General features: G+C 31.0%; 5 protein-coding genes across 7 annotated transcripts; 4 read left to right on the top strand and 1 right to left on the bottom strand.

Annotated features, from left to right (window-relative positions):
• The first annotated feature begins 8,840 nt into the window (after positions 1 to 8,840).
• LOC129287658 (ethylene-responsive transcription factor 2-like) lies at positions 8,841 to 9,708 on the top strand. Its single transcript, XM_054923881.1, has one exon. The coding sequence runs from the start codon at positions 8,873 to 8,875 to the stop codon at positions 9,470 to 9,472; it is 600 nt and encodes a 199-aa protein (XP_054779856.1). The 5' UTR covers positions 8,841 to 8,872; the 3' UTR covers positions 9,473 to 9,708.
• Positions 9,709 to 13,438: 3,730 nt separating this feature from the next.
• Positions 13,439 to 14,334, top strand: LOC129287814 (ethylene-responsive transcription factor 2-like). Its single transcript, XM_054924061.1, has one exon. It carries the CDS (start codon positions 13,441 to 13,443, stop codon positions 14,044 to 14,046), a length of 606 nt encoding a protein of 201 aa, XP_054780036.1. The 5' UTR covers positions 13,439 to 13,440; the 3' UTR covers positions 14,047 to 14,334.
• A 16,867-nt stretch (positions 14,335 to 31,201) lies between these two features.
• On the top strand, positions 31,202 to 31,814 carry LOC129287662 (ethylene-responsive transcription factor 13-like). The gene has a single exon (XM_054923884.1). It carries the CDS (start codon positions 31,226 to 31,228, stop codon positions 31,769 to 31,771), a length of 546 nt encoding a protein of 181 aa, XP_054779859.1. The 5' UTR covers positions 31,202 to 31,225; the 3' UTR covers positions 31,772 to 31,814.
• A 15,313-nt stretch (positions 31,815 to 47,127) lies between these two features.
• On the top strand, positions 47,128 to 57,927 carry LOC129288313 (leucine carboxyl methyltransferase 1 homolog). Its single transcript, XM_054924828.1, is given in 14 exon segments — positions 47,128 to 47,399; positions 48,338 to 48,426; positions 48,534 to 48,676; positions 50,006 to 50,053; positions 50,337 to 50,418; positions 53,232 to 53,252; positions 53,255 to 53,333; positions 53,858 to 53,978; positions 54,072 to 54,119; positions 54,407 to 54,490; positions 55,061 to 55,125; positions 55,817 to 55,868; positions 56,523 to 56,561; positions 57,425 to 57,927. Coding segments are annotated over 14 exon segments (996 nt in total). The 5' UTR covers positions 47,128 to 47,331; the 3' UTR covers positions 57,482 to 57,927.
• A 3,188-nt stretch (positions 57,928 to 61,115) lies between these two features.
• Positions 61,116 to 66,119, bottom strand: LOC129288600 (serine/threonine-protein kinase D6PKL1). Of its 3 annotated transcripts, none has more exons than XM_054925249.1 (3): positions 65,691 to 66,119; positions 63,122 to 64,573; positions 61,116 to 62,237 (listed from the first exon to the last, which is right to left on the bottom strand). In XM_054925249.1, exons 2-3 carry the CDS (start codon positions 64,525 to 64,527, stop codon positions 61,370 to 61,372), a joined length of 2,274 nt encoding a protein of 757 aa, XP_054781224.1. In that variant the 5' UTR covers positions 64,528 to 64,573; positions 65,691 to 66,119; the 3' UTR covers positions 61,116 to 61,369. The 3 variants fall into 3 exon arrangements, with proteins under 3 accessions (XP_054781224.1, XP_054781226.1, XP_054781225.1); XM_054925251.1 differs by having other exon boundaries at positions 65,928 to 65,950; XM_054925250.1 differs by lacking the exon at positions 65,691 to 66,119 and adding an exon at positions 65,209 to 65,329.
• Between the last annotated feature and the right edge of the window lie 5,970 nt (positions 66,120 to 72,089).

Below are 72,089 nucleotides of genomic sequence, written 5' to 3'. Positions count from 1 at the left end.
TGATTTTTATATTTTGGATATGGGTAAAGATGATAGTCATGGGCCGCCGCCACTGATTTTAGGTAGGCCATTTCTTAAAACAGCTAATACTATCATCAATGTTAAAGATAGTACTCTCTCTATGGAATTTGCAGGACATGCTGTTCAATTCAATCTGTTAGAGGATATGAAATATTCTATAGACGATCATTCTGTTATTAATGTGAGCATGCTTAATATGTTAGTTGATAATACATGTGATGAGCCTTGGGATAATTTGACTGCTGAGTTGCCTAATGTGATGAATTATGAAAACATTATGCATTGTACACCTGACTACTTTCATAACTGTGTTGGAATAGATAAATTCATAAACTCTAATGATTCTTTGGATCCTCTTATTTACATTAACTCTATTGAGCGTGATGATCTACTTGACTGTATTGATTCTACTGAGGCTATTAGCCCATCTATTTGTGTTAAGTCTCCTGATTATAATGATATTTGTGAGACCATGCAGTCGATTGGTTGTTTTAATAGCATTGATTTTGTGATCCCTATGAGCTTTTGTGATGGCATTGATAATATCAAGAGTCATGGGATTATTAATTATGTTATGCATTCTGACTCTAATGGTCCTTGTGTGGAGGATTTTGTTGTTTCTGTTGAATTTCATGATCAGGTACCTGTGATTAAGAAAATTATTTCTACTACAATGAGGCCATCTTCAATGGAGATATTGTCATGCAACCTTCAACAGATAAAGGAAAACCATTGCCTAAAGGAGCTTTTGATAAACTTGAAGAGAAAAATATTTTAAACAAGCATTTATTCTCCATCAGAGATGAGAATTTTAACTTTAAGAGCTTACAGAGATTTAAATTATCTGGTTAACTCTTCTCCTTTCACTTTTACCTTGCATCTTATATTTTATTTTTAGATTAACTGGATTATTCTAAATTGAATTGCATTGAGGACAATGCAAGATTTAAGTGTGGGGGAAGGGATTTGTCTTTATTTTGAAATTTTTTTAAAAAAAATTATTAGGTGTTTTCTTGCATTTTTTTTTAAATACTTTTAGTTTTTTTTTTGTGTGAAGTTGTGGGTTTAAGACAATTTTAGTTTGAATGCATTTGAGCATGATAAGTAATTGATCTTATGTTTAGAATTTAAGTTAAGTGGCAATGAGTTTGGTTTAAATGAATTAATGTGATAGTCTTTAGCTTGTAAGGATTTGAGCCTAATATTATTCTCTTTTTGTGTGTATTTTGCTATCACTACTCCCACTCTAGAACATGTCTTGATTCTTAGTTGAGACTATAATTGCATATGCTTTGCATGAAGATAATTTAGGCATTCTTTTTTTAGCCTACTTAGCCAAATAGCCATCCCATGCAATTTATCCCTTATTAGCCCCTTTAAGCCTAAACCTTTTCTTTAAAATTTTAGCCAATTGAAAACATAACCTATAAAAATATTTTCCTTTCATTCTTCTCACCCCACTTTAGGTGATGAAAGTGTATTATAATATTTGTTGGAATGAAAGAATATGCTTGAAGAGAGATTTGGGTTATTTTGAAAAAAAAATGAGAAAAAAAAAAGCAAAGAAAGAAAGGAAGAAAAGAAAAAAAAAAGAAAAGAAAGAGCATAAAAGTCATAACGCAACAAAAATAAATAAATAAAAAGGTGCATAAAGCAAAGGAAAGGAAAACAAAATAAAGAGAGAAAAATAAACCCAAATCAATTTATTTTGTTTCTTTCATTCTATATATTTTGTTTCAAATATACTTTTCATTATCCTAAAGTTTATTAACCTTCATTTTCCTATACCATACCTTTATCTAAACCCCATTACAACCTAAACTAAAGTCCTATTGATTCTTACATTGCATATGACATAAATAGTGGAGACCTAGATGATAAACAAGCCTATGGTAGTGAGGTTTTAATAGGGGAACTTGAGTGAAACACTTACCTATATACATTTGAGAGTTGAGAGTTAAACACTTGACCTTTGTGAGGGGCTATTGCTTAATTTATTCTTACCAAATGAAATTGTCATGATACTTGTTATTCTCAATATAAGAGATATTGATTAGAGTGTTAAAATGTTGAAGAGCTATAATTATTTTTTATTCTTTGTTGCTTTTACATTTCTTTTCTTGAATTTTGAGATTTAAGTTTTGCCCAGGAGTGCAAAAGTCTAAGTGTGGGGGAATTGATAAATGATAATTTTATATATTTTTATTCTTTTAATTTAGACTTTTAAATATTTATTTAAGGCTAATTGAGTTTAATTAGATATTATTTGATTTTATTAGCTAATATTCAGTTTTAGAATTTTAACTAACTAAATCTTTGATTTTAAAATATAAATAATATCTTTAATATTTTTGCACAGGTGCTATTTAATTTTATTTTATTTGTGCAGATTTTTTAGATTCAATTTGGAAAATATTGATAGAGAATATTTTGGATAAGAAGAATCTGGGCATGCTTGGAGATCAAATCAAGAATTAAATCTTTAAAATTTTGTTTCAATTTACTTTGGGTATTTTAATGTAGTTTTTAATTAGGGTTATTTAGGATAATTTTATCATTTTAGTAAATTATTAGATTTTATTTTCTTTTGGAAGAGACGCAGTAGGAGAGGCGCATGACATTATATATATTATATATATATATATATATATGAAAGAGAGGAACGAACGCGGGACGGAGGCATCACTGGACGAATTGAAAAAAAGAAAGAACCAGAGGCATCACGAAAAAAAATCACAGGATAGCAGCGATTGCGGTTCACTTTTTCTTCGATTCCTCCAACATGGCTTCTCAATTTCTTATCTTATGTTGTTTGATTTTTAGTTCTATGGAGAGCTAATTTTCTTGGTGTGATCAATCACAAACTGTGATCCTAAATTTTAATCAGAGTCTTTAATATTCAGGGAAGATTTATTCTAACTTTATTTCAATTTACTCTTCTTCTCTCTACCTCTAAATTTTATGCCTTAATTGCTATTGCTGATTAGAGTAGCTCTACTGCATAATTTTTGGGTTATAAATTTTATCTGAGGTTTTAATTGCTATGATCGATTGATATAGTATTGTAAGAGTAATTTGGCTTGGCTTGGGTGATTATCCATGCTTTGTTTTTGGTGTGGCCATAAAACAATTGTTAGGTTGTGGGTTAAGGGAGATTTCAATTAATCTATAACTTAACTTCTTGTTTAATTCTTGAATGATAATTTGAGAAATATATAATGAGACCAGAATAATAGAGTTGAATAAAATTAATTTATTTTGTGGACGAGGAAGGTTAAATTTAGGTGATTGGGTTGTGATTGATTGCGCTGCTTATTCTCGGTAATTTTCTTAGTTGAATTTCCTCTATTTATTTATTTCTAATTTAGTTTTTAATTTCATCATAAAAAAAACCCCCATTATTTATCTTTTCATAATCATAATTCAAATAGTTACTTTATTGACTCTTAGGGAGACGACCTAGGTTGCACTTTACTGCAAAATCTAGTTTTTATTAATTTTGGTGCTATTCGACAGTAGTGTCAATTACACATAAAGGTTTCTTCTTAGGCTTTTTTTTTTACTAAACATCTAATATGCAACACTCCAACTTATTTGATAAAATAGGTAACTTTTAATTCTCGTTTCCCAACCATTTTTTTAAGCACCTAAGTATGCCTTTTTAAAGCGATAATATACTTTATAAAATTATAACTTCATTACTCCCAATAATCTAGAGCTTAGATAAGATATCAATAACTTCCTACATAAACTCCTATGATAAAACCTAATTAAATTTTCAATTAACATTGTCAAAGCATTATCATTCATGTCATTAATTTCCTCTATAATACTTTAGCCATATCAACCTATTTACTTGAGATAAAATTTTCTCTAAATATTTGCATCAAATAGTTTAGGTGCATTATTCCAACCATGGAATTAAAATTTTCTAATCTTCCAGCCTTTATCCAACAATTTATCCATAACCATACTATCCTCAAGAGTTTAACTAGTTACATATGAATTCATAATCAAATTTCTTTAATTTGCAACCTACAAATTAAATTCATGAATCAATAACACCTAAACTAAACATGCTTTTCACAAGGATTAATGAACTTTTAGAAAAATACAAAATTAAGCAAACTTCTCCTAACAATCATTTTGTCAAGCACCTTTTGTACCTTCACACTTAAACTTAAACCAATCTTCCTCTTTGATTTCATCTTCTCAAAACTTCTTTAACATAAATATATAAATAATCAGCTTCCTAAATTCCATTTCCTCAAATCAATCTTAACTAAAAGAAAGAAAAATAAATAAATTATTTGATAAATTAATAAATTAAATAAATTCTCCCCCTCCACGAATCTCATAGCAAAACAGGGCAAGGAATGTCACAGCCACAGCAAAATCATAAGAAGGATTGAAGCATATTACCTCACTCAATGTGACAAAGCAAAGAAGCAAGATCTCAAGCGGATGAACAGTGCAAGAAGGAAGAAGAATCAGCATACAGAATAGAAAAAGAACTCGAATGATGGCATGTAAATGAGGAGGAGAAGAGATTGGTAGCTTCCATGATCCCCAAAACAGCAATAACATTATTGGATCTCCAACAACAGCCCAGCATTTAACATGCTTACCACCTTCGATCGGACAGAATGGAGAAGAAAAGGCAAGAGCTTAATGATAAGAAACAAAGGAGAAAGAAGCTGCTGCAGGTGGGGCAGACGACAGCAGTGCACACACCACTGGCCACGTTAAAGATGATGAAGGAGGAAGAATAAGACAGAGACGGCAGAGGTGACCCCCCCAGTTCGGCTGATCTCTGACACACACACACACTCTCTCTCTCTCTCTCTCTCTCTCTCGCGATGGTTCTTGAATCTGATCCCAAACGGAAGAGAAATGTGCTCTACTCCTTTTCTCTTTCTCCCTTAATTTATTTAATTAACAGAAGGGCATTTTCATAATTTTACCTTAAGTTAAAGCTAAAAGGTAAAATTTCCACTCTTGGCCTCATGAAAATTTAAATTTAGGACCTATCAATAATGTAGTTTGCATAAAGTCCACTAAGCCACAATTTCTCCTTGATATATTTGCTCTAAAAATAATAAAAATAAACTTTAAACACCTTTTAATAATATAATTAATTAATTTTATTTTATTATTAGTATTTATTATATTTTTTTTCATGGTCATTACACTAGTAGTCTAGTTCTCACTGAACTTTTATTTTTTTTTCTTGTATGAGATATAACAATTTATTTTCTCTTGATAAACTCAATTAAGATAATAAAAATACTTATAATCATAAAAAAATTCATAACAATCTCTAACAATAACAACAATAAAATATTTCAATTACAATCTAAATTATTCAAATTTATAACTTCAACAATAACAATAACAATAACAATATTCAACAAACTTTATCATGTCTAATATACATTATAACACAATAATTTAGAAGCAAACTAAATTAAAATTATATTAAATAGAAGGGTGAAATGTGAATAAAGAAAATACTAAGTTCAAACTTTAAATTATTCAAATGTATTTGAAATAATTAAAATTATATTAAAATAATTTTATAGGATCGGATTGAATCAAGTGATCTGATAGCTTGGTGTCTTCTTTGATCCGGGCTTGAAAAATTAGTTTAATTTTTTTGATCTCTTTAATCATTTGAACTAATTTTCTACTAGTCTGGATCAGGCCAAACTTTATTCAGGTTGGGTAGGATAATTGAATTTTTGCACAACCCTATCATAGCATGATTTTAAGCTCTGTTTATTCATTAAAAGGTCAAGCCTAAAATAGGCAAGGATGGAGGCCTTTGTGCTTAGGTCCTAACTACTTTCACACCTATGTATAAACGTGGAGGTATAGATTTTTTGTTTCCTTAAGAAAGTACACTTCGGGGGTAAGTTTCCTAAAGCCATCGAAGAATGAAATGATTTTCAAGAACGTACGGTCGGAACCACGTAGGATGGCTGCTGAATCAGCCTCAAAATAATACATAGTTCTTTACAAGTTGCTTGCTGCTAATTAATTAATTTCACTTCCTCTTAAAATAACTGGGGCGGCTAACATTAATTTCACACCCTGAATTTTTCTTTGCTTCTAAAATGTTCTTCTCTATTGATGGCCCTGAAAAACAAAAATAATCTATTCTATAATGAATGAAAATGTTTAAAATTTTAAAAAGCACAGGATTGAAAAAACTATAGGATATTATTTTCTAATAATATCATATTATTTACAGACAATAAGGGATTTTAGTTTTATATATAGATATTGAGTGATTAATTATCATCTAAAATATGCCATTATTGGTACTAAGTATATTGCACTTCATAATATTCGATTATTAAATGTTTTAAAAATATTGTTTAAAAAAATCCGAGTTTCAATTCATGCCACTTGAACTAATAAATAAGTAGTGTTAAAAAAATTAATATTGATAACTTTCTGGAACATTAATCTCTCTCTTTCACACATTCTCTCTAACAAATACTTCCTTCATTTAAAAATATAAAGCATTTTTAATTGAATCTCACCCTCTAATAAAGTGTTTACTTACTTTTCAACTAATATTATTTTTTCATATTTATTTCTATTAAACACCCTACAATAAATATAAAATTATTATTAATAAGGGCACTTTTAAAAAAATGTTTCGATAGACTAAAAATATTTTATATTTTTTAACATTTAATTTTTTAAAAAATATTTTATATTTTTTAATGAAGAGAGAGTAAGTATTTTTATTAAACGTTCACTGCATACTAGATATTGGCAAAATCCGAAATATTCTTTCAGACTTTCACATGATTATATTATTATAAATATAAATTATTTTTTTTAATATATATCCAGAAAGTGAAGTTGGTCCAATACAATGAACGAACTGACAAAAATATGATAGCCGTCATTCTGACACAGAATAAAGAGATCGACTTGTTAAAAAATTAAAAAATAATCAAGTGGGCTTGTATTATTATTGGGGTTTTTTTTGTTCAAGTCCTAGACAACGAAATTCGGGTGAAAAAAGTGTATTTGAATCACATTCATGAATACTTCATTTAATTCACATAAACGAAAGTCTATTCTTTTACTAACACAAGTTCAGTTACCTGAGTAACAAAAATGAATATCTATTAAAAATAAAATTTCAAAGTTGAATTTTAAAAAATAAAGGTCGAGAATAATAAAATAAAAATTTATAATTAATTTCAAATATTAAAAAAATCTAGAATTGAAAATTGTACATCTTTATTAATAAAAAACACACATTTTAGGGCTAATTTTTTTTTCTAGAAATATAAAATCTTTGGTCTCAAATGTAAAATTAAATAGAGCAAGTTATCTGTGGGTGATGAGTTGCCTTAATTATGATTCATTCGCATAAAATTCAAACAATTAAATTTTGATTATTATTGACGAAGTCAAAGAAACAATAAATATCGTTAATTAGTCCCCAATTTGAAGCAGATTTTTTCCAAGATTGGATTTTCTACTCATTTTCATAATAATTAATAAGTATGTCATTTTCATATGAAATTTAAATTGTTGAATTTTTTTTTTGATTTGGAATATTATTTAAACAGTGCGTTCTATTTATTTTTTGCCTCAAATGTTGTCATTTTTGGCACTAAATATGAATATTTTTTCTAGTTCACCATGCCGTAATATATACAAGTTTTTTATACTACACCCAATTAATGGTGGTGGTCATTTATATTTTATTGGCTGTGAAACATGCATGAAAAATAAGCAGCATTGTTTAAAATTGCTTATGTAATTTGAACATGGTGAGAGCTTATTCAAGGGCGGGTTTATTTGAATCAGCCTAAATAAACTCAAACTAACAGAAAAATCAAAATAGCTGACGACCCTAACATTTTTTGGGCTTTAGAGGCTCCCCTCATTTTAAGCCAGCTTTAATTTTTTTAAAAAAATTAATTATTGTTAGTATTATAAAAATATATACAATATAAAAAATTAATTATTATTAGTATTATAAAAATATATACAATATACTATTTGGTACGCATAAAAAATGTTGAACGCTTAATTTTTGAAAGAAAAACAGTTGATGGTTAAATTAAAAATCAACCTCAATTACAAATTAAAAATGATAGAAATATAACTATAGGGACTTTTTAATTTTTTAAAAAATATTTATAATAATATACTCAATTAAGCATGATGGCATGATCTCTTTGCAAAATGCCTTAAGTCTTAAAGGATTGATAAATATTTAATATATATTTTATAAAGAATAAAAAAACAAAATATTCTAGAACCGGGCTTCACTTGTATTTTATCAAAGTTAATTTGCACTAGTCCAAATGTTAAAATAAATAATATTTCTTATAGTCCCAATCTTAAAATTTTTTGGATAAATATATATATATATATATATATTTAACTTTCTTAAATTACTGGTTTTAAATAATAATAATAGTAATAATAGTGGTAACAATAATTTTATTAACCACTTTAGAACGAATAAAGTATTAAGTATCATTTGGGTCAAACTTTTCGAACAAGAGTTCAAAAGCCTGACATCGTTTCCTTTTAAATGAAAGCATTTCTTTATCCTTTGTTCATATTCATGTGTGTCTATATATATATAAAAGCTGATGAATTTGGCCACGTGATTTTTTCCGTGTATTTGGAATCTTGAATTCAACCAAACGTGGGAGAAGAAAAAGAAGCTTCAAAGAAATGCAAAGTGGCTAGGGTTTGTTCAACGTATTGTCTTCAGTCTATAAATCCCCCTTCGCCAACAAACCCAACTTCATCGTCATCTTCCCATAATTCACCAAAACGCGTTGTGTCCTCTTCAACAACATCCATGATTCAGCACTTCAACGAATCCTACATGTTCGGATTCCATTGTCTCTCCGATGACTCTGAACATTCTTCTACTTTAGAAACAATCCGACAGCACCTTCTCGTAAACGAAACCGCCGACTTGCCTGCCTCTTCTCCGGCAACACTTTCCTACGCCGTCCCAATGCAAGGCCAGAGTTCAATGTATGACATTCATTACATCAATGAACTAGTTCCTGAAGTTTCCACCATTAATAACAGTATCAATGTTGATGCTGTGGTGGCGCGTGAGTGTAACGCGCCCCCGGTTGAACTGCATTTCCGGGGTGTTAGGCGGCGGCCTTGGGGGAAATACGCGGCGGAGATCAGAGATCCGGCTAAAGACGGTGCTAGGGTTTGGCTGGGAACTTATGATACAGCTGAAGATGCAGCTATAGCTTATGATCGAGCAGCTTATGAGATGCGTGGAGCTAAAGCCAAGCTTAATTTCCCTCTCCTTGTGGGCTCCAACGTGTGGGATTCGGTTCGAGCGAGTCGAAAGCACCGCGACCTCTCCACAGCCGCTTCTGCTGTCGGCGGCGGCGAGTATTCTTCGAAGCTTAAGCGGATAAGGAAGAGCTAGTGAGGCGTGAGGGTGAGACACAGATAATTCAAATGGTGTAAATGTTGTGACTTGGTTGCATTCTCTCTCTCTCTCTGTTTTTTTTTTTTTTTGTGAACTGCTTTCTTTTGTTCATTAACTCTTGGCCTTTGATTAAAAAAAAAAAAAGAAATTGTAATTCTTCGAAGGACTAAAGATTTTACTTGTGCCCTTCAATGTTATTATTGGCATTTTATGAAATTATATTAGTATGTGGATCGAGGGAGGTTTAGAGTACTAATAGATAGAAGGCCAAATTGCAACTTTGGGAAGAATAAATAACTAGCAAACGTATCAGTGGTTGCAGCATAATTTATTCTTCTTTAATAGTAAGTTTGGTTTAATGAAAATTTAAATTTGGATTTGGACCTCATTCTTTATCTGGATACACAAAAATTTGTGAATTTATATCCAAATTCAATTCTTATTCTAATTCCTTTATAATAATTTCAAGTTCTCTCTATATTTTAAAAATTCAAACTTCTTGTTTTTTTTTAATTTTTTTACTATTAATGTTTCTATAAGTCTCGTATCTTTTATTATATTCCATTCTTGTTTTCATTTTAAAAATAGAGGTAAACTCACTATTTTTAATTTTTTGTTTTCATTTCTAATCTCAAGCTTTTTCTTTTATTCATTTGAAAATTTTTAAACTATCCAAACAAAATATATAAATACATAAATTTTAAATGTGAGTTTTAAAATATAATATTTTAAATCTACAATTCAAATATAAATCCATCCATCCTAAGGCTACCTAAATTTATAAGACTAGGTGTTGAGTATCATATTTATGGCTTCAAGCCTTCAATACTTGTCGTTCTCAACTCTATATCTCACTTGACTTCAAAATTTCACAAAAATACGTCACTTAATTTTAATGAGATGATGTCAAATGAAATGAATTCTCTGGTTATATTTTACTTGGTTGAGTGATAAAAATTATTTGGCCAAAATAACTTTTTAATAACTCCGAAATAACTTATTATATGTACGTATACCCGCAAATATATAGTATTTAATATTATTTTTAACGTATAATCAATCTACCTTGTATATTCTAAAAAATAACTTATTGTATATACCCAATCCAATTATTTTTAAGGAGATTAATAAAAATAATTAAAAATAAAGTGACATGTATATTTTGAAAAAGATATAAATAAACTTAAAGAAAAAACACAGTTTTAATTAAATAAAACTTTGTTTTTGCTTCCCAATAACATGTCTTCAATTGTGTTCTTTTTATGCTATTGTATTACTCCTTTTAGTCCCGTTTATAAGGCATATTATAAAAGGTTCATTTGTTTCATTTATGAGTCATTGTACAGCTTTTTAGATAATATTATTAAAATTACTCTTTATGAGAGAGAGAAAATAACATAATGTCACTTTTTAAATTTATTATTTATGGATATATTTAAAATTTTACATACTTTTATATTTTTTTACTTTTTTTTACATTATATTAATGATATTAGTAAAAATAACTTATAAGAAGGATAGCAAGAATATATCATAGCATAACTGTAAATTGTGTTTATTTATTAAAAGGTCAAGCCTAAAATTGGCAAGGGTGGAGGCCCCTGTATATTGCACTTTATAATATTCGATTATTAAATTTTTTAATATTATTTATTAAAAGGCAAGCCTAAAACAAGTGATAACTATTTTCACACCTATATATAAACATGGAGTTATGGATTTTTCTTTTCCGTTAAAAAAAATATACTTTTTGGGGCTAAGTTTTTTTTTTTTTAACACAAGGCCATGGATAATCATAGAACAAAAATTAGGTCAAATGAAGATTAATAAGAATGCGACACTCAAGTAGAGGATTGTCGAAAATTAAGATGTTGATAGTGTCATTCAAGACTTGATGAGTAAGCTGAGGGTAAGTTTCTTAAAGCCATCAAAAAAAGAAATGATTTTCAAGGACCTATCGTCGGAGCCACTTAGGATGGCTTCTAAATTAGCCTCAAAATAATACACATTACCTCCAATTCTAATTATAAGACACCTTTTAAAAATAATATTTGATTCAAAATATAAAATACCTTGCAATAATTAAATTACTTTTTTTAATTTCACCTCTTTTTAATTAGCGTGAAGGTATTCAATATAGTTGCATTGTTATTTAAAATTAAGAATAAAAATAAAAGTATGTATCAATTTTTTATGATATCAAGATAAAACTTAAAATCTTTTAATATGTGTAAAATGATTAAAAGTTTTTTATAATAAGGAGCGGAAGTAGTTCTTTACAAGTTGCTTGCATCTAATTAATTAATTAATTAATTTCACTTCCTCTTAAAATAACCGTGGCGGCTAACATTAATTTCACACCCTGAATTTTCTTTGCTTCTAAAATGTTCTTCTCTATTGATGGCCCCAGAAATCGTCTATTCTATATTGAATGAAAATATTTGAAATTTTAAAAAGCACAGAATTGAAAAAAATTAAAGGATATTATTTTCTAATAATATCATATTATTTACGGACAATAAGGGATTTTCGTTTTATATATAAATATTGATTGATTAATTATCATATAAAATATTCTATTATTGGTACTGTGTATTTTGCACATCATAATATTCGATTATTAAATGTTTTTAAAATATTGTTTAAAAAATTCAAGTTTCAGTTCATGCCACTTGAACTAATAAATAAGTAGTGGCAAAAAAATTAATAGATAATATTTTTTAAATTTTTCTTGATAATTTTATGAAACGTTAATCTCTCTTTCACACGTTCTCCGTAATAAATAAATATTTTTATTAAAGAAACAATATAATTTTAAATTTCTGTACTTTATTTGTATTTTATTATAAATATTTACATTTTTTGTGTGTCTAGATTATTATATTTTTATTTTTTAATATTTTAAGCCTCTTTCTAGAAAGATTTAAAATAAAAAAAATAAAAAATACCTAAAAAATATAGAAACTTTTAATAAAATATAATAAAATATGAGAATTTAAAATTATATTTTTTTTATCAAACGTTTTCTGCATACTTTATTATTAAACGCTTCGGGCATACTTTATTATTAAACGTTTTCGGATATTGGCAAAATCCGAAATATTCTTTCAGACTTTCAGATGATTATATTATTATAAATATAAATTATTTTTTAATATATATCCAGAAAGTGAAGTTGGTCCAATACAATGAACGAACTGACAAAAGTATGATAGCAGCCATTCTGATTTCTGACACAGAAAAAAGAGATCGACTTGTAAAAGAGTTAATTAAAGAGAATCAAGTGGGCTTATATTATTGTTCTCTTTTTTTTTTTTATGTTTGTTGAAGTCCTAGACGACGAAATTCAAGTAAAAAAAAGTGTATTTGAATCACTTTCATGAATACTTCATTTAATTCACATCAACCAAAGTCTATTTTTATTTTTTACATCAACCAAAGTCCCAATCTTATTTTTTTTTATATATTCAACTTTTCCCAAATTACCAGTTCTAAATACATTTAACCCACCAAAATTTTTTTAATAATAATAACAATAACAATAATAATAATAATCTTCATCATCTTCTTCTTCTCCTGTCTGAACCACCTTGGAATGCATAAAGTATTGAGCATCTTTTGGGTCAAACTTTTCGAACAAGAGTTGAGAAGCCTGACATCGTTTCGCTTTAAATTGAAGCATTCCTTTATCCTTTCTTTATATTCATGTCTCTCTCTCTCTCTCTCTCTCTCTCTCTCTCTCTCTCTATATATATATATATATATAAGCTGATGAATTTAGACACGTGATTTTGTCCATGTATTTGGAATCTTGAATGCAACCAAACGTGGGAGAAGAAGAAGAAGCTTCAAAGAAATGCAAAGTGGCTAGGGTTTATTCAACGTATTGTCTTCAGTCTATAAATCCCCCTTCACCTACAAACCCAACTTCATCGTCATCTTCCTATAATTCATCAAAACGCATTATGTCCTCTTCAACAACATCCATGATTCAGCACTTCAACAAATCCTACATGTTCGGATTCCATTATCTCTCCGATGATTCTGAACATTCTTCTACTTTAGAAGCAATCCAACAGCACCTTCTCGGCAATGAAACCGCTGACTTGCCTCCGTCTTATCCGGCAACACTTTCCGACCACGTCCCATTGCACGGCCAGAGTTCAATGTATGACATTCATTGCATCAATGAACTAGTTCCTGAATTTTCCACCATTAATAACAGCATCAATGTTGATGCTGATGTGGCGTGTAAGTATAACGCGCCCCCGGTTGAACGGCATTACCGTGGTGTTAGGAGGCGGCCTTGGGGGAAATACGCGGCGGAGATCAGAGATCCGGCTAAAAATGGTGGTAGGGTTTGGCTTGGAACTTATGATACAGCTGAAGATGCAGCTATAGCTTATGACAGAGCAGCTTATGAGATGCGTGGAGCTAAAGCCAAGCTTAATTTTCCTCTCCTTGTGGGCTCCAACGTGTGGGATTCGGTTCGAGCAACTCCACCGCGACCTCGCCATGGCCGCTGCTGCTGGCGGCGGCGGCGGCGGCGGCGAGCATCCTTCGAAGCTTAAGCGGATAAGGAAGAGCTAGTGAGGCGTGAGTGTGTGAGATACTGAGATACTTCAGATAGTGTAAATATTGTGATTTGGTTGCATTCTTTTTTTTTTTTTTTAACTGCGTTCTTTTGTTCATTAGCTCTTGGGCAGTCAAAGAAAAAAAAAATTATTTCTTTGGAGGACTAAAGATTTTACTCTACTTTAGCTTGAGCAACCAAAAAAAAAAAAAAGATTCTACTTGTGCCCTTCAATGTTCTTGTTAGCATTTTATAAAATTGTATTAGTATGTGGATCGAGAGGTTTAGAGCACAAATTAGATAGAAGGCCAAATTGTAACTTTGGGAAGAATAAATAACTAGCAAACGTATCAGCGGTAGCATAATTTATTCTTTTTTAATACTGAGTTTGGATTAATGAAAATGTAGATTTTGATTTGGACCTGATTTATTATTTGAATACACAAAAATTTATAGATTTATATCGAAATTCAATTATTATTATAATTCTTTTATAATAATTTGAAATTTCAATCACTTCAAACCTTTTATTTTCTTCATTTTTTTATTATTGATACATCTATGATGCTTGTATCTATTTCCATATCTCATTTTTGTCTCTTATCGTCTGGAAAATAGAGGTAAACTCAGTACTTATAATTTTTTATTTTCATTTCAAATCTCAACTCATCTATATTATTCATTTGAAAATTTTTAAACTACCCAAACAAATTATATAAATATAAAAATTTTAAATGTAAGATTTTAAATCTAGAATTTAAATATAAATCATCAATTCAAAGACTACCTAAATTTATAAGGCTAGGTATTAAGTATCATATCTATGGCTTCAAGCCTTCAATACTTGTCCTTCTCAGATCTTTATCTCAATTGACTTCAAAATTTCACAAAAATACTCAGTCAATTTTAATGAGATGATGTCAAATGAAATGAATTCTCGAGGTATATTTACTTGGTTGAGTAATAAAAATTATTTGGTCAAAATAACTTTTCAATAACTCTAAAATAACTTATTTTACAGTATATATTTGTGAGTATATGTGTATTATACCCACAAATATATACTGTAAAATCTCACTCTACTAATCACAATTAATCAAACAAACTCATGGTAATCAAGGATTAACCCATAAAGGCAATTACTAAGGTTTAACTCAAAATCAAAGGATCTCAAGTTTTCATAATCAAACTGAGTTTAAATCAATTATAATCTCTTATATCAAAGTAAAAACAAGTTACAAAAGCATAAGATACCTCAGAAGAGTGAAAACAATTGAAAAAAAAACATGTTTGCTGTGAGACAGGGCAATGCACCACAGCTTGTGCACGTTACGTCACGGCATGTTGCTCTCTGTGCCACGCGCTACAGCTCAAGCACCATGTGTTGTGGCATGTTGCATGTAAATGACAGCAGATTGACATGATCTAGGTGTCTATGAAAAATTATTTCTATAAACTAGCTAATGGCATTGGTTTCACTTTCAAAATAAGTCATACCAAGAAGATGGATATTCAAACATATTTTAACCACTTTTTACAACTTTTACACAAAAAATGTGTCCAAAAATTACAACAAATGCCAAAAGTCTTTCTTAACACCTGGACCATGTCCATTTGACCTAAAACTATCAGTGCAACACGTCACATGTTTTTAAATACCAATAGAGCATAAAATTACTCTTCAACCCCTTTTCACCAAAAATAGAAGGGGGAGATAATTTTCATTGCATTGCATGCAAACCAATCAAAACATGTTCAAAACATTATTTTTCCACTTGCACTATTATTGTGGCCTTATCAATATATATATATATATATCATCATACACAAATACTCAGGGCTCAAAATATAAACTCAGATTTTTGCAACAACAAAATAGTACAAGTGCAACGATATACAACCTAAAATTGACAGCCATATTCTATTACATAAAATATATATCAACTAAAGGCATATAGTAGGAATGAACTAATTCCTAACCTCTTGAGCCTTCTTCTTCTCTGCACTAGAGCTAGAACCTAAAAGATGTTAAATGAAAGGGGTGAGTCTAGTCACTTAATAACTAAGGTAAAACCTACCCTATGCAGTTATATATCAATTATAATTAACCACATGCATACGAAATCAAGTTCTTAAAACATGCTTACACATACTTCATAACTTATCATTACTTATTTTATATTATCTTTATCTCACATACACTAAGTACATTGTCACAATACATTTAACATGTGATCATGACCCGTTATTCATACGACTTACCGCGTTACAATCATGTGACACGTCATAAGTTTACATAGGCAATAATTAACCAACCTTATACCCTCCATATTTCCTCTGACTAAAACCGTGGGCTATAACATTGAATAGGGCTCTGTCTATATAACTGGACTACCCAAGCTCACCAATCATAAGGTGTGACTTAGCCAAAAATCACATGACTCACTCTCTGACTACGGTTTTCCCTACTCTCAAATCTATGGGGTGTCGCATACTCTAAGCTATTCTCCTCTTTGAACTAGTAGAGATAGCTAGGTTCTAGTCCATTGACAACCTATAGGATAGTCCCTCGATAAATTGTGGGACAAGAATATATCCTCGTGCACCGAAAGGCAGCCTAAATATCATATAAATTTTTCTCTACTCCCAATCCTTAGGTAAAATCTCGCTCACTGATCATGCCATATATGATGCTAACTCATTTTCACATTTTTATTTATTCAATATCAAAGTCAACACGTTAGGCTCACGACCAAGTGCTACCCAAGTGAGCATCAATTCTTATTTTCACTTATATCACATAAAACCTATCATTCTCATTCTTATATATTCATCTCATCAATCTCATTATCAATTACTCATCCCAAACCACATTATAAAATGCCAATCATTTTACAAGTATATTTTTTTCACATGTTTCATCCACAGAAAAGCAATTATATAATTACCAATTTCATTGCATGTTACACCATTCACAAATCACGATTTGCATGTTTAACACATAATTCACCTCATATTATAATTAATAAATAACTATTCAAAATAGGGTTTCCCCGGTCACCTCAAACCTTTGAGAGGTTAAAGGTTTACTCCTCAATATTATAACTTTCAAGCTTGAATTTCAAAGCCAAATTGATGTCCAAGAGCTTAATCTACAATTAATCAAGTTGGATTTTATTAACAATGTCGATCACACATAACTCTCAACTCCCATTCCACTTCTAACTCGCCCAATGCCCATATTGCTCATAATTGAGCCTACTCATTGATTTTATTAACTCTCTTTAGTCTCCAACAACATTAATGAGCCATTAAACTCTTAATAATGGCATCACACTCTTCCAACAACCCACATTAATGCAAATTTTCACATATTTATGAAGCCCAATCACCCAAGATGTAACATCCCCAATTTTAAATCAAGATTAATTAAGTTTAAATAGACCAAATAAGTGTATTAGTGAGGTGTATGGCTAAAGGGACTTAACTTGGTGTAATTGTTGTGAATTTAGCCCTAAAAGTGGGTTCTGATCGATGGCAGGCCACCCAGGCAAAGAAAGAGGATGAAAAAGTGAAGATTTGCTCTCTGTGTCACGTGTCATAGCACATGATCAGTTGTCATGACGCACAGAGGCAGATTTGAATCCAACGGGCTCCTCTATGCCATGCGTTGTGACAGAGGGCAATGTGCGCTGCGGCGCACGGCCAAAATTTTGATATATCAGCTTCGTATTTACATGAGAGAAAGAGAGAAGAGGAAGAGAGAAACAAATAAAATGAAAGAGTAGTGAGGGAGTAGTGCTAGGGCTTGGGAGAATTGAGTATTAGGAGTATTTTGAAGCTCTTAAACATTAAAAGTAAGCTTTTCTACTTATATCTTCCTCTCTTCTTCCATTTTCTTGGTGGTAGAAGTTAGAGTTTGATTGTTAATTGTAATTTTTGGTCCATAAAAGATATGGGTCTAAATCTCTTGACTTAAATAGAGTTAATGGGAGTAGATTGAGCTCAGTAAACTTAGTATTAATGGTTTTATGATGATTAGTAGTTGGAGGACATTAAATGTTTAAAATTCTCATAAATTTGGTGGTTAGGAACAATGTGATTTCATTAATAACCATTTAAGAGCTCAATATTATTAATGAGAGTTAAAGAAAGCTAAGAAGCCTTATGGGTACTTTTACATGAGTTAAGAATAAATCTTGAGTATTAAGAAATGATAAAGTGTTAGTAGAAAATAGTTCAAAAATGAATATTAAAGTTTTGCACGGTAAATGCTTGTAAAGTTACCACCATTAGCACCATTCAAGCTTCTTGAAAATTTTTAGGAGTAAGTAATTAAGGGGTGAAACCTTTAGCCTCTCAAAGGTTTGAGATAACTGGAGAATTTTATCTTATGCTTTTTTGTGTTTATTATTTTATGAATTTATGATTTATCATTGAAATATGTAAATTAAAAAGAAATGCAAGTGTGGCTTGATTTGTTAGATAATCTACTAGATTAAATTTTTGAATTTTATACCTTGTTATGTAAAATTTTTTGAAGAACAATATTGGTGGATTTTTGTATTTTGTTATTAGGAGTTCAATGATTTTGTGAATTGAGAAGTAACATGAATCTTTGTTTATGAGAAGTTCTATGATATTTAAAATATTAGAGTTCAATGATTTTGAAAGTGTGAAGTACAATGATTGTAAAGTTAGAGTTTAATGACTTATTTGGTTTGAAATTCCATAAAAATGTGTTTTAAGAAGTTTAATAATGTGTAAGATGAGGTTCAATGAAAATTGAAAATGTGAAATTTTATGAACTATATATGTGTGAATTATAGCATGAATGTGCATTGCATGATCTTGAAAGGCAGGGATTCATCTAGGAAGAGGAGTAGATGATAAAATCCACGTGATAAGGCCTATCCGTGAGATGATTTGTCGAATTGATTATATCCATATTGTCCCACTTATTTAATGAAGGACTGTCTCATTAGTTCAACATAGGACTTTAACCTAGCTAGATATCTATTGATTTAATGAGGAGGCTAGTTTAAGGTGTATGACACCCCATAGTGTGAGAAATGAGAAAAATCATATTCCATAAGTGAGTTGGGTGCGTCTTGGCCAAGTAATCCCCTTACAAGTGTTTAGGCTAGGAAAATCATGGAATATAGACTATCCCATTAAGTTATAGCCTATGGTTTCATGTCAGAGGAATAAGGAGGATATAAGGGAGGTGTAATTATACATATAGTGAGTAAAGGCACCTGTTGTCTATATGGTGTCCCGAATGATGGTATCATAAGTTGAGTTTTAATTTTTTCCAATGAATTTGTCAATGATTTGTGTGACCAACTCTCTTTATATGAAAAGTGCTATAAAGTATTGTTTCTCAAGTAAATGCTATTATATGAGTGGAATTATGAATATTTATTTTTAAATGTTTTACATAGGTTAAAGTATTGACATTAACTATCACTTGCATTTAAACTAATTGATATGCATTATTATGGGTTAGTCAGACCTTGGTTACTGAGTAGTTATATTCACCCCATTATCTTCAATATTACAAGGAATAGCTCAAGAGGTGTGGACAAAGGAAAACACCTAAACGCTTAGGACCACGATCTTTTTGTAATAGGCCTCTTTATTTTGAGAAATTATATGTGTATGATAATTTCAATTGTCAATTAGGAATTCTCATTTGTTCCTTACTTGCATTATGTAAATTATAAATTGTAAGTGTATTTTAAGCCCTAGGGAGTGACTTGATGAATATGTGTTATTATGATAGGGCCAAAATACTAATATAAATGAGAGTAGAGCATATTATGAGATGATTTGGGAGAGCTTGATGAAAATTATGGTAAACTCCCCCTTTTTATATTTTGAATTTAAGAAGTTGAGTAGTGAAAATTTAATCTGGGAGTATTTCATGTGATATGGTACATTGCACAAGTTAGTTTCAATGATTTGTATGCGGTCAAATAGGTGTCAATGGCTATTGGCTTTTGGTATTTGATTTGGACACTTGATTTTATGAAAATTGTTATAAAAATTAAGTATTGAGAAGGGAGTTCAATTGTTTTAAAAAAGAATTGGAGTTTGAGACCAATGCCATTAGTTAGAGCTTAGAAAGAACTTTCTGTAGACACCTAATTTATGTCATTCAGATGTCGGATGAAGATTTAGGGCCTATCAGAAGTTGGCCCTAATGTTGTCAAATTGATAATAGAATTTACTGTCAAAGTTCATGTAATTGCGCCACCGTGCATGGTTCCATGAGCCATGGCGCACGCCTCAAAATTTTCTAGAAATTCTTCTATTTTAAATTACTAAACAAATGCACTCACTTATGCAATGATCCTATGCTTTCACATATTTGTGAACTCTGATTTGTCTAATTGTAAGACTTGAAAATGAATTTAGTTTTGTAAACTTGGCGCCCCCATTTTACTAACCGTTAAAAAGTTTATATTTTGATAATTACTATAATCTCATCCCCTATTTACTTGGGATTTGGTTTTAATTATGGGATTAAAAGGAGGAAGATATTACCCAAGACACCAAAATTCATTATACTTAGACTTAGATACTTTAATATACTCTGATTAACTCTATTTGAATTAATATATTTAAACCTATAACCTATATGGATTGAAAATCATCTTCCACTATCAAACCCTAACTATAAACTTCATAATATGAAAGAAAATGGGAGATTAATTTATAGTTTCTAAAATACTTCCAATATCATCCAAGAACAAATCATTGCAGAGCTTGGCATGCCTCTTCGTTTTCTCCTTTTTCTCCTCTCTATTTTTGTCTCAATTCACAATTGATAAACTACAGAAAATGATCATGCACTGTAACCCATGGTATAGAGAGGTCTCCATTCTCACATCTGATGTGTCTGTGTGCCGCGGCAGATGTACGCCGCGCCATGGCATGTGGCACAGCAACACAAACCCTTCATTTTCTTCTCCTTTTGGTGCTCGGGTAGCCTGACTTGATATCAGACCCATAATTAAGGCTAAAACACAATTGAATATGATTATTAGACTTTCGTTGCCACATATCACTACAATTTACTCAATTATCCTAATTAAGCTTAGTAAATCAGGAGACTAAAAACCGGCATGTTACATATACTCCCTTTGTTAAAAAATGTAAGGCATTTATAACAAAATCTCACCCTCAATGAAGTAGTTACTTACTTTCAAACTAACCATATCTTTTTATATTTATCTTTATTAAACATCCTATAATAAATATAACATCATTCATCAATAATGGCACTTTTAAAAAAAAATAATGATTACACCTTGAAATATTAAAAATACCTTATATTTTTAACATCTAACTCTTCAAAAAAATACCTTACATTTTTCAATAGAATAAGTAATATTTAATATTATTTTTAATGTGTAATCAATAGCTACCTTGTGTATTATAAAAAATAACTTATTATATATAGCCAATCCAATTATTTTAAGCAGATTAATTTAAAAATAAATTAAAAATAAAGTGACATGTATATTTTGAAAAAGATATAAATAAAGTTAAAGAGAAATTAATTATAAAATAAATCATAATAGCGTATTAGCGTACGTGGCTCATCAAGACAATAGAAAATACCTGGAAAAAATAATATTTATTAGAGAAAATATTAAAATTAATAATTAATAATTATTTAGAAAGAGAAAATATCAAAATATAAATTTAAAATATGAAATTTAATTTCCCAAATCAAATCTCCTACATTTTTCTAACCACATCTCACACGTTGAATTTGACATATAGTGACTAAAAAAAAACACATTATTTGAGATAAAATTATTTCTTATATATATATATATATATATCTATATATATATATATGTATGTATGTATGTATGTATGTATGTATAGCAAGGAAATGAAAAATAACAAATTCAACTAAAACAAAGCTATAATACTTGGAAACCCACAAGAAGTTAATGATCTCATCTTGGCCCAAAAACAAGTTTATAATCTCATTCTCATCTCTCTTAAAGATTCACAAGTCCAGAGATTGAAACAAGGCATTAATTAGTGGGCATTTATGGCAAAATTGAATAATTCTTTAAAATGATTTTTTTAAAATTATATTAATTTAATTTTTTAATAGTAAAAATTTTAAAATTATATTGATTCAATTATTTAAAAGTAAAGATTTTTTATATTTTCCTCTAAACTTTATGTCCAGTAGTACCATAAACCTTGAACTCATTTATTATGTAAATTATTCTCTTAACTTTTGAAAATAGTGTAATTTGGCCCGGTCGTTAATAAAAGTTAACTTTTAACTGTTAGTTAACTAGAAAATGATAGAAAAAGATCTCAAAAGTTATAAAAAATGATAGAAAAATTATAATAAATTAAAAGACTCAAAAATTACAGACAATGATCCAAAAAAAATTGTTCATTTTCTATAATTTTTTAGGTTCTTTTATGATCAATTAATTATTAAAGTTAACTTTTATTAACAATAAGGGTCAGATTGCATCATTTTCAAAAGAAAGTTGAAAGAATAATTTACATAATAAATAAATTTAAGATCTATGGTGTTACTTGACCTAAAATTGAGGGAGTAATTTGCTCATTTATCCTAAATTATATTATAATGATTTAATTAAATTTAATGCTTTTTTTTTTGTGTATGGAATTGAAAACTGCCCTAGCTTATTTTTAAAAGAGTGTTCTTGTAATTTGTGCAATACCCTGTGATAATTTTATGGCATATTATTGAAAGATTGTAAACTAAGATTATAATAATCAATTACTTACCTTGATCCTTCATCCTAATTTTAATTTTTATGATCCTTTATAATAAATTTTAGTAGTATTAGATCCCTCTCTAATTTTTCCTTTTGTCTTCAATATGCACAACACTCATCCAAATTTAAATGAAGTAACCTTCTAATTTTGCCATTAATAGCCATAATAAATTGTTGCATAGAAATTAAAAACATGCCAACAACTTGTTGTAACTACAGAGGGATTATATTAAGAAATTAATTATCACATTTTCCCCTACATATAAGACTATATAGACCTTTAAACCTTCACACTATAATCAGAATCTAAATTTGAGTTGCACCGTTCATTAAATATATTTAATAGCATAGTTATATATAGTGATATGAAAGGACATTTTCTCATGGCATGGAAATCCAAGATCAACCCACCTGATTGAATTGATAAATTATTGAATTAGTGTATTGACTTGTTTATGAACAATTTAATCATAGTTTGACTATAGTTTTAACTATTAATTTTTGTTCTAGTGTCTTGAATTTTGTATTTTCTAAAGATTTCAACATAACAACCATATGAGAACGCATGGTCGGATATGTGGGAGGGCTGCTAAATTAGACTCAAACACAAATGGCTGCCAATATTACCCTCTTAAAAATAAACGTGGCTGCTAACATGAATTTCACACTATGAATGTTCTTTGCTTCTAAAAATGTTCGTCTCTATTGATGGCCAAAAAGAAACTTTCTCCTGTTTTATGTATTGTAAGAAAATATGTAATTGATTTTTAAAAATACAAGTTTAAAAATATTTTCAATAAAAATAGATGCGAAAATGACAATGAAATTCCCCTGAATTGTATGAATGACAATCTAGTTTTTCAAAATATCATAATTCTATTGAAGTCCCTAAGAACTTCCATGTCTATAAATTTTAAATTAAAAAGATCATTTTATCCATGTTGACAAGTTGTGATTTCTTATTTTCTTGTGATTCTTTAAACAAAAGTTATTATTCCTTAAACAAAAGTTATGAGTGGGGCTTGCTATTTTGAGAATTTGTTTTTTAATAATATAAATTACACATGATAAGTTGTGATTTCTTGTTCAACTCTTGTCATTGATAGAATAAAAATTTTTATTCTTGAAGCAAAAGTTGTAATTGAGGCTTGTTATTTTTAATAAGGATAAAATGATTTTTTCACTTTAAAATTTATTAACACAGAAGTTCCTAGAAATTTTAATAAAATTATGACATTTTGATGGACTAGATTATTATTTATATAATTTGGGAAATTTTATTGTCACTTTCCCAAAATAGATTAATATTATATTAATAAATAATAAAAAATAATGGATTTTTAATTGTACACAATATATTGATTAATTATCATATACAATATCCCAGTGCATGCACATTTTTTATTTATTAGAGTGATAGTACGTATAACACTGACACTGTAATGAAATTCAAATAATATTTTGTAAAATTTGAGGAAAATTTGAAGGAAAAAAAAGTGAAAACTTTGAAGAAACCTCCTCCCATAATTCATTGGGACTATATATATTGGGCTTCATATTTTTTGATTTTGAAATGTTTTTATAAAACTTTTTTGTTGGACAAAAAATTTTCAATCATTGCTACTATGGCTTCTAATTAGTCAGAACTATTGAACTTTGTTCTTCATTTTTTTCATCGGGACAATATTAATTATCCACATATTTACAATGACGTCAGTTATTAAGATAATAAACCTTTTTTAAAAATTTTTGAAATAAGATTTTAAAGGCATCTTGTTATATGATAATTAGGTTCTACTAGAAAGCAGAAATTGTCTTATCTTATATTCCTCTAGTCCTATTTATAGAACAAAGAAAAAAATAATTTTAATTATATTTATAAGATACTTCAATATTTTTATATTCATTTTTTTCTTTTATCCTTATTAAATGCTAAAAAAATTATTGAAAGTAATTCTTTTTATCTTTGTTGGATAAATAAATTTCCATCTAATCCTTCATTAAATAAATAAATAAATAAATATATATATATATATATATATTAGTGCAAAATACTCATTCTAATTGTTTATCCCAATTCCCAAAGACCCAAACACCGAGTTTCATTTCATGCCACCAATTTCATGCCACTAATAAATAAGTATTTTTATTTTAAAATATTTTATGAATCGTTCTCTTCATCCTGGATTGACCAGGCCATTGATATTCGTTCACACGATTATATTATTTTATTAACATCAATATTAATATTAATTATTTACTTATTCGGGATCGAAAAAGCAGAATCATATAATGTGAGGGATGGAGGTTGAAAATGAGATCTTAACACGAATTTGGTTAATGATAATAAGGTGGTCTTAGAGCAGATAATATGGTCCGACTTACAAATTATGAGTTGGCCTGCCACGGATTGTGGATTTGGCAGGGTGGGCCGATATAATCTGCTTTTATCAATCCACTAACCCGTAGTTAGTCCGTTAGTAAAACATTTATTTTTACATATTTTAATTTTAAAAATTATAAATTCATCTCTTTTCATTTTTTTTCTTAAAAAATAATTATCTAAATAATAATAAAATTCCTTCTAACTCATTAAAAAAACACAATACAAATTTAAAATGTATTAACGCAATCCAAAATAAATATCTATTTCATCAAAAACAAACATAATAAAAAGTTTAAATTACAATTTAAAGCTTGAAATGATGATGACGACGACGACGACGACGATATAGGCACAATAGAATTTGATGCACCTTCTATTCTAACACTATGACTAATAGCTGAAGATGATAATGACCTCACATCTTTATAATTATTGAACAAAATAATGCATAAATAATTTTTTATTTTTTCTTTTATTATCTTTAGATCAAAATTTTCAATGACTTTCTAATTTAAAATTTTATAAATTTTTTATTTTTCTTTTATAATTTTACATAAAAATATATAAATAAAGTTAAAGGGTTAAAATTTTATCTGAATAATTTAAAAGTATAATGAAAATTTGTAAAAATAAAATCACTTTATAAAATATTGTAATAATAGTTTACAGTTTTAATTAAATTAAAAGGATCAATTTTTAATGTTTTAATTTAATTTTATATTTTAATAGAAATTATAATACTAATTTTATAAAATACTAAATCAAAAAAAAATTTGATAGAATATGAAGAAACATAGTTAAACTACCCTGTAAAGTACTACATTCCCAACCAACTATAGCAAATGCACATGCATAATATTATGTGGTGGAGACCAACTAAACACTGAAAATCCTCAAGCTGTTGGTTTTCAATACCTAACATGCAAGCATAATTATCAGCTATAATATTTACTTATCAAGGAATATTAAAATGAAAAAAATATATGTAAACTAACCAGCCAAACTATGGGTTAGGGTCAAAATATGTTTAAATCTAAACAAGCTGTGTTTTTTGTCAATCTGACCTCTACCATTTAGTAAGTTGACAGGTTTGACTCATATTACTAACTCTAGTTGTTAGAGCAATATCGTCTTAATTAAATTAAATCTAAATTAAAGGTGGGGAGATAGGAGGGCGTTGATGAATTACAATAGTTTCCTATATGTTTTTTCTTTGATTCAAACTTTGATATTGAAAAAATTGTAAAATTAATTAAATATACAATTATTAAAAAGGAACTCGTACGTACAATTTTCATTTATTAAATTCAAAATAAAGAATATTGTTTTAAGAAATCCATTCATTTCATGCCACCTGAACTAATAAATAATAAGTAGTGACCAAAAAAGAATATATAAGTTATCTTTTTACTTTCATTAATAATAGGAAAAATGATAGAAAAATTTTCTTAAAATATGTAAATGACAATGTGGTCCCACAATTGTGATAATTATTCTCAAGTCCTTGGAAAATTTTTGACTTTTTTTAAATGAATATAATGCCCTCAATTTAAAATAAAAAAGAAATAGAACAATGATTAAAAAATTTGCAGGACGAAACTTGTCATTTGGTATCATATTCAGTCATTTTCAAAATAAAAATAATAATTACTTAAATCAAAATAGTCACTATATTTATAACATTTGGACTTCAGTGATTAAAAATTTTGCAAAGAAAAAGTTTTAATTAGTTATCTCATTTTAGTAAATGCTAGAAGAAAAGTAGTTATTATTTAAACTAAAAAGTTACTAATATTTATAATACTTGAACTTTAGTGATTAAAAAAGAATAAAGATGTGTTTTTGCTATTGAAATATTTTTCAAGAAGTATCCAACACCCTAAATTATTTGGTGTAGCATTTTTGCCCTTAAAGTAATTAAAATATAGTATTTTTCACCCTGACATTAAATGCTTACAAATAATAGTTAAATTATCTTTTCTTACCCATAAAGTAATTAAAACATAGTATTCTTTACCCTGACATTAAATATTTACAAATATTTGTTAGATAGTTAAATTACCTTTTCTCACATCATATTAACAATCATCATTTATTATTTAATGCTGGAGTGGAAAATGTTACATTTTAATTACTTTAACGGTAAAAATGTTATACCAAATAGTTTAAAATGTAGGATGCTTCTCAAAAAATACTTTAGTGGTAAAAAATACACCTTTACCAATTCAAAATTTGTGCAGCAAAACTTGTTATTTGCTATTTTATTTTAGTCATTACAAATATATAGAAAAAGTACTCATTACTTAAATTAAAATACTTATTGATATTTGAAATTGAGATGATTATAGTCAAATTACAAAAGACATTGATGTCCAAAAGGTCCAAAAGATTTGAAAAGAATTATCAATTTTGGAGGACCTTATTGGCATTTGTATATTTTAGAGAGATTTTTTTATCATGTTCTGTTAATAATTTTATTAAACATTATTTCTCTCTCTTCCACATGTTCTCTCTAATGAATATGTTTATATTTTTTTGGAAGAATAGTCAAAAATATTATTAAACACAAATAAAAAGATTATTGCACAAATAAAAAGTATTATTAATATTAAAAACAAATATGTTTATTAAACGCTGAGTGCATGCTAGAAATTGACCAAATCAGTAATATTCTTTCATACGACTATATTACTATATTAATTATTTTCTAGATGGGAATGCAGAAGAATCAATATATATATTCAAATGCGAAAGTTAGTGAAAGTTTATACGTCCAATACAATGCACGAACTAACAAACACATAGTTAATATATATTCTCCTGATTTTGTAGAATATTTTCAATCATTTCATATATTTTAAAAAAAAATTAGTTTTTTATATAATAAAAAATGAGATATATTTTTATTTTTACCCTTAACCCTAACAACTACATTAAATATCCTTATACTAATCAAGAAAGTTTGTAAAAGTAATTTAATTATTACAAGATGTTTTACATTTTAGATAAAAAGTTGCTTCTAGAAAGTGACCTCCAAATAGGACCAGAGGAATTAAAGATAAATATTTAAGTGGCTTTTGTACAGATAGCCCATATTATAAGACCAAGTAAAAGAAATAGCCTATCATTTCTTCTTTCAAAAATGGCCTTTTTAATATTTAAATTATAATTAATTTACAAAATTTCTCTTTTTAATATATGTTTTTTTCAAAAACCAAGAGATTCAAAATGCAAGAAATCTCTAGAATGAGAGAGACAAATGTGAGAGAGACAAACGCAAGATAGCAGGGTAGTGTGAGTGAGCCACAATCAAGATAGCGAGAGACAAATGCAAGGTGAGATACAATGATGAAAAGGAGCACGTCGACGGGAAAACAAAGCTACAGATTCATGATCTTTATTTTATAAGTTTAGGTATTTTGATTCTCTGTGATAAGCTAAGAGTCCAAAATTTTTTGTGAACTATATTTGATATGTTTTAAGCAAATGATTATATATTTTTCGTATTACTAATATGTGATACTATATCATTGATATACGACTGTATATCAATTAAAAACAAATTTATATCTGATTGTTTCGTTATATTGATATACGATAATATATCAGTGATATACTATTATATATCACTGATATATAATAGTATACCACTGCTATCTATGCCATATCAGTAAAAACTTATCAATTTATTTATTATTGATATATAGTTGTATATCTATGATGTAGTATCGCAAATTAATAATGGAGTTTTCTCTTTAATGTCTAATGTCCTCTTCATAATATTTGAAAAAAATTGAGAGGAAGAGAGAGGAAAAACTCTGCAATAAATATGGCGATCCAAAAAAATCAGATCAAAAATTTTGATGAAGAAAAGCACTATACGAGAAATGAATATGATGATCTAGAAAAATCAAATCAAAAAATTTGATGAAGAAAATATTCAGGGATAATAAATCAAAGATAGAGCACGCACAATATGATTTTTTATGATAAAAATAAAAGATCCAGTCAGTTAAAGATTACTTAAATCAAATATATTCTGTTTTTAATAATAAATTTATTCTGAAAATAAAAAAGAAAAAATAAATCTAATTGATTTTATGATTAGGCCATATTTTAAAATATTCAAAAACCTCATGCATAATTTATGAAATTTATATTTTTTGAGGTCATTGGGCTAATTTTTCAATATTTAATTTCTAAATAAGTTAATTAACGATAATGAAGTGTGCTTATATTATTATTATTATAAGCTCAGCTCCTTACTAACCAACGAAAAAGGGCATAATCACATTATGAATTCTTCAACTCGCTTAAACCGAATTCTAATTTTTCCTGACAAGCTCAGTTACAAGTGAAAAAGAAGAATACACACACACACACACACACACACACACACACACACACACACACATATATATATATATATATATTATACATTAATTTTTTAAATATTTTATTTAAACATTGATAAAAATAGAGCGGGAACTGGATTGTTTGATTTTACTATTGTTTTCAAAATATGGTTTTCTATGTTGCATACACTTTTTATTAAAATTAAGCTTAAAATAAGTTTCAATAATATTTTTCTAAAAAAAGTTAACTTATTTTTAAATTTTATTAATATTATATATTATATAAAGTGATGTTTAAAATCAATAAATATAATGAGACCTATAATTTATATATTTTAACGTTGAATTTTTAAAAATAAAGGCTGACAATAATAAAATAAAAATTAATAATTTCGATCAAATATAGAAGACCATATATTTATTGAACAATGGTCGTACTACATTTTACCAATAAAAAATAGTATGCATTTTAGGGCTAATTTTCTCCAGCAATATAAAATCGTTTCTCTAAAATATAAAATTATAACCGGATCACATTATTTTCCTGCAATAAGTTAATTTAAGTAAAGTACTCTCTCTGTTTCTTATTACTACTATGAATAATCTTTTAGAAATTTCTTGGTATTTATAATTATTAATATAAAATATTTTATAAAAATTAAGTGAAAAAAATATGAATTATTTTAAAAACATACTCGCATGTCTGATTCATTCATTTAGTTGATACCTTTGACTTTAAGGTTTAAAGTTAGAAGTTATTATTGCAATTTTTGAAAAAGTCAAGACTGTTAACTAATTTCAAGCACATTTCTTAATTCGTACGAGTGCTCATTTAAAAACATCTCATATATAGGAGATACGACTGGAAAGTATGGTTTATTCACAAGAAATTTAAATAACTCATATTTTAATTATTAATTTAACAGAATTAAAAAATCTCATTAGCCGCCGCCATCTTCGGAATATGTATATACGCCAGGCCATCTTCATTCTTGAAATGAAATTTAAATCGTTCAAGTTTCCTTCATTTGGATTGAGTTAAATATTCATTGTTAAAAATTGAACACCATTTTTTTAAAAAAAATATTGTTGTCACCTCTATATAATATAAAGTCTTAAAAATAAGTCATATTGTTCCTAGCTCATGAATAATGCAACTCGTTGAAGTTTTTTAATAATAATAATATTATTATTATTTTTATAAGTATTTTATCAAAAAAACTATTTTTTATACATATAAGGGGTAGGCTTCAGTCTTCACCGACAGTAGAAAATATCTCTCCGGAGATATTGAGAGTAATATGTAAATTTTTTTTTAACTAAATTGTTATATACAAAAGAACTGAAATTCAAACCCTAATAATTGACCAAAGCACTTTGCTCTCCGTGGCCGTCTTTTTTTTTTTAATAAATGCATTAATCCACATGCATACATATTAATTTATCACGTGAGTTAATTTGTACGTGTATTTGAAATCTTGAATTCAACCAAAACGTGGGAAGAAGAAGCTTCAACGAAATACAAAGTGGCTAGGGGTTTTTTTTTTTCAACGTACCAGTCTATAAATCCACCCTCCGCCGACAACACCGACAACTTTATCATCTTCATCGATTCATAAAAGCACACAATCCTCTTCAACAAGATCCATGATTAAGCATTTCAGCGAATCATACATGTCCGGATTCAATTATCTCTCTTATCCTCAACATTCTTCCACATTAGCAGCAATCAGGCAGCACCTTCTCGGCAACGAAATGACCGACCAGCTGCCTCCATCTTCTCCAGCAACACTTTCCGACGACATCTCATTGCACGGCCAGAGCTCAATGTATGACAGTCATTGCATCAGCGAACTAGTAGTTCCTGATGTTTCCACCATTAATAACAATATCAGTGCAGATGCTGCAGTGGCGCTTGAGGGTAACGCACCTCCAGTTGAGCGGTGCTACCGGGGTGTTAGGAGGCGGCCTTGGGGGAAATACGCAGCAGAGATCAGAGATCCGGCTAAAAACGGCGCTAGGGTTTGGCTCGGAACTTTTGATACAGCTGAGGATGCAGCTATTGCTTATGACAGAGCAGCTTATGAGATGCGTGGAGCTAAAGCCAAGCTTAATTTTCCTCTCCTTGTGGGCTCCAACGTGTGGGATTTCGGTTCGACCGAGCCGGAAGCGGGGCATGGCCGGCGGCGGTGAGGAGTATTCTTCAAAGCTTAAGCGGATAAGGAAGAGTGAGGCCTGAGAATGAGAGAGATGAAACTGGTGTAAATGTGGGTTAGGGGTCTCTAATGTGCTCTTCTCTAATCACTCTTATAATGTTCCAATTTTTCAATTTCATTTTTTATTTTTCTTTGAATTATTGGCTTCTACATAAAATAAAAAAATATTTGAATATTTTGATATCCCAAAATGGTGAAGATTTGCATTTTTTATGATTTTTCAAAAATAAAAGGCTGTATTTGTGATATTTTTCTTTAAAAAATTACAAAAAATAAAAATCTTCACCATTTTTGAACATCAAAATATCCAAATGTCTTTTATTTTATATAGAAGCTAATGATCCAAAGAAAAATAAAAAATAAAATTGGAAAGTTGAAGCAATACAAAGGGCATTAAAGAATGGCACATTAATGCCCCTAGCCCTGTAAATGTTGTTATTACAATTTAATTGGCTGTATTCTTTTGTTCATTGGGCTCTCTTGGCCTGTTAAAAGAGTGTAAACATCAAAATTACGTTCAAGGTCTCTAGTTTTTACTAGTGCTTCCCCACATGTTATTATTGGCATTTCCTGAAATTATTACAATAGTTTAAGGTACTTCAATGGGTTTAAATTTGAATTTTAGATTAAAATATTAAATTTAAAATTCTTATATTTAAAATTTTTTATTCGAGTAGTGTAAAAAAGTTTAAGGACGAAAAAAGAAACAAGCTGAGAGTTAAATTGCATAAATGGAATATTGAAATTAAAGTCATGAGCTTTATACATTTGCTTTTCAATCAATGAGAGGCGAGGACAAGGTGATCAATAACAAAGGCACACCAATAGTAAAACCATGAAAAGAATAGTAGGATAAAGGAAGAGCTCAACTTAAAAAATTAGTTTAAGAATTTCTCACACTTATAAATCCCAATAAATTTGTAAGACTTCTCGATATGGGATTCATGATGCGGAGTAGCTGAAATTTTAAATAATTAAAATCTAGAGGGAATTTAAAATTAAAAAAATAAAACATGGACTAAATGGAAAAATTAAATCAAATCTAAATCCAAATTCTTATGGGTCGAAACACAACATAAAAGATGTCAGGCATAATCTTTGTCATACAACAAATAATAATCTTTGCCGTATAGAAGCAGCTAGGTCTTTCTTCTAGACTGTTCGAGTGTGGAAAAGTTCTGGTGCAGACTATGGGAGGTACTACGTGAGAGGCATGATCGCCATGGGTCTTGTGTGAGTGGTCTTAATAATAATGGTAATAATGGATGGGCATGTGTGAAAATGATGAAATTTAATTAATCATGTGATTCGTATTTTTATAAGTCGCTTGCTTGCTTTAATTCTTCTTCCCTGGTTTTGTCAATTCAAACAAACATATCATCATGGAGCGTTGAAATGTTAGGTACGGCAAAGAAAATATAGAATAATTATAGTGTAAGTAATGCCTTAACATGTTTGGTAACACCTAATGATCACCATTCAGAATTCTAGATCGGATTAGTTGTGGTGGCTAATAGTCTTGAAAGTATCGGATGCCAAAGCAAAAAAAAGGGGGGGAAATTCTTCGGATTTGGTTAGATAAACATTATTGTTAGTAGTTTTATAGTCTAATTACATAAATGCTTTAGTGTAAGTAAGAGGTTGGGAGTTCAATCACTCTTATAACTTAGGCTATTAGTACTAGGATCTCTAGCTAAATAAATTTAAAAAAAATAAAAAGCAAACAAATTGTTCAATTTGGTGAAGAGGAAGATTGGAAGTAGGAGATATATCGGTTCATTTTAAGAAGAAGAAGGCACAACATTGGAATTGGAATAGAAAAGGGAGAATAACAATGAAAACCCAAGACAATGAATTTTTTACAAGTAGGTCCTTGATAAATTTTTTTGAAAAATCAGTTATAAATATTAAGATGTACCTAAATATAAGAATTCTAACGTAAATAAGACATAAATTCACCAGTACAAACAGGTTAATCTACACCAGTTAAAATAGCTTATCTAAACTGGTTTTATAACCGGTGTAGATAACTAGCAAGGAAATATGATTTTTTTTTCAAAATTTCTTTATCTACACCAGTTACTTTCCAATAACCAATGTAGATATATGGTTATCTATACTGGTAGTGGTACGAATAGGCCAAACTCCTATCAAAAGTTTACGCCTTGACCTATTTTAGACCCAACCCAACCTATTTACTAAATAAACTTAGCTCAGGTTCAGGCCTTTAATTAGATTTATTTAGTTAAATAGGCCAAACTTATTTTTTCAAATCCTAGCCTGAGTCCAACAAGGTGGCCTATTTAGTATTACACACACACACACACACACACACACACACACACACACACACATTACGTAATATATCACATGCACATTAATTTCACCATTGGATTTTTAATCAATCAATTCTTCTTTGTTTCCAGTTATGTTTTCAATCAAATTAGACTTATATATTAATTTTAATGTTATTACTTTATTATTGTATTATATTAGTAGTTGGTAAGTCCTTTTAATTATTATATATTGTAATTGATAAATCAAATTATATATAATATACTAATAGTTCTAAGGTATATTTGAGACTTATAAAACTAAAATGAGAGCTTATTTAAAAAGTTTGGTTTTAAGTAGGTTTTTAGGTCAGGCTAGGCTCAGACCTCTAGCTTACCATACAGGCTTAGGCCTATTTAGCCAAAGTCTAACTCAGCCTAACCTATTTACACCTCTATTAACACGAGTTACGGACATAATTAACTGTAAAACTGTCCAAGAGGGGGGTGAACTGGGCTAATTAAAATTTAATTCAAATAATGCAGAATTAAAGATAAGTAAGAAACAATATCACCAAACAAGGCTGGGTGAAGAGAAGAGAAGCTTCACACGAAGAGTTTATCCTGGTTCAACTTTATCCACTTGAGCCTATATCCAATCCTTAAGGCACTCTTGAGATTTTTCACTATATTCATTAAGATTAAATTGGGCTCTTATTTGCCACAATACAGTACAGACTTCTTACTAAGTTTGAAATTCTCCCCTTACAAAGGTGATCAAAAATTTTCTTAAGCTCCACGAGCTTAAATTCCTCTATTTTGTATATGAAAAATAAGATAAACAGAGTAAATTCAAAAATGAACTACTATTGTTAAAGTCTATCTTAAAAAGAAAATTTACAATCAATGAAGCTCACAAAGACAATAAATATCGAAGCAGGAAGTTGGTTATATAAGATTGCATATTTTGTAAAATCACTTCTCGGTGTCCGCTTCATAAATGAGTCATATTTATAGTTGATGCTGAGGATAAATCTGTTAGACTCATGTAATTAGCCGTTTGAGTGTCGTTCTTCTTCTCTTGTGTTTCTTTGAGAATAAGATGATAAAATTTGCTTTACGGCAGAGTTGCTTGTTTTCGGCGACTTAAGAAAAGTAATGGCTATATGCACTTAATATTCTGACAAAATTACCATTGAGATGAAAACTAGAAGAAAGAATGCTATTCAAGTATAGAGAAAAATAAAGGAAGGAGTAAAAGTATAAATTGACCTGAGAATGAGTTTAGAAGACTTCTAGATGGAAGAATATGAGATCCCATCACTTAGATTATGAAAGAGATTCAAAACGAGTGAGCTTCAATTTGCACAAAATAGAGATTGAAAAAACAAAGCATAAATCTTCATTATTGTACCAGTATAGGCAAAAACTCATATGAAAAGAAGTGCTACGTTAATATATGAGTGAAAAGAATTTGTAAGAATTGATAAATGCTTAATCCAACCCAAAGTTGTGTTAAAAAGAATTTTAAAATATGTAAGAATGTTAACACAACACTTAGAATAAGAAGAGAATAAAAACGTGGAATGGAAAACACACAGACACTTTTAGACTACGGATTGTTTGATTCTAAGAGTAGTTGAAACACTTGTTGGAAATTAGAAATAGTCCTAAGAAATTAAAATCAAGTTAAATGCTTAATCTTTAAAAAGAAACTCAATTAGATCAAATACAGATTAAGCTTCTAAGTTTCTTGATAATATAGTAACAGGGGATAATGAAAAATCATCATTAAGAGTTTAATCCAGCCAAAGTTGTGTTTAAATGATTTTAGAAGTATTATAAGGTTAACACAACTCAAAAAAAACTGAAAAGAACTGATATTGAATGAGTTTCGAAGAGTTCGTAAACAAACACAAAAAACAGAGCATGAAAAATGATGTTTATATCGAAATAAGTGAGATTATATGTTAAGAGATCTTTTGTACTAGTATAAGAGTGCTTTACACGGGTATAAGATAAGACTAAACTCAAAAATAAAGGTTTATACCGGTATAAAGGGCTTTGTACAAGAATAAGGAAGAATTATATGGTTTACACCGGAATTGCAGGCACAGTTATGGAATAATATTTGTCAATTTGTAACAGTCATAACTCTTTCATTTTGAGTTAAAATTAGACAAATGACATATCGTTGAAAATCTATGGATGTCTAGTTTCCAAAGAAATCAGATTCACTCGAAAATTCAAAGTATTTTGAGAGATATGATCAAAAAGGTGAGCAAAGGTCAAGGACGTTTTACAGGGAACAGGAAGCTTCAACAGTTAACTTTGAAAAATCATATATATTTTATATGAAATCCATTTTGAACGAAATTAAGTTCTTTGGGAAGATGTTCAAGTCTATTTTCAAATGAATGAAGTTTCACATTAATAGGATTTATATATTAAGAAATATAGAGAAAATACTGATTAAGTGTTAAAACCAAATACATCTAAAACTCTTAATTCAAAACATAAATATTAATAGCATAATTTGATTCAAGCTAAAGCATTTTCAAAAACCAAGATATAATCAAGAAAAGATTTGAGATAATCAAATACTTATCTCGATAATAAATTTAAGCTTTGGATAAGATGACACAAGGGAATAGGGAGTCAGAGATTAAACATATAGACCAATACTCTTAATTGCCATTAACACATATTAGTATCTTTGCAAAAATAAAGTCTTCTCTATTTTGTAATCATCAAAATCAAGGTTCAACATTAACCAGTGTGGGTGTATAGATAACACTGGTTATGGACATAACTAGTGTAGATGTATAGATATTTACATTAGTTATGGCCATAACTGATGTAAATAATGTAGTTTGAAAAAAAAAACAAGGTTCTCGTTTCTTTCATTTACCTCAACCATAGTAGGTTGCAATTTAAAACTTGCATTATAATCAAATATTCCAACATCTAGACGACCAGACAAAATTCAATACAATCAAATATTATTCAAATAAAATGAATTGCAAATTTTGTACAATTCCTAACAAAGAAAACACAAATAGTCAACTTAACTATCCTACATACAACTATATATACCAATGTTTTCTACAATTACAAAATTACACAACTCACTCTTCGAAAGGATGATTATTATGAAGGGCTGACATGAAGAGTTCCCAATGTTATCTAATTTGATGGATCTTTGAATTTGAAAATGGAGACAGATCATTGAACATCTAAGAAGATTAGGGACAAGGAAATTAACTTAGAAATTCCAAGAAAAAAAATAGATAACATCTAAAATTAGATTTACCTCCTCAGTGAACTTAGTCAAACCAACCATGATGATATTGTATGCATGTCTCAACACATAAAAGCCGCACAAATTAGTAGGGGCTTGCCAACAACTCTGTAAAATAACACAACATTGTAAAAATTATATTCAAAGAAACGCTATCATCAAAATTACATAAAATAAAAACATATACTACTTACTTTTGGTGTTGTCTATATAGGATCTTTTGCATCACGTGGGGCCTTGCCTAACTGGACTTGCTGGCCAATCCTTGTAGCCTTATCATCAATATAGTTAGTAACTTAATCATAAAGAAAAATGTATTATAAGACTTTTTAAGCACACTTACTACTCACAAGACTTCTTCATTATCAGATTGAATTTATAATACAGAGAGCAAAAAAAAAGGATAGAATTGCTCTTCATAGAAAATACTATCAATTGCCAATATGCACTACAAAAAAAATAAGGGATAATTACGAATAGGTCCTACACAAGGAATTAATTACTACAAGATCTATTGACAATTGAACTAAATTGCATCGATAATTGATTGTGTTGTCAATACAGTTTACTCTAATTGTCAATAGACTTTGCAGTAATTAATTTTCTTGTATCAGACTTTAATATAATTCTCCTAAAAAATAAAGTGACTTAAGTAGATATTCGATACCATTACAAATAAATTCAAACATATTTACTTATAGATTGAGAAATATGGAAAAGTAACACTTCTTGCGCCTTCATTGAGCCTCTAGTTCATGTATGTCTCCTTTTGCCTCTTTAGTGGTCTCCTTATCATTAATGTACCACAAGTGAAGGAATTTGTATTATTTGTCTTTGCCTGAAAAAAACCAACAATTGATGTTAAAACCTATGAAAATGAAAACAAGTTAATTTCAAGAGTTGAATTTTTAAATTTCATTTAAATTTACAAGACACTTACATCATTTTAATTTGAATTTTCGCCATAATTAGGTCAATATCAATGATAATCCAACATAGATCTTCATTCTCTATAAAAATTTCATAGTTGTTTATGCTAGCAAGTTCAGGAACCGCTATAGAATACCTAAGTGGAAATGATCCACCACATGCAATCAGGATAAATCAGTCTCACAAACTTAGCTCAACAATTGGGCTTTCGACCTACTTTATTAGATGATAGGGTTTCTTGTTAAACAAAAAAGTTAGTAAAATATACTTAAATATAAAGAAATCGTTACAATTAATAAAATTTGTTATCGAGTCTTGAGGCTTCCTAATAAGCCTCTTTGGCCATAAGCAAAAAGTGCCATTGGCATCTTTCACTGTTTTGATCTCATCAGTGGACAACAGGATAGGAGTATCATTAATTTTCATCCCTCAATGATGACCTTCATAACATCTTCTTAAACTTTATGGAAGTGGTATTTTGACCCCTCATAGATGCGACCGCATGCTAATAAGCGTTTATTTAGATCCTCCACATACAAACAACATAGTTACTCTTAGGAGCAGGTTCATCCTCTAAAGGAAGTGTAACAATGTTGCTCCCTTTCTTCCTTCATCTTTTGCAACTTGGCTTTAAGAGTAGCCTTAATCTCTGCCCTTGCCTCAGCCCTTGATTAAGCTAATATAGCATTTAGCTCCTCCCTAGTCGTGAGTCCTGAAGGATGGCATTGACGAGGTGGTCCAAATACATCTCTTATGCTCACCCCTAATCTGAATCCCCTAATACATTCAAGATGCTCTTTTTTCCCAATAGCAATGATCAGGATGTCATTCCTTCCCTTTAGGATGAATGATCCTTTGGATTACTTTTGTTTAAACCCATCTTTTAACATACAAATAATAAAAAATTAGTAATTTTTCTCACCTTTTTTGGCTCTAAGGTGTGGAAGTTAGTTTGATCAACTCGAATGTAGTGCAACCCGGGCATGGCCACCAGCGACAATGAGTATTCTTCAAAGCTTAAGTAGATAAGGAAGAGTAAGGCTTGAGAAATGTGAGAGAGAGAGAGAGAGAGAGAGAGAGAGCAAATAAGGAAGAGTGAGGCTTGAGAAATGAGAGAGAGAGAGAGAGACTAGTATAAATGTTGTGATTATAATTTAATTAGTTGTATTCTTTTGTTTATTGACATCAAAATTACGTTGAAGGACTCTAGTTTTTACTAGTGCTAGGTTTCCCAATGTTATTATTACAATAGTGTAAAGTACTTTAGTGGATTTGAATTTGAATTTTAGATTAAAATTTTAAATTTTAAACTTTCACATTTAAATCCATGTATATAAAATTTTTTGTTTAGATGGAGTAAAAAATTTTTAGAGGTAAAAAAGAAATGAGATGAGATTTAAATTGCATAAATAGAATATTGAAAGTCATGAGCTTTATACATTTGTTTTTCAATTGAAGAGAGACGAGGATAAGAGATTAGAGGAGAAGTGAAAATAACAAAGGCAGGCTGATAGTGAAAATATGAAGAAAACAAAAGGGTAAAGATAGAGATCATATCAAAAGGCTATTTTGAAAGCCTCTCACACATATACACCTCACTAAACTTGTGAGACTCCTCAATGTGAACACATAATAACTGAAATTTTAAATAATTAGGGTCTAGGAAAAATTTGAAATTACAAAAAAAAATAACAATAACAATAACAACAACAACATCAACATCGATTTGGATAGACTTTTATGTATTCAAATGAAAACTTAGTTAAAATCCAATTTCAAATTCTTGGACATCCAGAGACGTATGTAAGGGGGATGCTCCCTCCCGATTTCATTGGTCCCTTCGAATTTCTTAAAAACATTTTTATTTTACTTGTTAAAAAATATAAAAATTAGTGTTGATCCCCCATATTTTAAGTAGTTTTCAATTTTTGCCCCCTCATGCATTGGTTTCTGGATTCATCCATGTGTACATCCAAACAAAACATAAAACATATGTGGGCATAATCTTTGTCATACAACAAATCATAATATTTTTTTAATTGGTCGTGGTGGCTAATAGCCTGGTAGATATGCAAGCAATATATATATACATATATTTGGAAATTCCTTAGATTTGGTTAGATAAACATAATTGTTAAATAGTCTCATATATAGTCTAGTTGCATAAAAGGTCTTGCGTAAGTGAAAAGTTGGGGGTTCAATCCTACTTATAATTTCAGACTATTAATACCAAGCTCTTTAGCTAAATAAATTAAAGGGGGGAAAAAAAAAGCAAACAAATTGTTCAATTTGTTGAAAAGGAAGGTTGTAACTAGTTGATATATTTGTTCTTTTTACGAAGAAGGTGCTAGATTGGAATTGGAATAGAAAAGAGAGAATGATAATAGAACTTCAAAACAATGAATTTTTTACAGTGAGGTCCTTAACAATTTTTTAAAAAAATTAATTATAAATATTGATTAAGACAAACATAAATTTAAGAGATCTAACTGCAAATAAGATAAATAAATTTTAAATATAACTCTCAATTTGTAATTAGAATTTTTGTTTGCAACCGTTCGAATCAATATTTACAATTTATTTTTTGAAAATCTTATTAGGGATTTAAGTATCATAAATTTTAATTTTTAAGATTTTATTGTCATTCGTCCAATAAAAATATTGCCTATTTAAATTGGAATAGATATAATAGAAGTTGCAGGCAAATGGCTTTTTCTTCCAAAAGCTAATGAAGTTAGGCCCAAAGAAACAATTTGTACGAACTTTTGAGTTAGGTTGCATTGCATTGTTATTATTCAACAACTAAAAATACCCTTCAAGCTAAAGATTCTAATAGTAATTATACATAATTTTATGAGGAGAAATTCTGAATAAACTCAGATGAGTTGAAGATGAAAACATAATTGAGTAAGAAAAATTACTAAGTTGGTGAATCCTGGCTAACAACAATAGTCTAACAAAATTTGCTCTCTAAAATTTGCTCAACTATCATTACGGAAGACAAATGTTTTGCTGTGAATTTCATTTGCACATAAAAGCTGATATGAAGACATACAAAATTATTATAGAAGCCAATTAAGTGAATGTTTTGTTGTGAATATATACTAGCTAACAACATTCTAACAAAAAGGTCATAATTCATAATTTGATGATATATTTGACAGACACATGAACTCCATTTTTTAAAATCATTTTTAGTGTTCCTGTTATTTTCTTATTAAAATTTATTAATATGGACCCATAGCTATAGAACCCGTGGCTCCAATGTTTTTTTGGTTATAGCATTTACTTTATTATTTCCTCTATTTAATATTATAAATTTTTTAACTAACTCATATAAATTGATATAATTAGTTAATTCCACTAAAATATTTTTTATTTTTTCAAATATACATTTTTTAATTACAATTAACTCCTTTAATAAGGAATGAATTAAATTGATTGGGGTTAATTAATTTTTTTACTTATTAGAAATATTTTTAAAATAAACGCAATAGTTATTGATAATATTTTATAAAATATCTTATGAATTAAAATATGAAACCTGTTAAAATATAGAAAAGGTGACAGCCACTAGTATTGATGAATATTCTTGATACATTACAGTGAACAATTCATAGCAATATAAATAGAGTGCAAGAATGAGTGAACGGTGCTACAAGTGAGAGGAAAATGATACAAGTAGCCCTAGGAATATTCTAAAATAAGAAAAATTGATAAGAATAGAAACAAGCTGTATAATGAAAACAAGAAATGGACCCAATGTAATTGGGCTTAGCATATCTGGGCCTTTTTACTCTAACAGCCCTCGTCAAGCTGAACGTAAGGGACTAATAGTGAGGCTTGAGCGCAACATAGCAAAACGAGGAGCAGGCAAAGGCTTAGTGAAAAGATCAGCTAATTGGTCTTAAGAAGATAAAAAGGTGATGTTGAGAGTCTTGGCAGCAACTCTTTCTCTGACACAATGAAAATCCGACTCAATGTGTTTGGTTCTAGCATGCATAACTAGATTGGCAGATAAATAAGTAGCGCCAATATTATCACAGCAAAGAGTGGGAGCAGTGGACCAAAAAATAACCAATTCTTTAAGGAGAGATTGAAGCCAGATTAATTCACAGGTAGCCAAAGCTAAAGAACGATACTCTACCTCTGTACAGGATCTAGCCACAGTTTGTTTTTTTCAAGCAGACCAAGAAATGAGATTCTGACCAAAGAAAACACAAAAACCACCAGTTGATCTTCTATCATCAGGACAGCCAGCCCAATCAGTATCAGAGAAGGCAATAAGAGAAGATAAAGGTGACTTGCATATTAAAAGACCATAATCAGCAGTACATTTTAAATAACACAATACGCATTTAACAGCAGTCCAATGAGTATCTTTAGGTAAGTGCAAAAATTAACAGACTTTGTTAACAGCATGAGAGATGTTTGGTTGAGTAAAAGAAAGATATTGTAGACTACCCACAACACTTCTATAAAGAGTAATGTAAGAAAAACTATTGCCATCATGGATAGATAACTTAGTGCCAGAAGCCATGGGTATACACATAGGCTTACAATGTAGCATATTGGTCTTTTGGAGCAGATCAAATATATATTTATGTTGAGATAAAAAAAGACCTTGAAATGTAAAAGTAACCTCTATACCAAGAAAAAAATGTAAATCACCTAGATTTTTGATAGGAAAAAGCTTGCCCAGAAGAGAGATGAAATTTGATATGGACGAAGAATCAGACCCAATGATCAATCTATCATCAACATAAATTAGAATATAAATAGCTGAGGTAGCAGTCTGATGAAAACACAAAGATGAATTAGACTTAGATGGAATAAAACCAAGCTGAGTCAAGCAATTGTGTAGACGAGAAAAACCAAGCTCTTAGAGCTTTCTTTAAGCCATAAATAAACTGATTAAACTTGCAAACATAGTGAGGATATTGTGGATGATGACAACCAGGAGGTTGTTTCATGTAAATTTCCTCCTCAAGAAAACCATGAAGAAAAGCATTTTGAATATCAATTTGTTTAATAGGCCAATCGCCAATGACAGCCAATGATAATATTAGCCAAATCGTTGTAGGCCTAATTACAGGAGAAAAAATGTCATGAAAATCAATACCTTGTATTTGATGAAAACCCTTAGCAACCAATCTCGCCTTGTACTTATCTAGCATTCCATCAGGATGAAATTTCTTGCGAAAGACCCATTTACAACCAATAATCGATCGCTTGGATGGTGGAGGAACAAGAACCATGCCTAAGTAGAATGAAGAGCATGAAGCCAGTGTTCATGGCATCATAATATTCATGAATTTTGAGAGCAAATGCGGTAGAGGTAGGTGTATCAAGATTCAAGCTAACTGTGGTGGTAAAGGCTTTCGGAGGGGGCCATCTAATAGTACCATTGATAAATTGTTTAAGCTTGAGAGAATGGGTCTGAACACGTGTGACCATACGAGGAGGAGATAGAGGAGGAGCAGGCGACGGAGCAGACACAACAGTGATAGAGGGAGACGCAGACAGTGATGAGTAAGGATGAGAAGGAGACGAGGCTGAAAAAGGGTTAGGAGAATCCGAAAAAGAGTTGGACCAGGTAGGGGAAGAAATGGATCTGGTAAGTGGACTCGGTAGAGGAAGAATTGGGCTTGAAGAAGAAGGAGAATTAATGGGCCGAGAATGAGAAGAAGGCTAACGAGAATTAGGCCAAGAAGTGAGATTAGGTAATATAGTATAGGAAGGATTTGGGCTAGAAAAATTTAAAGAAAATAATTGAGGAGCAGGGAAAATGGTTTCATCAAAAATAACATCTCGGGAGATATAGATACGACTTGTCTTAGGGTTAAAGCAATACTACCCATGATAATTACTGGCATAGCCAAAAAAATGCAAAGCACAGAGCAAGGCTCCAACTTGTGACGGACATAAGGCCATAAATTACGCCAACAAGCACAACTAAAAATCTTAAGGAAGGAGTAATCAGGAGAATGATGAAATAATAATTGATATGGAGACTTGTATTTAAGAGATGGTGAAGGCAAATGATTGATGAGATAAATAACAGAAGAAAAAGCATGGACCCAAAATTTTTAAGGAAGAGAAACATGTGTTAAAAGAGCGAGACCACATTCAGTGATATGATGATGCTTTCGTTCAACAGTATCATTTTGAGCGTGAGAGTAAGAACAAGAAATGCTATGAATAATGCCATGTGATTGAAGAATAGAATGTAAGGCTTTAAATTCACCACCTCTATCTATCTGAAGAAATTTTATTTTAGTCTAGAAAAGATTTTCAACTTGGGTTTTGAATAATTGAAAAACAGAGGAAAGTGAAGTGGATAAAACCAAGTATATTTAGTGAAGTCATCAACAAAGGAAACATAATACCGATTACCTTTAGAAGACAAAACAGGGGATGGACCCCATACATCTGAAAAAACAAGAAACAAAGGGGTAGGAGAATGATGAGAAGAAGTGGGATGAGGCAGTATATGGTTTTTAGATATATTACAAGAAAAACATGATGAAAACAATACAGAAGTGGAGTAAGGGAGAGAATATTTTGCTAAAATGTGCTGAACAGTCCTAAAAGATGGATGATCAAGTCTAGAATGCCATCGATCTTTAGATGCTTTAACTCCAAGACAAACAGTAAGAGCAATTCAAGAAGGGTAGAGATAATTATTTGTTGGCCCGTGAAAGAGAAGTTTCTTGGTACGCATGTCCTTAATAAGAAAATAAGAAGGATAAAATTTAAAATAAATGCTATTGTTAAAACAGAAATGACAAATAGAGACAAGATTTTTGTTAGAAGAAGGAACATGAAGTAAATCAGATAAGAAAAAATTGCAAGAAGAAGTAGAGAATTTGCCTGCTCCATGATGAGCTATGGGAAGAGTGGAACCATCAGTGGTATGAACTTGGTCACAACCTTTGTATGGTTCAGACTAGAGGTTGAGGTTGGAGAGATCATCGGTCATATAATTGGTTGCTCCAGTGTCAAAATACCAAGCATCATTGAGAGCAACAGTACTGTAGTTGTGATAAGCCTCGATAAGAGAAGGAGGAGGTGGAGCCTGACAAGAGTGATCAAATCTATGATAACACATGTGCACATTATGGCCATATCGTTCACACAAATGACAGTACAGGTCAGAATAAGAGGAACATCCACCATGACCTCTTCAACCAAAGTGACCCCTACCTCCATAACTAGTACAACCACCTTTGCCACGTCCCCTAAAGGACTAACCAGTATTTGATAGACGAGAGGTATTAACAGATTGGGGCCTTGTGTTAAAATTAACAGATATATCAAATAAAACAGTTGAAACAAAAGTGCTTTTAGATAGACGAGCTTCATGCATAAACAAATAGCTAAGCACATCTTCAGGAGTTAAAGTAAGAGCCCATGTGGTTATAGAGGCAACAATAGAGTCATAATCAGAATCAAGACCATTCAATAGATATGTAATAAAATCAGTGTCATTAATAGGTTTTCCAACAATGCTCAAAGCTTCAGAGAGGAGCATAGCACGTTTAAAGTAATCATTAATGGAATCACCCCTTTTTTTTAAGTTAGTAATCTGATTATGGAGATGAAAAAAATGAGCTTGATTCTCTGAGTGAATAAGCATTCAAAAGCAAGCCATATTGAACATGCTATCTTGTGCTTAATAACTTGTCCAATCAAGGATTCAAAAAGTGAAGAAATGATTACTGAAAGAGCCAATTGATCTAAACGAAACCATTTTGAATATTCAGGATTAAGGAAGCCAGAGGTTGTGAACTCAGGAGGAGGCGAATAGGAGCCATCCAAAAGATAAAATAGTTGCTGGCCATATAAGTAAGGCCCCATTTGCGCCTTCCGAACAACATAATTTTCCTAAGTAAGTTTGATAGAAATAAAATGAGAAGGAGAAGAAGAAAATGAATAAGGAGAAACCAAAAGAGGTTGAGACATAGCATTAGAGCCATCAGAGTCATGTGAAGCTGATGAAGCCATAATAATTTTCATGGCTCTAATACCATTTTAAAATATAGAAAAGGTAACAGCCATTAGTATTGATGAATAGTCTTGATGCATTACAGTAAACAATTCACAGTAGTATAAATAGAGTGCAAGAATGAGTGAATGGTGCTACAGGTGAGAGGAAAATGATACACGTAGCCTTAGGAATATTCTAGAATAAGGAAAATTAATAAGAACAAAAACAAGCTGTGCAATGAAAACAAGAAATGGACCCAATGTAATTGGGTTTAGCATATTTGAGACTTTTTACTCTAACAAAACCTATACTATCAACAATAACAGATAGTTTGGTTCAATTGGCATGAGGGCCAAATTTTCTTTTTTGGAAACCTCAAGTTCGAGTTATGAAAATATATTAGCATTGGTAACAGAATTTTTACCTAAAAGGATCCGGGTTCGATCTAGATTAATCTGGATCTTATTAAAGTTTTTTCAACTAGAGACAGGTCCAAAATATTTGGTGCTGTACAAAAAAAATAAAATTTATGGCATTTTCTTAAAATTTATGACTTAACTATCTTTACTCTATTATTTTTAAAAATTAGTGTTTTATAAAACATGTTCTAAAAATTAAAAAAAATAAAGAAAATGAATGTTTTTCTTATTCTTTTTTATTCTCTAGAATAATAATTATAAAATATCTAAAATATTTTTTATTTTGTTATTTTTTAGAATAATATTTTATATTTTGTCTTTCTAGATATTTTTTGAAAACATTCATTGAAAAAACTGTCCCTATGATGGATTGCGAAACAAGCCCTTGAAATGCAAGATGAAAAAATAAAATAAAAAATCGAGAGATGTTGAGTCAGCAAGCCGATCCGCCCAGTTCTTACCAGGTGTAACGTGAGCGAGGACGAGAATCAACTTGTTCCGCTCGATGCCATAGCAGGCATAACCTAATAATCTTTTTCCTTTGGGGGCTTTATTCTCACCGGAGTTATAACCTGAAAGGTTCGTTATTCTCAATCTCTTCTCTTCCACGAAGCCAACAAATCGATGGCGGATTCACGTAGCAATAGGGCCGCTGTTCAAGCCACCAACGACGACGCTTCCGCCAGTAAATTGTGCGCTCACCCTCGATTCCTTTTTGGTCCCTTCATTCTATTCTTCAGTTGCTGCCTTGTTTCAAGCCGTGCAAAAAATTGATTTTTGTGTATTCAGGATCATGCAATTGTCTATTTTATCTAATACTGGTTTCTTTTAACGTTTTAGCCTGTGAAAGCCTTTTTTTTTTTGGCCCCTTCTCATTTTTGGTTTTGGTTTCTGCGAATTTGCATTTTGGATTGTAACCAAAGTGAAGGGCAATTGAATGTGGCTATTCGATGAGATGTTTGTTTCAGTTAGCATATTGGCTTGGCAAGCTTTTTGTTTGTTTTCTCATTTTCTTTCCTATTACTGTGCTTATTGTGAAAACCGTTCATTTGGGCTTCTCTGACAAACAATATGGCGTAGAAGTTACTGTTCTAAGAACAATTTTCGTTTGCTTTACGATTAAGTTTGATTCTTGTTCTTCCTCCCGCCCCCCTTTGGTGATATGTCCTTGCTTCTTCTTGTTGGAGTTTGCAATTTTTTGTCTTGTTCCATGTAAAGAACACGTCTTTGGAATATTTTCCGTCTGATGGCCATTGACAGTTTTGTTGACTTGTGACAGATGAAATGGTTGGCTAGTGATTATACCCCGGTATGGGGGAATATGAACAATGCTACTTTATTTTCGTGATGTGACTGTGATTTGATATGCAGTCTTTGAATTTGAGAATTGGGGATCTGTTGTTGGGGTAATTGGAAATCTTGTTTTCAGGTGGGAGTGTTCTATTTCTCGTACTGGAATAGAATTTCTTGAGTTTAAGTTTAGCTTGTCTGTTCTCTTTAAATTTAGACTGTTTGAGTCGTCTATATTCTGTTAGTGTGGTCATCTGTTAACATCTTTTTTTTTTCCTGAGTATAAATGAACCAGTTTTTCATATGTGGTGAATAATGATAACTTATAAACTGTCTGAAGGTCCTGTGTGAAGAAGGGATACATGAAAGATGACTATATTCATTTATTTGTCAGAAGACCAATGAGGAGATCTCCAATTATTAACCGTGGTAAGAATTAACTTGAACAAACTGAATTGTTTAAATTTTATACTTATTAAGTATCCTTCAGCCTTCGAGTAGCTGGTTTATCATTATTATTATCTGTGAGTATGAAGGTTACTTTGCTCGTTGGGCTGCTTTTCGGAAACTTCTGCATCAGTTTCTCGATGTTGAGAATAAGACAGATAAAGACAATCCATTAAAGAAGCAGATATTATCACTTGGAGCAGGATTTGACACAACATATTTTCAGTTGCAGGTGCCTGGTTTACCCTGTGAGTTGTCATAAGTATTGTCCTGACATATTCTACACAACTTGTTTTTCTTCTTTCAAATGATTCTAAGCTATTGTCCCACAGATTTTACAGTTTCACTCGAAGAGACAACTGAGGACAACATGTCTTAGGGCTCATGTTTAAGCTTAAAAAATGTGATTTCTAGTTGTTTTAAAAAACTGATTTATTATTTAGAGATTTTTATAAAAAGCAGAAGCTATTTTGCTTTAGATCACAATCATAAAAAGCACAACATCCTAAAGTTTCTTAAAAGTGTTCTTTTCTGTAAAAGGAAGTGATTTTTTCATAAAAAGAGCTGAAACAAATGGGCCTTTACCCTTGTGCTAGACAGAACATTGGAAGGAAAATGTAGTTCCATACTGCATATTTGCCCTTATGATTGCAGCTCAAAACCCTTTAATAATTTTTTTTTTGTTTTTTTTTTAACATTCGCAGTTAATGTGGAAGGCTATCACCTGTAAAAACGTGGGGTTTTGTCATAAATTTATTCATGAAAACATTGAGATGATGAATAAGGAGTTATGTTAAAGTGAGTCAATACATTACTGTCATATTACTACTTGCTATTAAATTGTAGTAATAGGCTATTTGGACATGCCATTTCTTGTTTTTTTTTTTTAAGAATTAGTGAGAAGAGGAGTTTCAACAGGACCTTTTCTTTTATATCCTAGTATAGATATGGATAAGCGTGTAATTCCATTTGTGCCTTACCAAAACTTCTTGACGGGTTTTTTTATCACATTCTTGCCCGTGTTCTGTACTTCCCATCTTCATTCTGATGACTTTAAAGAATTTATGGTTACTTACATGCACTCTTGTAAATAAGAACACAGTGGAATGAACTTATGTTGTATTCATGTTTTTGCTGTGTGTACTGTGATGTAGAAACGTGATTGAAAAACATCCATTGTTTTCTTTTGTAAGTTTAAAACAGAGGCAGTGTAAAAGCTACTCTAACATCACGTGTTATAATTTTTTTATAATATTATGTCATCTTGGGGTCTAAACTCAAAATTCTATGACTTGAAAAATAATTTTCCTTTACCTGTAAAATACAAAGATGCAAAGGGGGGAAAAAACCCTGATATGCAGCTTGTTTGGTGCCATATACCATTTGGCACTAAGATCTTTCTCTTGTTTAGAATGATGTACAGAGGTATGAACTAGCTGAGAATGTGTGTAGCATTGTTTACCTCAATTTCAATAGTTGTTGTAACCCTTCTTAGTTCGTTTATCTGTAATAAATGCTCATGTATAGTTGTAATTGAAATGGCTCTACCTTCTCTTGGCAGGATGAGGGGAAAGCACCGCATCTATATGTGGAAGTTGATTTTAAGGAGGTGAAAACTTGAACCTATTTTTCCTTAAAAGGTTTTTGTTGGCCTAGGCAGTCTCTTTTACTTATTCCCTTATTGTCCCGTCTCAGATTGATAGTAGATGATTTCTCAAGATAATTTACCATCTGGTTTGTTAGCCCAAAAACAATAGAAGGGACTTGTTATGATTAAATACTAATTAATGGCTAATGGAGGTGAAAAAGCTTATTTTTATTTTGTGAATCTCACATTCCGAACAACCATAATCAGCAGACAAGGTTAATGTGGTTTTGTTTATTTGAATTAGGTAACTAGTAAGAAAGCTGCACTTATTGAGACTTACAGTCAATTAAAGGACAAAGTTGGAGTAACAGCAGTTATATCCACAGGTAAGCAATGCTGAATATATTACTGTATATGCAATGTGCATTAGTTAATGGCTTGTGTTCTGACATTAGAGGTGTTCTATTCTTGTGCTGTAATGCATGGTGCTTGAGCATTAACCAGTTTGATATCTTTCTTGGAAAAGTTTAGATATTTGGGAGCCATTATTCAAAATGATGGCGAAATCAGTGGAGATATTTCACATAGAATTCAAGCTGGGTGGTTTAATTGGAGAAAAACTAAAGGAATTATTTGCGACCGTAAGGTGCATAATAAACTTAAAGGAAAGTTTTGTCGCACTGCTATCAGACCGGCAATGTTATATAGTAGTGAATGTTGGGCTCTAACGGGATAGCAAGAGCATAAAGTTGGAGTAGCAGAGATGAGAATGTTATTATGATGTGCGGACATACACGTAAAGATAAAATTTGAAATGAGCACGTACGCGAAAAAGTGAGGGTGGCACCTATTGAGGAAAAAATAGTAGAAAATCGGTTGAGATGGTTTGGGCATATACAAAGAAGACTAAGGGAGGCACCAGTGAGAAGAGTGGAACATATAACTTTGAGTCCGATTAAGAGAGGTAGAGGAAGGCCTAAGAGAACACTCTTGAAAGTTATTGAACGCGATCTCTTAATTAATAATATTCCTAAAAGCTTGATGATAGAGCACAATGGCGTCTTGCAATCCATGTAGCCGACCCCACCTAGTGGGATAAAGGCTTGTTGTTGTTGTTGTTGTTCATTACTTTATGTAAAAGAAATTCAGGGCATGAGGGTCATTTTTTGTATCCACAAAGTGACTTTTTTTCATTTTACTTATCCAACTATTGTGGCCTAGTGGGGCTGGGTTTAGAGTGAGAAATATTTAAATAGTTTAGAAAGGGCTAGCTGTAGTTTCTAATGCCCCATTTGATATGTTGGAATTGATTTTGATGGAAATGGAAATAGATTTGGAAGTGAAAAAAGGAAGTGAGGTTTAAAAATATGTTTGGTATGTTTATAGAATCATGATATAATTGTCATTCAAAAGACCAAAATACCCTCCTTAAACTACACCCAATCTTACCCAAAAGAAAAAAACATAACCACCATCTAGTTCCAGTCCACCGAAAGAAAGCAACGAAATTTGTTTTTCTCAAATCAAACCCACTAATTATCTGATGCAAAATTACAATTGCAATCCAGAATTTGTAGCCAAAGGAAAAAAAAAAACAGAACCACCATCCTATCATGCTCTGCTCTTCAATGATGATGCCTATCAGTGTTTGAAATTTGAGCAAAGCTCTTGTTGAGTGGAACTCCCTCTCAATCGATTGCTACAACTTTCGCCACCTGCTCTGGCCTTCTTCCACTGTGCTGTTCATCACTTTGATGCTGTTTCTTTGTCTCTCAAGGCAGATCTGGATTTTACTCGGCGTTAAGGATTTGAGAAGTGGAATTAACAGTGAAGGGGGGAGAAGGTCAAATGGTCGCCAGGGGGGAGTGTGGAGAAGGTCGCCTGCGAGGAGTGGGGAGAAGGTCGCTGATGGGGAGGGGGGAGAAGTTCAGACTTTGAGGAGGATGATGAGCAACATTGACTGAACGCGGGGGGTAAAAATGAGATGGAGAATATGGAATTTGAAATCCTTGGGTCTTATTGTGGAAGTCAATTCCACATGTTTTGGTGGAAATGGAATTAAATTTTTTTTCAATTCCATCATACCAAGCAAACATTCTTCCTAATTACAATTCTATTTCCATTTCCATGCCTCTCATTTCCATCATACCAAATGGGTCCTAAGTGTTTGCTTATTGGTTCTTCAATCAAATTCACTGATGGTTTAATTTTTATAGGTAAGCACATGATTAGGTTTAAAGAAAGAATTCCTGTGTGTTATGTTTTTTTGTTGGAATCCCTGATTGCCATTTGCAAATGCTGGAGAACTTCACCCAATTTTTAGCCTGATAAGTAATCGTTGGGCGAAAAGAAATATGAAGTTCCTTGCAACAATGGCAGGAAGTGATCATTGGATTATTTTAGTTCTCATATTTGGACTTTTGGAAACTGCTTCTGATTTTGTCGAGTATTTTTTTGAGCGCCCCCCCCCCCCTTCAGCATTTATGAGGTGCTGGCACTCATATGATTAATGGCAGTTAGAAAATCCTTTGGTTGGATATATTGTCCTTCTTCTCTCTATGAAAATTTTCTTATATTTGTATAAAGGAAAAGGTTCTATGTATTTTTAATCATCTTGCATTTAAATGGCGGGTGAAAAATTTGAACATTTGGCACTTCACAAGGTTTTGAAGAATGGACGTGGTAGTTTGAGGAGGGATGATTGTATTTTAGATTGTATTCATGTTTTCTAAAGGAAGAGTGAAACTTACATAAATAATTAAAAGTGTTTCTTTAACTTTTTTCTTTATATTGTAATTTAATGGAAAATGCTTAAAGGAAACAACTATGAACAGAGCTGGTGATTCTAATTAAGACCTATTACATGATCTCTCAGATAAAGTTTGCTACATAATGGAATTCTTAAGATGCACTACAGCCCTTGGAAGCTCTTGGACTCCCTCCATTGCAATTCAGTAGTTCAAAACTAGGTGCTTTTTTATTTATTTTACAAGACTGAAAATGCACAGCATCGGAGAAACTATGATCCTTTCACGAAGCCTTAAATTCCAAAACTGCAAACTTATTAGCTTTTTGATTTAACTTACTGCTTATAGGAATAAAATAAAATTAACTGATATTTCAGTAGTGAAAATTAGCATTTGGGTATCGGTTGAAGTTTTGATCTGAACAACTGCTGCTGATCTTTCATTCTATGCAGAGAAAGGAGAAGTGCTTAGTGATCCTACAAACTACTCCCCGTTGACCTGCGTGACATCGAAAAATTGAATGATATTATATCTCTAGCTGGTATGGATCCAAGGTATGTATTGGGTATCCACTCTCTCTCTCTCATGCAGTGTGAATTTTCGTTTCCATTTGTATATAACTGAAAATTTGTTTAAAGGCTCCAGCACAATGTGGGAAATAAAATAAAGCTTATAGAATCTGGAAGCACCTTCAGTTATATGGTTTACAATTTTATTCTTCAGAATATTTGAGAGTTTATCAGTTTTTGAGTGCTTCTAAATGGCTTATGACATTGTCAATGGAGTTCTGTGGTCATTAATTTGCTGAAGACATTATGGGCTATATTTTCCATGAACTAGAAATAGTTCCGTGCAAATGCATGAGGTCATTAAAGGAGCAGCTTGCAAACAGGGGAGAAAGGCACACAACCCCCAGGCAACTAAATTGCTTAACTGTGTTAGATAGGAAAATTTTCTTCTGTGGTTATAAGGAAAATTGCTTAATAACTGTGATATTACGTGACTCTGGTTTATTCTAAAGAACGTTGTCTATTTGTTGTATAATGACCACATTACTTAGTTCTGACGTTGTCATCAGTCTGCCAACTTTTATAATTGCAGAATGTGTTCTGATATACTTAGATCCGGATTCAACTCGTTCAATTGTTGGTTGGGCTTCCCAAGCATTTAAGACAGGAGTATTTTTTCTTTATGAGCAGGTTCCAGTCTTCTCAGCAGTATCATTTTTCTTTTCTTCTGTTTGGTTTAATCCAAGGTGATCTTCTTTACATTAAATGGTTCTTTGTCAACAGATCCACCCAGATGATGCTTTTGGGCGGCAAATGATAAGAAATTTGGAGGTCTGGACATCAAAAAATTATTGCTTTTATGTATTTGATTTTCTTTTCTAATTATGTAAGATTACAGTTGGAAATATTAATCTCCCGATTGGAAGTTCTTCACGCTGTCAAGAACATCATTGTCCTGCATATTTTATATCTTTTAACTGCTGAACCTTTTTATCTAATTCTATACATTAAATTACTTGAGGACCAGTAAACCCAGTTGTCGTGAATTAAAATATAAATGAAGTCAACTATATATAATTGAAACCAAGGTATAATTTGTCTTTACTATGTTGTTTCAGAGTCGAGGTTGTGCACTCTTGGGTATTTATGCTACACCAAACTTACTTGCAAAGGAAAAATTGTTTCTGGACCAAGGATGGCAGGTATGACGTATAAGCATCGATGGAAATGAAGTCCTTACTCTCTTAACTTCAGTTGGAATCATATATTGTGTAGTTGATGTGATGAATTACACATTGGTGTTTAGAACCTTCTAAAGGATAATAATGGTGTAAACATGATTCCAGCTTTAATGCTGAAGAACATGGCAGTCTAATAGACATCTATTATTATCGCTAAAGGTTGACAATCAATGGCATAGTTGATATCTCCTCTATGATGTTGCTGGCAGATAAGAGATTTTACTGGAAAACGTGATGATTTCACCTTATTATAATCTAAGGAATTGGAGGCCTTATTGTATGGGCATTTGTGTTTGTCTGCTCTCCCACAAAGAGAATATACGATGCCAATCCTCACGTAGCTTTCTTTCTTTCTAATAATTTTTGTCCCTATGAAATATCCTTTTCCCCTACTAACATAGCATGCCTTACATATAGCACATACAATCATCCCATTTATGTTTTCTTGTTGACATTAATTTTTCATTTTTATATAGTTAATTCACGTATTCTACATGAATTGATAATTTTGTCTTTCTGCATATGTTTCAGAGGGCTGTTGCATGGGATATGCTAAGAGTGTATAGTGACTTTATTGATGCTCATGAAAGGCGCAGGTATTTTGCTCAACAAATTGTGGATTGTTTGCATTTAATTCTTCTTTGCTGCCACTATGGTGCTGTGTTACTAAATGCATTATAGTTGATACATTGGACATATCCTTTAAAAAGTGAAACTATATTGGTTGCTTGCAACAGTGTTAACCCTGGAGATCCTTCTTAAATGCAAATAAGAAAGTTAACCCTGGAGATCTTTCTTAAATGCAAATAATAAAGTTAACCCTTAGGTTGAATGAAATTTTGGGCTTATAATTCCTTTTTTTTTCCTTCCTATTTCATGCTTTATCATGATGAAGCGATGAAAGTTTTTATTTTTTTTAATTCAAATTGCTAGAGGCGGTTTGGGAAGCTTCCTTCGCTCTTCCAAAGTAAGCATCAAAAGTAGCTGCTTTTCTTGATGACTCCGTTGAAGGAGAATCCTTCTTTCCTCTTTGTGGAAGTCTCTTTCCCCATTTTATATCCCATCAAGATTTTAATGCGTGTTAGGTACTTTACCTTGTTAAACTAACATGTTATTGTTATGTGATGAAACTTTCACATTTCTTGAATCTAAAATTTTTTACATCCACACAGGCTCTCTCTGTCCATAATTCTCCAGTTTCCTTTGATTTTTTCCTCTTTAGGGATGGAAGCCTTTATCTTTTTGCAAAATATTAGATGGTACTAATTAACAATGCTTTAATTATAGGATCGAACGGCTGGAACTATTTGATGAATTTGAAGAATGGCATATGATGCAGGTTATCCCTCTTCTTCATTCCTGCTGTTAATAGCCCCAAAAGTGCCTGGATTTTGTTTGATATACTTTGCTGGGGCTTTCAACTGCTGTTCAATGGCCAAAAAACGAAATGGAAAAAATTGGAGCCTGCCTGGTTTTCTAATTTTTTTCATTGAAAGTTGAACACGTCACTATCACTAGTAGTCTAAAATTATGTTTTCTAAAGCTTTAGTCAATATTTCTGAGATATTTTTCTTATAGGTAGAAAATAGAAAACATTGGAAAGATGTTTATTGTCAACAAAGTGAGTGTTGGCATTTTTGCAAGAGAGCCTCAGATAATTAATTAAAGAAGTTGATCGTCAAGTTCAGAATTAATTAACACTCATGGCTATCAATGTCAATTTGATTTTACAACAAAAGCAACTTTTCAACTTTACAAAGCAACGTTTAGTAACCAACCACACTGTTAGAGCTTGTTTGGTTTCCATTGAAAAGAGAGAACACGATTTTTTTTCAAGTGTTTGATAAATTATTTCCTGAAAATTGTGTTCTATATGTTAGCCAGACCCATCGTTTTCACCAATATCGTATCAACTTGCTTGTCTTTAACGGTGAGTTATCTATTGTAATGCCACAACCACTGGCACCTGAAGTGTCTGCTATTTGATTTCCAGGAGCACTATTGTGTGACTTATGCAGTCAATGACGCCATGGTAAGCACTCTTCATCTTTTTTATGTCATATAAGCATTCTGGGGAAAACATTTCATTAAGGAATAGATAGTATTTCATAAAAATTAACCCACGTATAATTTGGTGGTATGATGATTGATTAATAGTGGTTTAAAACATCTTGTACTTATCCTAAGCTCTCCAACTGCTGTGGTAGTTGATGCCAGGAATAAAGTTGTTTAGACATGATCATTTTGGCTGAAGCATTTCTGGCAATTATCCATCAGATGGAGACTCTCCCACCATAGACATGAGTGCGTAGGTTAATGTGGAACGTGGAGAGATTGACTTCTGTTTTTAGATATTAACAAGACACCCAAGTACCTCAGGAGCTATGCTTCTAATTTTTTTTTGGCAGATTGGGCATGCTGAGAATTTTTTTCAGATATTGAGTTCTGTTTGTTGTGATGCGTTTAGAAACCATCCACGAATCATGCGGACAGGATGCATCTATTAGGCAATGTTTGCTACACGGAAAAATAATTTTTAGAGAGTAAATGGAAAATGTACCTAAAAAGAAAATTGGGTAGGCACATTTATCATTTTTTTTTTAGGAGACACTTTTATTATGCACATGTATTTTCCTATTTGAGGTAATTATATTTGAGGCACTATTGAGCACTAAATATAGACATCTTTCTCAACGGGGCTTCAAACCTAAGTTTGTTATATCATGAGGGATTAACTCCTTCTACTAAACTCAACCTCTATTGATAGAAAACACTGTTCTACCTATCAAACATTGCATTACATTTTCCAGATATTACTGTAATGTGGGGTATTGGGGAGAGACATCAGATATATCCAGCTCAGCATTTAATTTCTGCCTTTCTTCTATGATGCAGGGTCTTTTTGGGGATTTCGGTTTTCCTAATGACAGTAATGTGCCGAACTCCTCATAAAGCACTCGAGTATGCTCCAAATGCATAGAATATCTTAATTCTGTGGTCATGCGGTTTTATTGTAGCCCCCAGCTTGGTAAGCGATCCTGGTGACAATCAAGGCTTGGAGTGAGGATAATAGTTAAAAGTTGTCTATGAGCTACTAGTTAGTTACATCGCAACATTAAGGATTATTACGTGGATGTACAGAATATATCTCTGTCTTTTTTCTTTTTTTCTTTTTTTTTTTTGGTTTGACAAAACAGATCCTTTCTGATTCCCAACAAGAGGCAACTGTTTAGAGTGTGTTTGGAACCACATTAGCTAGGTTTGGTGATTAAATTTTATGGTGTGTTTGGATCAATGAGGATTTGAATTTGGACGTGAGCCAAATCTCTCATTTAGATATATAAAAAATTATGAATTTGGATTTGGTTTGAATACAAATCCATTTCAAATTATAATTATTTTGCTATTTCAAATTCTCCATATATTCTAATCATTTAAAATTTTGATTACTTCAATCATCTTATTCTCTTTGCATTTTTATTCTTGATATTTGTATGACTATCATATATTTTTTCATATTTTGTCGATTAAAAAATAAAAATGAACTTGTTATTTTTAATTTTTCATTTTTGTTTCAAATTTAAGTTCATATCTCTACCTCATTTGAAACTTTTTAGAGTGCCCTAAAGAATTTTAAATATATAGATCTCAAATTTTAAATTTTAAATTCAAATCTAAATTCTTTAATCTAAATACTACTTTAGTTTCTGTTTGGATTATTGGTATTTTTATGATTATCATATCTTTTCGCATGTCTTATCAATTAAAAAATATAAATAAATTTGTTATTTGTTATTTTTTATTTTTGTTTTGAATCTTAGTTCATTTCTCTATTTCGTTTGAAATTTTTCAAACTACTCTAAAGAAGAGTTTTAAATATATAGATTTCAAATTTCAAAACTAAAATTGAAATATAATGTAACATCTTGATTTTTTTAAAAAAAATAATAATAATAGAAATTTATATTATTTGAAATTATTCAGAAATAATAATATAATTAGAAATTTAATTATGAATTAAAAACTTAGGTTTAAAATTATATAAGAAATATTTTGTTAAGATATAATTTTAAGATTTAAAATAAAAAAAATTATGTGTGTGTGAGTTAAAAAAAAAGAAAGAAAAAAAAAAGAGACACTGTAGAAGTCCCACATTGATTAGATGTGAGAAGTGAGGAGGCAGGCACAGGCGAAGAGGCGCGGAAGGAAGCAAAAAGAAATATTTTTGTAATTTGTAAAAATTACAACTAATGGCTCAAGGTGCAATTTGTAAAAATTACAAGTAATGGCTTAAAGGTTTGAATAATTAAATTCAGACCTATAGTTTTTTTTAATATAATTGTGGGACCTAAAATCTTATTTTTATATTATTTTTCTCTCTTCCTCTCACATTGCTCGGCGTCTTCTCGCAAGGAGGGATTATTTTCTTTTTCTTCATGTATGTTCCAACTTTCCTATTTATATTAGCATTTAAAAAATTATTTAAGTATAAAATTAATTTTATAATTATTTTCTAAATAATATTAGCTTTCTAGTGATATAATTATTTTGTAAAATAGAGTAAATATTTTGATTAGGATTTTTTATATAGGATAGTTAATCTGATGATATGATGGATTAAAAATATAGGTTAAAGCTCTTAGAGATATAATAAATATTATAGAATATTTTTTTGAGGTTAAAACTCATGTTTAAGAATTTTTGAGTTAAACTCTAGATCTATATGGTTGAATTTATGTTGAATCTGAGATGTAGGAATGAACCTTTAATTATTAAATATTTATTTAAGTATGAATAGGTATTTTTAAGGTTATAGAAAGGTGATTTGAGGCTTCAGGATAATTCTAAAATTTTTAATTTATTTTTGGACGAATTTTTAGAATATAGAAGGATGAAATTGTGATATTAGAAGTGATTTGAGACTTAAAAATAGTTCATTAGGATACGAGAATTTTAGAAAAGAATTTGGGAAGTTAAATGAGGCATAAATCTTAAATTAGTATTAATATGAATTATAGATCTAAGACTTTCTAACTCTTTAAATTAGAGTTATTTATTTTAATATAAAATCAATATATAGTATTATGAAATAACTATGTAGATTGTGTTGACAAAGATAGTGGTGAAAGAGGAGTTGTGAAGGGGAACTTGTTATTTAAGACACAAGGTAACCATTATTAATGTGTTATGATGGGTGTGTTTGTGAATGGTTATGTGTTGTTTTATTGTTTGAAAAAAATTATGAATTATTGAAAATAAATACTGTATATACTTGTTTGAAATTATTGCTAAGTGGGTTAAAAATTTATTTTTGTTTATCATGATGAGATATTATTGTTCGGATATATTTCTATTTGGATATTTGAATGATGCATAACTTGTCAGGGTATTTTAAAGTATGGTGTTAATGAGAATTTATGTTCGGTTAATTATTACCACGTGGTAAGCTCTCATTGGACCCAATGAGTGGCGTGTCGCTTGGTCCAACTCACCTTTGGTCGGGTGATTTGGCGAAAGGAGGATATAAGGTGCATTCATGCAATTAAATACTTGTTCGGTTTGTTTGGAAATATTGTTCGATTAAATATTTTTGTGTGCCCACTTAGCAATCGCATGATTAGTTACATCTGCATGCATCATTACATATTAATTTTTGATTACTGAGACTCTTAAGTCTCATTCCCCGTGGTTAATATTTTTACAGGAGCGAGTTCGGTCGAGAAAGCACCAGAGGTGTAACTATGGTGTATGAGACACCATCTTTTACATTACCTCTCATTTTATATTATGCAATGTATCTTGTGCCACCCTAGGACATTTCTTATTTTGACAACATGTAAACTCTAATCTTTTTTATTAAATACATTTATATGACCAACAGGATTATGTTTGTCCCTCTCTTATTAAAATTACAAAGAATAGTTGAACGTAGTTTATGTTTGCTTTGGTTCCAAGCTTAATAGATTTGATCCAAAACAATATTTTTATAAGTCAAGAGTCACTTTTACTCTTGAACTTTTTGCATAAATTCTGCAACTGTCAGCCTAATTTTGAGTCATTTTTGCCCTTCAACTCTTAATCCTATTTTTATTCATTGCACAATTTAATTCCAGGGCCATAAATTAGTAGTTCGTGAACCCTATGGTGAACATGGCTAAAATAATATATACTGATTACTGAGAATTAATTTTTACTAAAGAAAATTATAGATTTAAGGCTGACTATGAAAAATTACAACACTTCATTTTAGGACAGTTCAAAGTAATCTAAATTCAACTAAACCGATGAAAAACCAAATATCACAAGTTTCTGAATAGTAAGAAAACATTTAATATAAATGTTTAAAAGCAGCTAGTTTCGAATTTTTTTTTTAATTCTAAATTCCCTATAGAGATATTGTACTTTTTTTGTCACTTTTTTATCCATCCAAACTAAGAAAGAAATTCACAATAAAAAGCTTGAAGATCCATAGATGAAATGCAGACTATATGATATGTGAGAACCAAGCCTATGAAAACTGAGAAGAAATGCTATTAGCTGAAGCAATTAATAGCATCAGAAGTGAAGTCATTTTGCCCAGAAAAGGGACGAAGGAATGAAAATGAATAGATTCAATGAGAATAACTAAATTCTGTATTGGAACACTAGATTATAAAATCATCCATATCAACAGTACTCTAAGCTTAAGCCATCATCTTTTCTTGTTTCCAATTGAAAAGATTTTGCTGAGACATACCCAACTGAAGAAGTAACATGCTAATGCACAGCCAGCTCATGTAAAATTATAGCTGATGATGATGATATTGGTTACACAATTCAAACCCGACACGAAAATCCATGCTAGAAGAACTCAAAATCTAGATATTTACCCCCAGACTTCATGTCAGTACCTACCATCCTCTTGCTATTGTTGCCAACCGGATCTGGTGGTCCAAATCTTGCAGCCCCAGGAATCTCGCTCTCGATGGGTCTAGGCACTTCCGGGGGCGTGCTGCACCGGATCAAGGCCCAATTTACACCCTCAAAGAAGGGATGCTGCTTGATCTCAGTTGCACCTCTCTTTACTCCGAGCCGGTTCTGTGGTTCCTTCACCAGCAAGCCTCGGATCAGATCCCGGCTAGCATAGCTAGTGGCCGGTGACTCAGGAAATTTGAGCTGCTGGCCAACAACGTTGAACAATGTAGCGCGATTCCCTGATCCTTTGAAAGGTGTTTTACCGTATAAGAGCTCATGCAGAAAGATTCCAAATGTCCACCAATCCACTGCACTGCCATGACCTTCTCCTTTGATGATTTCAGGAGCAAGGTATTCATGGGTTCCAACAAAGGACATGGACCGAGCTGAAGTGGGCTCGGCCACGAGCTCTGGAAGCGTGTTGGCTGATAACCCTGGATCAGCTTTAGGCTTCTGTGATTTCTTGTTTTTCTGAGGAAAGAGCCGAGGGATGAAACATGCAGGCTGGATGCATACTGATGAAGGCTCAGTACAAGCTGGCTGGACACAGAAGGCACCACCTCGTTTTGAAGGGTCACCATCAGACGTTCTAATCAATGTTGGCGAAACAGCACATCTAAGGGAGAGATCAAAGTCTGAAAGCATAATGTGACCATCATCTCGGACCAGCACATTTTCAGGTTTAAGGTCTCGATACACTACTCCAAGCATGTGGAGATATTCAAGCGCTAACAGAACCTCCGCAGCATAAAAACTACAAAAATGACACAATAAAAATAGTATCATAAGCTAAAATCAGATATGGATATTATTTAATAGACCACGTTCAACAATCACAGACAGGCAATTGAGTAACATTTCACTCGCCCTTCAACCACATACAAAATCATAGGATAAGTATCATGGAAAGAAGGGGAGGATGATATATTAAAATATAAAATATATTAAGTACAAGCACTGATAAAATACATGAATTTCATCACCAAGACCAGATAAAGAAAAAAGATACACGCGCTGCGTTAACGTGGGGAATAGATGGCCCAAAGGGATTTACATGAACATTATATCAAAACAAACAGAATTTTCAAACATGAAGGTAAAATAAATGCATATAGAACCAATTCTTTTATCTTATGTTCTATCACAAATAGAGTGCTGATCAAGAGAGACAATCAATTTACGGACTTGAAACCAAAACAAATGCAAGTGTCAAATCACATTCTAACAAGGATAAAAAATATCCAAGAGCGAAAGAAGTCAGGAATGAGAGATATGTGCCTCTTCTTTAGACTATTGTTCATGGGATAGCTTAAGGGTTTCATAGATTGAAATATTTCACTTTAAACGCAGGTTAATTACAAACTCATACTCCCCACTTTCTTTTCTTCTTCTTTCTCATAAGAATAAAAAAATTATTTATTTAATAACTCAAGATATTAAGGATTAAAGAACGGATTAGAAAGATTAAGGAACATGCATGAATGGCGCTGGCGCACACATACATTGATCACAGACAAATCAGCGAAAAGCAGTTCATTGCAACAGAATAACAAGTAGAAAGTAGTTATCAGAATGTAAGTCTGTAAAATTAATAACATATTGAGCAATTTCAACACCAAAAAAAAAAAAAACACATACCGAGCAGCATACTCTGAGAAATGTTTCCCAGGTTGACGTTGCCTTAAGGTGTGTAGATCACCTCCAGGACAGTATTCCATCACCAGACAGCAAAATCTGTCTGTCTCAAAATGGGTATACAAAGTTGGCAGAAATGGATGGTCAAGCAGCTGCAATATCTCCCTTTCAGTTTGTGCCCTGGTCAGCTTCTTTCTGCTTGCCAGGGATGCCTTGTCCATAACTTTCATGGCAAAATAACACCGAGTTGCACTCAACTCTGAGAGATATACACTTCCAATATCACCACAACCAAGTCTCTTGAGTAGCTTAAAATGACTCATGCCCAAAATTCCATCCCGAGCCCGGATGGCAAGTATAGCCTTCCACCGAGGATCATTTCCTTTGTGAGGCTTATTGGCACTACCAGTAACATTGCTCCAGTTGCTGTCATCACTGAACCCGCTGCTATCACTTGCTTGACTAGCACTAGTTTTTGTACTCTCTAGAGAATCACCCCGCACACTCCCCTTAGTACTATCAAAGTTCCTATCTAAACTAAGCATGCCATCACTAGTGAGTGCATCACTCCGGTATGTACTTGCACAACTATTAGCAATGCTCATTGCAGTGACAACACCAGTACTATCAATACTGCTAAGTGGACTGACATTTCCACTTGGAGGTAAAGATGCATCCCAAACACATTCTTTCTCCTCAGAATCTGGATGAAGGAGACAGTGATCAATATTCTGAGATGTACGAGGACCCAAAACAGGAGAGGGCAAGTTCCCCATATCACTTTGTTCTTCAACTAGACTTTCTGCAGGGGAAAGAACAGCTGGGCCTGGTTTTTTAGCCGGAATTCGAATTGAGAGATCTTCTAGGGCAGAACCCTTCATGGAAAAACTCTTCATTAAGCCTCCAGCCTCAGATTTGTTTTGACCTATTGGTATAATAACTGTTCGCATGAGATCCGTATCAACTGGTTCAGGGGGATGACTAGCACCAGCAAATGAACTCGGACCTCCTTCCTCAAATAAATCAAAGCTTCCCTTTAATGCCTCAACATCAGATATAATTTGTTCTGTTTCCGGCAAAGATGCCTTTCCTTTCCATGTTCTTGCAGGTGCAAAGTGAACAGGTTCATGAGAGCCAGGACCATCAAATCCTACATCATCTCTAATCAAAACTAGCCTGGCATTTGATAGCTGAGCCACTTCCCTGATGGATGCCAACCGTGTGATTGGTCTATCCTGTGCTCTCGACAACTGATGGACTTCTCTTGCTGAAATCCCTCGCATGCTCGAAATATCGTGTGAATTAGACAACTGACCATCTCTTCTTGCTGTAGTTGCGTGTGGATTTGATACCTCAACAAGAACAGGCAATGTCCGAGGAAGTGTCTTTGGCTCTGAAACCCTCTCCATGTCCCAAATCACTTATCATCACACAAAGACGTCAAGGAAAAAAGACCTGCAAAACAGAACTATAGTTCATATAATAGAAGCTTCAATCCCTTAAACTCAAGAAGCTTTTACAGAAAGCCAAAAATATGCCAAAGAATCATGCATCCTTGCTTTGCTTTGTAAATTTTGCGTACAGAAAACACAAAGGCCATCACAAATTAAATGAACATAAAAGTAGCATATACCGAAAAGCCAATAGCAGCATGAGTACCCAGGCAAGGAATCCTAACCTTTATCAACCATAATGCTAACAGTCAAAATTCTAAACCCTAACATTTGACCATGAATTTGCACAATCCATGAGCCCATTTTCTGGAACAATCTCAGCTATAATCCCCTTTAAAGCTTGTGATCTATATAGAAACTAATTAAGGTTTATTGGTTTTGCCGAAATGGTATTCTAATAGAGTCTTGAGCTGTGAGTTGTTGCTTCTCCTCTGACCACAATGAATGCTATGACCTCAATGAATCCTATAGTTCTGACTTTGATCTATAGTCATCTCCCAAATTTAGCTTTTCTAGCATAATTTGCAACCGGGAAAAAAGCAAAAGAAAAAACGAAATGGAAGAGTATCTTGAGCTTAAAGGAGCTTGATGGCAGATTAAACCATCAAAGTCTAATTGACACACTACTCAGAGAACCTGAAAATGCAAAACCCTTGAGGAAGAAGCCTAAACTTGCAACTTTCTGATGAAGCTCAGGAGACCAGGATGCTACATCCTTCATCCAATCACAAATCAATAACTTCAGTTCCAATAAGCTATAAAAAGAAATGGTATCTATTCATAATAGAAAGAGAACCCAACTTCACGGAATATGAAAAAGAAAAAGCGAGAATGAGATATAGACAGACAGACAGATAAAGAAAGAAAGTGGAATAAAGAATATCAGAAGGTCGAAAATGCCAAAATGCTAAACTCCGCTTGACCCCATTCCTTCTATTTGCATCAGAGAACAATCCTACTATCAAGCCTACCCCAGAATATTCAAAGAACAAGAGAACCCAGAACAGAAAGAGTCTGAAATTGCAAGAAAAATGAAGAGGCAAAGAGATCTAGGGCAACAACCCCAGAAGAACAACCCCAGAAATTTGAAGACACAAGCGAAACAAACACAAACCCACCATTCAAATGAAGCCAAAAATCGCGCACGAACAAGCTTCACACCAACGGGGTATGTCTTAATTTCTTCCCCCTTTCTCCCTCTTTGATCTACAAGAGCTCGAGGGAGCTCAGAGCTTCGATTTTCAGCCCTCTCCCTCTATCTCTCTCTCTCTCCCCAAAGCTCAGAAACTAGAATAGTGGGAAGGGAAGAAGGTGATCCACCACAAGGGAAATGGGAAAGCAGAGAGAGCTTAAACCTGCTTTTCTCTCACAAGAAAGCAAGTTCCTTTCTGAGACGAGCACAAGAGCGAGGGCTTTTCTTTTGGGGTGATGATAGTCATGGGTACCTTTTGCTTTATTTTCTTTGGTGTTGCTGCTTTGAATGGGCGGCACCAAGCAGCCTGGTACCAGTACGCTTTAGTCACTGAAGAGAGAGAGAGAGAGAGAGAGAGTGGGACCCAGGAATGGGACCAGAGGTGTTGGTTCTTTAAGGCACATTGGTTTTCAGAGGTGGGGACTGTGAAGGCGAAGTAACTATGCCCTCTCTCTCTCTAATTATCTCTGTCATCACTACGAAATCCTTTCTCCAAGATCGGTTTTTGGATTCCGCAACCGCAATACAGCTCCTAGTCTCTTTCCAGTTTCCGCCACCTTCCTCGCGCGTGGTTTGAGTTTGACCCTCTGCTTTTACTAATTTTCTATTTTTGGAATAATTCACAATTACAATTACTATTTTAATTTTTGTCCTGTGTGCATATTCTAAAAATGAGAAAATGATCAAAATTCAACCAGTCCGTGTCTCAACTAGAGTAATCAGTTTTATCTCAATTCTAATAATTGTGTTGTATTGCCTAAGGTCAAAGTTGATTTTCAAAGTAATCCTTCCAATTCCCATTATAAAATATCTCTAATTACTTTATTAAAATTAAGGAGAGACAATTAAGGTATTAACTTTATCTAAAAATATAATAAACTTTTAATTTTTACTTCTATTTAAATGAAAAAAATTTTAAATTTACATTACATTCTCTCTTATAATTAATAAATTTAAATAGGTAATATATTAAAAAAATATAATTAATATCCCATCAAATATATTATATTAAAAATGAAAAAAAAAGAAAGCACCTATAATAAAGATCGAAGGCAATATAATTTTAAGACTATTTAAGTGTGGCTCCCCACCTATTGTATTTAATTTTTCACTTTAATTATATACTAATCTTTTTTTTTTATTGTGTGCATGTGTCCTAGAACTAAGTCAATGGACGGGCCAAAATACAAGACCACATTATAGAGGGCAAAAAATTAATTTTACTATTTTTGACAAGCAAACACCAATTAATTTTAATATTTTTTTTGGTATCATGGATGCTTGCTAGGGGGGAAATAGACTAAATTGAGTTAAATTTTGAATATATAGATTTGAGCTTATGTGATAAATTAGATATTTGAAGTTTATATAAGGCTTTTTTTACAGTGAAGGCCTGAATCTACTTAAAATCTAGCTTGGTTTGAAAACCTATTTAAAAATTTACTTAAAAATAAGTATTTTAAATAAACTCACATTTTAATTTTAAACGTCTCAAATATATTTTAAGACTATTACATTATACAATATATAACCTAATTTATCAATTATAATATATAATAATTAAAAAGATTTACCAACTATAAAATTAATATATAAGTTTAATATAACTAAAAATATAATTAAAAATAAAAATTAAATTGATTAAAAATTAAATGATGAAACTGATGTGCTTGTAATATGTTACATTGTGTGTGTAAATAGGTTGGCCTGTTGAGCTCGTAAAATAAATCTTAAAAAATAAGCATGATTTATTTAACTAAATAAATATAATTAAAAATATAAATATAATTTAAATTTATTTAATAAATAAATTAAGTTAGGTTTAAAATAGATCAAAGTTGTGGGCATTTGTTAGACAGCTAACCTATTCCCACCCTAGTGTTTGGCCCCTAAATCTACATGTGTTCTATTATTAGAAGTAACATGTTCGTGACATGACTAAATATTAAAGATGGACTTTTTTATCAATAAATATTAAAATATTAATTTGTCACGTTAACAGGAAGCTTGTTAAATTTAGTATTGTTTTTTTTTTAATATAAGATCAGGAAGAAACTATACAAGAAAATAATTAGCTCGTGTCAGAGTAAATGATGGTTCTGCATCCAAAGAATATATCAACAAAAATAATAATATTTAGATTATCATTAAGTACATAACGAACAAGCTAATCAGCGTTTAGGCTTAATATTGTTGGTTATAGTACTAATCTTTTTTTTAATCACTGATTTGGAGGGGCAGATAAGAGTCATATCATAATATAGTAGACTCAAACAGCCAAACGCAGGATGTGAGAGAGGCGGCGCGTGGATCGACGCGTTGTTGCGGATTGATGTGACGCGCTCCATCATTTAGCAGAACAAAAGTGACAAGAGCACCGCAGCAAAATGGCCATCCTTGATGCCTTTCCAACTCTGACACATGAGACATCCATCACCTAAATATTTTCTCTGAATTGAATTGCGGAAATTATTAATAATTTCAATTTCAGTCAAATATTCAAAATGTTAATTATATGAGATGTAAACTTATTTAAAAAAATTATATCATAATTTTATAAGTCATTAATATTTTTAGAACTATTTAGATTTCTTACTTCTAATATGTCCGGTTAAAAACCTTCAAAGATGAATAATTTTACATTTTAAATTTATTTTTAAAAATATTTTTATTTTTATATTTAAAAAATAAAATTGTATATTTGGATTTAACTTAAAAATATTTCAGTAAAAAATTTATACCATTACAATTTTTAATTTTTTTAATATGAAATTCCTATAATTAGAACAAAATTCAATTAACTTTTTTCATAATAAAAATGAGATGTGCTAGCTAAGATTTTGTTCAACAATTACAAAAAGCCAAATCGATTCAACTAATATAGAGGCATTCTTGCATGCAAATTTTTAGACATTCGCTAATTCAAAAAAAAATTACAAAAAGAAGTTTGGAACTTGAAATTTTTTTAATAATTTCATTTAACAATGGTTTATTAGTGGCGTAAAAATATTTAATAAATCAATCTCAATTAAGTATTACTCTGCATTATAATTTTTTTAAAATATAAATTTAAGTTTGAAAATTTAAATTTTCACATATATATAAAGAATAAAAATTAATATTTTTAATAACTCATGAATTATATAATAAGAAAATACATCTTCCCATTCTATTTGTGATTGAAACATTGATGACGTATGCTCCAGGGGTGACATGGTCATTTCATAAGTGAGGTATGGAGACATGGGCGTGCATGTAGAGGATAGAATACAGCACAAAGGACAAAGAAAGCAAGGAGAAGATGCCAGTGAATGGTCAAGCTTCGGCAGTGATCCTATGCTACGCGGGCCCCCGGTGTTGCCGCTTCACGACAATCCTTTCTGTCTTTGTTTTTTATAATTATTTCTCATGATATTACGTAATTATAATCATAGAATTAGGTCATGGCCTTGTAGTTGACTTTGGCCCACATGTAAGAGTCGGATATGATGTTAGAATTCACGAAATTAAATGGATTCAAAAAGATTAAAAATATAGACAAGATATTAGAACTAGATTTACTATGGTGAAAATAATTTACAAGCAAGGGGAACCAAAAATAGTAACCAGCGAACAATTTTACAATGAAAAATGATTTTTTTAAAAATTTTATCACTTGATATTTTAGGAAATTTAGGAGTGTATTTATTTAAAATTATTATGAACTTTCACAATATAAAATTATTATTCTTTATTTAATATATTTATTTAATGTGATTACATATTCCATCACTTAAACTTGATACTCTAAGATGAATTAATTCGACTCCTTGACCAATTGAACCAAACGTCCATTGATCAAAAAATGAAGATGACAACAAATGCACCATCTTATATTTTTATTATGCATAGGGAATATGGAAATATATATATATATATATATATGAGTTTTTTTTTTTGCTGTGTTCATTTGGATTACTCCTTAAGAAGTTAACTTCTCAAAAAATGTATTTTCTAAAAAGTTTATGTACAAGTTGTTTAATTTGGTTAATTTTGTATTTTTTGAAAAATTACAATGATTTTCATTAAAAATATAATATTTTTTTAAGACAAAATACTAAGAAAGTAGAGCTTGTATGAAACTCACTCAATAAGTTATTTTCCTAGTTGTGAGGGGAAATGTGAACCTTAATTTTTTTAGAAAATTAAAATTTTTAGCAAATCAAATAAGATGGATTTTGTTACTTTCTAAAGTTAGACTTCCACTCCTTACTCATCCCTAGCCAAGTGACTTCTCAATATTATTAACTTGATAACAGTTTTTTAAAAGGCTAAATAAAATATTAAATTGATAATCAAGTAGTATCTCTCAAAAATTAAAATCATAGATGTCACAAATTTGATGCCAATATCTTGACTTGGTCAACAAGTTTTGCCTAATTGAACATCATCAAGTATAGCTATAAATAAAACATAATCATCATATCTAACACATAATCAAGGACAAATTCAAAAGTGATCCAATGGAGGGCCAAAACTGAAAATATATCTAAAAATGGAAGGCTAAATTTGATTTCAACATTTTTTTACAAATAAAATCTACATATTTATAAAGAATAGTTTGAATTATGGGGCAATAGCCATTGCATTCTCCCTTACTTTGGTCATTGCAACCAAGTGGTTGTGACACAAATATAATGATTTGGGTTTTTAAGCATCATTAGAGAGTTTAATTTCTAAAATTGTATATGAAAAGTATCGATTTGGAAGAGATAATTCAAAATTCAAAATCTTTAAGGTTGGGAATATCTTAGGAAATCCAAAAAAAAAAATTCATCATTGCACATAATTAATATTTCTCTCTTCAAACTTTTCCTCCTCTTTGGTTTCTATGTTTGTATCACATAACAATTTTGGCATCTCTTAACCATCATGTTTGAATAGGAGGGAAAAAAGAAAGCGAGTAAAGCTTTCTATGAGAATAAGTCTAGCAAGGAAAGTATCAATTCTTAAAGAAACCTTAATAACATTTATCAAATATATGATCTCTCTCACTCTCTCTAAAACTTTTTTTCATACATGTTGTATGTGACCTTAGAATACAAACATTTCAAACAACAAAATATGTAAGAGAGATTTACACATTAGCTGAGAATTGGAGTCAAACTCAAAAAGACAAAAAATATTTTAGGGCTGAGATTTTTGAAGCCTGACCTTAATCCTTAATACTGCAAGATCAACCCTACAGACATGTGACTTAAATATATATGTTTTTTTTTTTAAAATTTTAACACTTAAGTACACAAATTTATAATTAAAAAACTATTCCACACAAGATAAACTATTTTAAAAATAAATAACTTCAAACGAAATCAATCTACAACAACAAATCAATAACAACTCTTAAACTGTGCATGCTATATGAGTTGAGGAGAGGATTTAGTTTATTTTGTATTTTTAAATTGATTTTTTAATATATATATATATATATATATAGCGGCTTAAATAAGTCGGCTTTTTTATTTTTAGACTCAATATTGATAATTTTTTAAGTCCGATTACTCTTTAAAGTTCTAAAATCACAAGTTCAATCCTATATAAACAGATCTAGCTTATTTTTCCAGTTCTAAGTTCATTATACATAAAGCCATATTTGTTATATTAATCCAAAAAAATAATAATGATTGCGAAAATGAGACACTATACCTCATTGGATCGTGTTTTGGCGTACAAGCATAATGGAGCCACAAATTTTGATGTGTCACCAGTCACCTTCCTGAGAGTTTGCTAAATATATCTTTCGAAAGTGAAATGAAAATGACATCTCACGCAAGCTGTTTTTATAAGGAATCGTTCATGGCTTAATTACATTCCTGAAAAATTGGAATCAACCTTTTTTGAAAAAATTGATGTTTTTGGAAACAAGTTTTGCTAAGGGAAAAAAAATAAAAACAGTTCCTTTTCACGGAAAGGTGTATCTCTCGTGCTCATGCTATGTGCAACATGTTTTTTTTTTAAATTTATATCAAACTAAATAGCATATATTATTTTTAGATTTTTTTAATCAAACTGAATTGTATTCATAATGATGAAAATGAACTAGAGCCGATAATTTAAGTCAAGTCTAAAAAGTTAGCCTAAATCCACCCCGAAAAAAATTAGGGTCGGGCTTGACTATACATATGCTTTTTCAAAATGGTAGAATACTTTAATCTCGATCTGAATAAGTCAATCCAAATTGAGTCTAACTCGAATAAGCCTGACCTCTAGAATTACTGGCTCATATGTATATAAAGCGATAATTTTGATTAAACCCAATGGGCCAGCCTAAACCCAGCCAAAAAAA

Source organism: Prosopis cineraria, unplaced genomic scaffold, assembly GCF_029017545.1.
Source record: "Prosopis cineraria cultivar Desert tree isolate PC_DT_omini unplaced genomic scaffold, ASM2901754v1 PC12, whole genome shotgun sequence".
Lineage (NCBI taxonomy): Eukaryota > Viridiplantae > Streptophyta > Magnoliopsida > Fabales > Fabaceae > Prosopis > Prosopis cineraria.
Note: the sequence above shows the minus strand (reverse complement) of the source record. Positions and strands in the feature narration are given on the sequence as shown.

Bases quoted from the DNA above. Each gene is read 5' to 3' on its own strand.
- LOC129287658 (XM_054923881.1), top strand. From the start codon at position 8,873: ATGATTCAGCACTTCAACGAATCCTACATGTTCGGATTCCATTGTCTC.
- LOC129287814 (XM_054924061.1), top strand. From the start codon at position 13,441: ATGTCCTCTTCAACAACATCCATGATTCAGCACTTCAACAAATCCTAC.
- LOC129287662 (XM_054923884.1), top strand. From the start codon at position 31,226: ATGATTAAGCATTTCAGCGAATCATACATGTCCGGATTCAATTATCTC.
- LOC129288600 (XM_054925249.1), bottom strand. From the start codon at position 64,527: ATGGAGAGGGTTTCAGAGCCAAAGACACTTCCTCGGACATTGCCTGTT. The intron at 62,238-63,121 runs GTATGTGTTTTT...TCATTTTTGTAG, and splicing joins TTCTCAGAGTATGCTGCTCG to TTTTTATGCTGCGGAGGTTC.